Source organism: Rhodamnia argentea, chromosome 4, assembly GCF_020921035.1.
Source record: "Rhodamnia argentea isolate NSW1041297 chromosome 4, ASM2092103v1, whole genome shotgun sequence".
In the NCBI taxonomy this organism is placed as follows: domain Eukaryota; kingdom Viridiplantae; phylum Streptophyta; class Magnoliopsida; order Myrtales; family Myrtaceae; genus Rhodamnia; species Rhodamnia argentea.
In genome coordinates, this window is record NC_063153.1 from 18,142,393 (window position 1) to 18,203,615 (window position 61,223).

At 39.5% G+C, this 61,223-nt stretch overlaps 8 protein-coding genes and 1 long non-coding RNA gene across 17 annotated transcripts; 4 read left to right on the forward strand and 5 right to left on the reverse strand.

The window, feature by feature from the left end:
• Positions 1-3,934: 3,934 nt before the first annotated feature.
• Positions 3,935-9,025, reverse strand: LOC115744549 (mannosyl-oligosaccharide 1,2-alpha-mannosidase MNS1-like). Of its 2 annotated transcripts, XM_048278156.1 has the most exons (13): positions 8,798-9,025; positions 8,636-8,758; positions 8,420-8,532; positions 7,854-7,919; positions 7,541-7,712; positions 6,807-6,896; positions 6,454-6,578; positions 5,672-5,737; positions 5,166-5,274; positions 4,988-5,086; positions 4,490-4,570; positions 4,240-4,410; positions 3,935-4,090 (listed from the first exon to the last, which is right to left on the reverse strand). In XM_048278156.1, exons 1-13 carry the CDS (start codon positions 8,915-8,917, stop codon positions 3,935-3,937), a joined length of 1,491 nt encoding a protein of 496 aa, XP_048134113.1. In that variant the 5' UTR covers positions 8,918-9,025. The 2 variants fall into 2 exon arrangements, with proteins under 2 accessions (XP_048134113.1, XP_030535642.2); XM_030679782.2 differs by having other exon boundaries at positions 8,636-9,025.
• A 1,565-nt stretch (positions 9,026-10,590) lies between these two features.
• Positions 10,591-14,841, reverse strand: LOC115744550 (protein At-4/1). 2 transcript variants are annotated; one of them, XM_048278157.1, is made up of 9 exons: positions 14,822-14,841; positions 13,083-13,236; positions 12,731-12,836; positions 12,063-12,118; positions 11,834-11,911; positions 11,576-11,649; positions 11,366-11,499; positions 11,095-11,284; positions 10,591-10,924 (listed from the first exon to the last, which is right to left on the reverse strand). In XM_048278157.1, the coding sequence occupies exons 2-9, from the start codon at positions 13,224-13,226 to the stop codon at positions 10,852-10,854; spliced, it is 855 nt and encodes a 284-aa protein (XP_048134114.1). In that variant the 5' UTR covers positions 13,227-13,236; positions 14,822-14,841; the 3' UTR covers positions 10,591-10,851. The 2 variants fall into 2 exon arrangements, with proteins under 2 accessions (XP_048134114.1, XP_030535644.1); XM_030679784.2 differs by having other exon boundaries at positions 11,189-11,284; positions 14,822-14,839.
• Positions 13,912-16,927, forward strand: LOC115744551 (transcription factor bHLH35-like). The gene is made up of 5 exons (XM_030679786.2): positions 13,912-14,091; positions 14,255-14,414; positions 14,580-14,816; positions 14,943-15,113; positions 16,541-16,927. Exons 1-5 carry the CDS (start codon positions 14,018-14,020, stop codon positions 16,649-16,651), a joined length of 753 nt encoding a protein of 250 aa, XP_030535646.1. The 5' UTR covers positions 13,912-14,017; the 3' UTR covers positions 16,652-16,927.
• Positions 16,928-17,808: 881 nt separating this feature from the next.
• LOC115744557 (suppressor protein SRP40) lies at positions 17,809-22,873 on the forward strand. Its single transcript, XM_030679791.2, has 2 exons — positions 17,809-18,942; positions 22,507-22,873. The coding sequence occupies exons 1-2, from the start codon at positions 17,881-17,883 to the stop codon at positions 22,663-22,665; spliced, it is 1,221 nt and encodes a 406-aa protein (XP_030535651.1). The 5' UTR covers positions 17,809-17,880; the 3' UTR covers positions 22,666-22,873.
• On the forward strand, positions 19,252-20,777 carry LOC115744558. The gene is made up of 2 exons (XR_004015817.2): positions 19,252-19,731; positions 19,782-20,777. It is a non-coding gene; the product is annotated as an uncharacterized LOC115744558 (long non-coding RNA).
• Positions 22,874-24,323: 1,450 nt separating the features above from the next.
• Positions 24,324-40,346, reverse strand: LOC115744541 (DNA ligase 4). Of its 5 annotated transcripts, none has more exons than XM_048277339.1 (27): positions 39,774-40,345; positions 39,142-39,233; positions 38,814-38,899; positions 38,600-38,736; positions 37,498-37,572; positions 36,915-37,006; positions 36,621-36,692; positions 36,048-36,127; positions 35,913-35,950; positions 35,719-35,834; positions 34,179-34,297; positions 34,020-34,095; positions 32,987-33,111; positions 32,866-32,900; positions 32,713-32,771; positions 32,070-32,153; positions 31,562-31,657; positions 31,359-31,407; positions 31,131-31,218; positions 30,797-31,006; positions 29,497-29,622; positions 29,263-29,362; positions 29,042-29,147; positions 28,676-28,806; positions 28,393-28,554; positions 27,297-27,476; positions 24,324-25,288 (listed from the first exon to the last, which is right to left on the reverse strand). In XM_048277339.1, exons 1-27 carry the CDS (start codon positions 40,104-40,106, stop codon positions 24,619-24,621), a joined length of 3,537 nt encoding a protein of 1,178 aa, XP_048133296.1. In that variant the 5' UTR covers positions 40,107-40,345; the 3' UTR covers positions 24,324-24,618. The 5 variants fall into 5 exon arrangements, with proteins under 5 accessions (XP_048133296.1, XP_030535631.1, XP_030535632.1 ...); XM_030679771.2 differs by having other exon boundaries at positions 34,179-34,334; positions 35,828-35,834; positions 39,774-40,344; XM_030679772.2 differs by lacking the exon at positions 31,562-31,657 and having other exon boundaries at positions 39,774-40,346.
• Positions 40,347-41,962: 1,616 nt separating this feature from the next.
• On the forward strand, positions 41,963-45,526 carry LOC115744568 (tetratricopeptide repeat protein 1). Its single transcript, XM_030679810.2, has 5 exons — positions 41,963-42,396; positions 43,570-43,749; positions 44,057-44,183; positions 44,762-44,875; positions 45,137-45,526. Exons 1-5 carry the CDS (start codon positions 42,106-42,108, stop codon positions 45,250-45,252), a joined length of 828 nt encoding a protein of 275 aa, XP_030535670.1. The 5' UTR covers positions 41,963-42,105; the 3' UTR covers positions 45,253-45,526.
• Positions 45,527-46,852: 1,326 nt separating this feature from the next.
• On the reverse strand, positions 46,853-48,972 carry LOC115744569 (macrophage migration inhibitory factor homolog). 2 transcript variants are annotated; one of them, XM_030679811.2, is made up of 3 exons: positions 48,638-48,972; positions 48,263-48,463; positions 46,853-47,191 (listed from the first exon to the last, which is right to left on the reverse strand). In XM_030679811.2, the coding sequence occupies exons 1-3, from the start codon at positions 48,746-48,748 to the stop codon at positions 47,156-47,158; spliced, it is 348 nt and encodes a 115-aa protein (XP_030535671.1). In that variant the 5' UTR covers positions 48,749-48,972; the 3' UTR covers positions 46,853-47,155. The 2 variants fall into 2 exon arrangements, with proteins under 2 accessions (XP_030535671.1, XP_030535672.1); XM_030679812.2 differs by having other exon boundaries at positions 47,191-47,309.
• A 3,424-nt stretch (positions 48,973-52,396) lies between these two features.
• On the reverse strand, positions 52,397-55,675 carry LOC115744629 (protein CHLOROPLAST IMPORT APPARATUS 2). 2 transcript variants are annotated; one of them, XM_030679901.2, is made up of 3 exons: positions 54,000-55,663; positions 53,267-53,422; positions 52,397-52,854 (listed from the first exon to the last, which is right to left on the reverse strand). In XM_030679901.2, exons 1-3 carry the CDS (start codon positions 54,981-54,983, stop codon positions 52,798-52,800), a joined length of 1,197 nt encoding a protein of 398 aa, XP_030535761.1. In that variant the 5' UTR covers positions 54,984-55,663; the 3' UTR covers positions 52,397-52,797. The 2 variants fall into 2 exon arrangements, 1 of the variants encoding a protein (XP_030535761.1); XR_004015824.2 differs by lacking the exons at positions 52,397-52,854; positions 53,267-53,422 and adding an exon at positions 53,562-53,780 and having other exon boundaries at positions 53,899-55,675.
• Positions 55,676-61,223: the final 5,548 nt, after the last annotated feature.

Genomic DNA, 61,223 nt, shown 5'->3' on the forward strand with positions numbered 1-61,223 from the left:
TAGATATCGTTCCATGGTACTTCCGGGCTAACGATAATGATATCCCTGGTGCCCCCGGGATGGATACATAGGCATATTAGGTATCGTCCCCTGGTACCCCCTCGTCGACAATAACCATCATATGACCATACAAGTATACCAATCAATGTCAATCAATCCGGTCAGTTTATCATCTTTTCTTATAGGCGGATATTCGCACGGACATGTACAAACACTCGGCCCAAGGCCGTTTCCATGCCAATACATGTAATTTGTGCCAAATATAGTTATACGAATGTATGAAATTGTCCACTAAGCTCAGTACGCATAATGGGGCTATTTACCCCCAAACTAGACATCCAATCCACTAATGATCAATCAAAATATTCAATCGGACAATCAATTTACACGATCGATTCAAGTAAGCCAATTAATTCAATAATGAATATTTGATCGAATTATGTGCAATTAAGTTCAATTCAAGAGACAATTTAATATTAGTTGATTCGATTAGTTAATCGATCGTACGCTCGTCTCTAGTCTATTGCTCGCTCTCAATTAAGCAATAACAATCATTCAATCAATCAATCTCATCCAATTAACCATAAAATCCTAGTTAATTAGACTAACTTAACCAATTAGGGCCATTGAACTTAAACCAAGATTCTAATTTAAGCCGCCCCTAATCGAACTACCTAAACACCCGATGATCTACATAAACTAGTCCGAACGTAATTAACGACCTAATTAAGGATTAGAGGTTGACTCACGGTCAATTGCTCGAGGCAAGTGCGGTGGCGACCCTCGAAAATCCTCAAGCGCGGCATAGACTTGGTAGATCACGGCCTAAAATCATGAACAATTGGCCTAATCCTCTTGGCCCAAATTCTCGGCCACGAGCTTGGCACACTCGGCACATGGACTAATCTACACGGGCATACTTTCTCGACACGACCTGGCACCACCCGGGTTCTCGACCAACTTGCTCGGACACAACTAGGTCACGGCCCGGGCAACACCGGCACACGACCCGATCACACGGGTACAAATCCTTAGCACACGGCCTAGCACAAAGCAGACACGGCCCGGTTCGGGCTCGAGCATTGCTCGGCCTCCGGATAAGACATGATCGAGGATGGCCGACACTACATCTCGTGGAGCGGGGCACGAAATAGGGTAGGGCTTCGGTGAGGGCTATTCGCGGCTATTTGGGGGCTCCGGGGCTGAACTACGGTGTCGGTGAAGCTGGGGGTGGTGGCTGCGGGTTTTAGGAGGCAGGGGGTGACGACGACGGTGGTTGGGTGGCGTTGGACCTGCTGGAACCGAAGCAAAGTAGAAGCATACGTAGTAGCAGCGGTAGGGGACGAGGCAAAATAGAGCAAGCGAAGACAAGCCAGATCGGTTTCAAGGCTGCTCCGAGCTCGTCGCACGACGGTGGGTGGACGAAGATGTGGAGGTGACGGGATGAAATGGTGGTGAGTGGAGGTCGAAGGGCTGGGGAAGTGAGGGATGGTGTTCGGTGGTGTCGTTGGCCAAAAGAAAATGAAGGAAAAAGGAAGAAGAAAGAAGACAAATGAAGAGAAGAGGCAGAGGGAGAGAGTTGAGTCGGCAGCTAAGGGAGAGAGAGAAGATGTTGCCGCCTTTAACCAAGAGGGAAGAGATAAGAGTGGGTCCCACCTCATTTATTTCATTGTCTTGGCATTCATGAGGACCTAGGGGCAAAATTGTCATTTCCTAAATTAGCCGGGGGGCATTTTGGTAATTTCCAATCTTGATCGGGGGTAAAATGGTCATTTGGCATCCAAGGGTAATTCGAACGTTGAATTTCCCGGGCATCACAATAGAAATCTAACCATTTGATCTAAACTAACAACTTCCAATCTCAATCATCCAACCTAATAAAACATACATATGATCATCGTACAATCATCACATGAGAACGAAGCGATCGAGTGAGGACGTAGACGAGAAGAGGAAGCGACAAGAGGAGCGATGAGTAGACAACACCAGTAACCGCGATAGATGGGACCGTGAGAGGAGCGAGTGCATAGACAAAAGTGAGAGGAGTGAGCGCCGAGCGGAGCCGCATTGTGAAGGCAAGACGCAAGCGTTGAGCGGGAGGAGAGAAGTGAGTGTCGACCACAAGATGAGAAAATTTGATTAATTGGTTCTTCAACAATTTCTAATTTTGTTCTAATTGTGTATATATATAATGAATTGCTAATCGTAGAATATTATTCTCGTCAAACTTAAATGTAACTTATAATTATATATAATCTAGGTGGTTCAATACGGGTGGTCCGGTCCTGTCCCATTCACCATGGAATCGAGGACCGGACCACTTGGTTCTATTTATTGGGACTGGGGACCAGACTGTCCCCCTCAAGGATTGAACCAACCCGGCCGGTCCGGTCGAGTCCAGTTTGCTCATTCCTAATTTTCATGCAATCCGAATCTAATGACTCATACCTAAATCAACCAATATTACTTGAACACTTCTATATTTAACCAAATCTAGAAAAACTTGTTTCTTATACATTTATAAAAAAAAATTATATTGCTAAAACACTGTAGATAATTTTCTATGTAACTTTTAAAAGTTATTTTTTAATTTGTTATTTTTTTCTTCTATGTCCGACGAGGGTTGGTGCCAACCATCTCTAACCACAGGTGAGGGCCGACGAACCTCGTCGGATTTCGTAGAAAAAAAAGGAAAAGAAAAAAGAAAATATAAAATAAGATAAAAAATTTAAAAAATGTTAAAAAAAAAAAGACCTATTTGTTGATCCACTTAAACGTGTTAGGTAACTCCTTTGTTTATGATTCATTTAAGATCTATTAAATTTTTCGATAATCTATTTATGATCCGCTAAAATTTATATTTAAAACTTAAGACAACCCATTTATAACATGCACTATTATATATGGATTAAAATATGGGTTCCAGACTTATTTTGCCACGTCTATCTACCGGGCAAACCTCTGCATTCCATTGAACCACTAAGCTAGCGTCTCGTGTTTGTGCCACTATCTTCACACATGAATTATGGCCGAGGATGTCTTTCAAGTGCTGTCGAAGCTTTGTCGTTTTCCTTTCTTTCTCACTAATCAATCTCTCCTTTCTTCTGTGTTCATTCACATAGCCAACACCTCTCAGTGAAATAAGGCTTAGATTTATTCTCGTTATGGTCGGGAAGTCGAAGACATTGCTTAGACTTCTGCTATTTTCCTTCTGATGTCACGACGCACAACTGCTTGATGTCAGCTACAAAGAACATTGCTCCGATGGGCCCCTATTAATCCAGAAAAGTGAAAACGACGGGCCAAGCCTTCTTAAGAAGTAACAATATCACCGTCATTAGATAACTTATGATAAAAATGTTTAGATGGCCTGTATTTTGAATCATTTATGACTTGATTTTCGTAGAACTTGTCTGTCAGCTTATCTGTTAAGAAGACTATCCACACATCTTGTTTGAAAGAAGTCCATTTATCTACTGACTGAACAAGCATCCCACAGATCTTGTTCCCATTCTCTTACTGTATCCTATAACACGGCGAGTCCTGGGAGCGATCGGTCAACACTCACTCTACGTATCTTGACCTCAAGAAATTCGCAGGTTGCGATGCTCCATGATTAATATACTATAGCCATATCTTGGAGAAGGATATACTTTGCTCCAACGGCATTTTCTCACTTTTTTCAGCTGAATAAAATGGTCATGCCAACTTCCCCTGATAATTGAGAGACCCCAGCTCCCCTCTTATTTCGATTTTACGTAAAAATGGCCACCTGCATACGCTCATGCATCTCTGAGGCCAAAGACAAAAAGAAAGGGGATGGGCAACAAACATTTCAGGGCAAGAGGCTAGTTACGTCCTGGTCTATCTTCTTTCCTTCCACCAAGCCTTGTAGGCAATACATGTTCACTTTTGCTCAAGCTCTCTCTACTGTTTACCTGGAAACGATCTTCAAAGGATGGGCTTCTGTGTTGAACACCCATTCATCCAGAGGGATCACTGATGTAGGCGAAAACAGGAGGTACAAATACTTGAGGGTCTCTGCAAGGAAGAAGCTCTGCATCAAGTTGTCCTTAGCACCGGTATTCACCTGACCAAATAAACACAGAAAAAGGATAAAAGTCAATTTCAACTTTTTCCTGATGTTTCAGATTTGCACACAATGTAAAACACTTCCCTTGAACATGTATATTGACAAGTGAAATGCATAGGATACTTCGAGCTTCATGATCTACTTACGTTTGTCAGCCCGACATATCCGGTCTCTAAGCGACTGTTCTTCTCAAATGCTTTGAATATATCCCAACCCCAATCTTGATACATCTTGTTCCCGGTGAAACGCCAAAGGTAAAAGAGTGACTCGACAGTTTCGGGCCTCATGAGGTTATACAGACTATCAGCACTCATGTCCTATGGAATTTCAGTCTCTTCAGACAAATCATCCGGGACATAAGAACTTCATAAATGAGGTGAATCAAAGGTAATGTACCTTTCCAGCAGTAAAAAGGTAGTCCTCTCCTGCCAATTTTGTATTTGTTATCTGATAGAAATTGTAGCATGTCTTCCCAATCTGCAGTCCACAGTGGACAAAAGCTCACATCTTAAGCACCATCACTAATCTGCTAATATACCCCAAGTTGTTGCCACATACACCTGATATTATTACCATGGCAGCCAGAAGCTCAAGCATCTTTCACACTTCCGAAATAAAAATTTCCATGTGGACTAGGAGGAATCACGAGCACAATGGTATTGAGTAATCCCATTGTCTGGTAATTGATAGCGCTGCTTTTCACCATCTCCAATTGTTGTAAATTTAAAGACGGCCTAGATTTTCCTTACATTTTGTTCTTTGTTTTTATATCAACCAGATATGCAGTCACCCAAACAAGGATGATGATATTACTGGATTTAAGGTGTCACTCGAAAACTCTCAGTACCTCTTTCAGACAGTTATAGTTTCTGCAAGTAACAGAGAGACAATTACCTCTTCCGCAAGGGAAAGAATCATTTGAGCTTTTTGGGGGTCAAAGCCAGAAGATCCTAGAGCCAACATCCCGGAAGCAAAGCAAGCTAACTCATTCATCTGAAGGCACAAAATATCAATCAATTAGCATGCATGGCACAAAATAAAAGAGAAAGCTCTGGTGACTGGCTTCACTGACCTGATTTATCAGTGTGTTTCTGTTCTTCTCACATATGTATGCATAACCAGAAGGGGTTGATTTCCTGACCAAGCTTTGCAAGCCACTCACTGAAGTCTCCCACATCTTCCTGTCCCAGAATTGTTAGTGAATGTTGAGAACACTCCCCAAAAAAAGAAACCACTAATCATTTGATTGTATAGTTGTGGCAGCACTTCTCAGTTTTGAGGTAAGTCTATCCATATTTCAGACAGTACATTTTTCATTAATTAATCATCTTAGATATGATGATACAGGAAATCGTTGCTGCACGAATAGGAAAATTAAGGGTCCGTTTATCTAAATATAGGCCATAAACAGCCCAACCAATGACAGGAATAAGAACTGCATCATTGATAGTGTATGGTGCTTTTAGAAGTTCATGCAAATAAGAGAACATGAGAGGAAGAGTGGAGTTGAATCTTATGGTACTGCATATGGCTGATCTTTCACTCATGTTCCACTGCAATCTCTGTGTATTTAACTACCTGTAGACGTTAACAGCTTGAGTTTTATTCCCCTGTATCCACACCTTGAGTAAATACTCGTAGAAACTGCAAAGCACATACAGCTTTGAGTAAAATGTTAATATCCATATAAATGAAATGAGGAATCATAGGCAGTCACAGCCTTCAACTTGTAGGGATATTATGTAAGCCAATTGGCAGCTAGTATGGAAACGACTACCAGGACAACATACACAAGAGAAGTATTAAAACCTTCCAAGCAAGTGATGAAGATGATTCTCTTAGTCTATACTTGTTGGAGAGATCACCTTTCTAATTAATGATGCTCTTCGACTCATGGTACATGGTGAATCCATGAGTATGAATTGAGCTTTTACAAGGTGTATGACCTGTTCTGACATAACATTTCACAGACAACATCTCGGACATGCATTGCATGAACATTCAGGCCATAAAACCTAAAATGTAATGTGATGCAATGCAAATTTGTAGCAACATATTCACATATTCAACGAGTCCATCTGTCATTAAAATATACTGGTAGATGGGTTTGACTGATTTTATGCACAACGACTATAAAGCAGCAGTCTAGCTCATTCAATTTGGATTTTCTCTTTCTCCCTCTGCAAATCATTGAAATTAATATACAGCTTTGCAACTAATAGACTGCTGCTATCTGCCATTCCAGTTTGTAAAAGCTGCTGTTTTGACCGATAGACTTCGAGTAAGCACTGAGGCATATTATCTTACTCTTTTTCCATCAACCTGCATCTAAATAATATAAACCTAAGCCTGTCTAATACCTGTCGCCCAGGGCACCAAATGTGATAAACGATGGAGATGGCTTCCCAGTCCGAGGATTAATGTATACGGGAAGCAAGCCATCAGCAGGAAAATTTTTATGAAGTACTTCAATGACCTTCTCCACCTGGAAAATGGATAAGAAACGCCTAAACAACTGCGAAAAGAGTGTACTCGCATCATATGTTCAAGATCTTCTAGTTTTTGCAGTAAATAAAAAGCTCCAAGATAGTTCAGGGGGGTGGCCAGTCTTTTGATGCCACCGTATCTAGACAAGAATAAAGTGCATTCAGGGTAGCTATAAAATGATTGCTGACTGCAATTTCAAATGATACAAGGTTGAGAGATCTAAAACCTTCTCCTGATACTTGGGTTGATTTGTCCTTTGAGATAGAGCGATAAACTCAAGCTGCGTTGTCCCCACTTCAGCCAAAATACTGTTTCCCTAGAGATGCAAAGACTAAATCATGTCATTTCCTTTTATAAGACAACATGAAAGTGAAGGTTTATGCAACATCCACATAGCAAAAAGTACTTAAGGCTGGCATAGGCAGATGTCCTACTGGGGCTAAAATATTGGATCTTAGAGAACTCAGTTTTGTGAAGTATCACTATTCACACTATTTGTCACATCTCATAGTTAATGGTATTTCAAGCTTGATGCTAATGGTGACTGAACACATAAAGACCTTGTATCTGGGCGCTTGATGAGACAGCAATACACAGAATCGGTTTTCTCAGCCTTATTTTATCAGATCGAGCGAGGTCTGCGTAATGTGAATGTAAGCACATTGAAACCTTAGTCCTTTGGTATCAACATCATGGGATAATCAAGTCATAATATGCATCCTGCTTCTCATTCAATCAATCTCATGGCTTAATCATCTTCCAGACTTGCAATTCCTTTACCACTCCATATCAGGAACTTAGAAATCATAGCCATTAACCTTTCAGATCACACACCAGAGAATGTTCACGAAAACATAACAATGTCCTCTTGGATCAGCGCACAGAGAGAGAGAGAGAGAGAGATGAAATTTAAGGGTAAAGCATGATTCACGAGAAGCAGAGGAAAGGTTGGGAAATTACATTAGCTGAAGGATAATTATGAGCATGTCCAGTAACCAAGTTGATGCTGTTATAATTGATTCCAGAAGGGGTATTCCATGCAGGCAGCAACCTATCTGCTATATCTGTAGCCTTCTCCAGGAAAACTTTGTCCCCAGAAAGATCATATCCACTCACAAGTCCACCTACCATCCTGCATCAGCACAAGCAAATTTACCCGAAAGACGCCAACAAATGAATGCACGCTATTGATGTCATGTGAGGCTAGGGTTCTCCTCTAATCAATTCGATTCCGTTGATGAATGCGCAGAGAGAGAGAGGACTTCTTATCTACCTTATGGTTGTCTCAAAGACGCTAGCGTTATAATTCTTGTTGAAGTTCAAGGAGGTAGCCACCCAACTGCAACGTACACCATCAAGTTTCATTAACGACTAACAATGCCAAATGAATGCAAAATTGAAAGACAAGAACATCTCATGGAGCGGAATACAATGCATCTTCTCCATTTTCTGCTCTCTTCTCTCATGCTTTCAGCTGTTCCAGGAACATTTCTTTCAAGTGATGGATCTCAGCAGCATTTCTCACCTTAGCGGAATAAGGTTTAGCTTCTTGTTGTCGCTTTTGGAGGGATCTCAGTGTTTGTTGTATACAAATCAATGAAAAGTGACAAATCAAACCGACTACACTTCAAAGAATTTCCAAATCACATTGAAGCAACCTTAAAAATACACCAATGCCACATACCGGCTCTATTATATTTGACTCTTTCTATACAGTTCTCTGTTGCTCTCACTCCAATATAAACATTTTGCTTGCAGAGATATATGCTTCGTTGGTTCTTAAAACTTTCGAACCATTCCATTATTTGAAGTGCAGGGAAAGAGAAGGATGACACTTACTCTCTGGCTCTCTTGAACTGCTCATCAAGGCCCATGATGAACAATGTGTCGAGAGCATCAACGATGGTCACTCCCAATCCACCGAAGCTGTCGACCCCATTCATCGTCTGTGGCTGTCAACGCAACAACACATGATGGAAAACATCAGTATTTGAGGCCAATGTTAAGCTAAGACTTAAACAGCCTATAAGAAGACATGATCCTCATCCACCAAACCTGAAGCTGATCGAATCCCCAGGCATACTTCTCATAAGACGTCCACGCGTGAAGCATGGCATCTTTCACCTTCTCTCTCCTCACACTAGTCGCTGGATCATCCCCAACGTCTTTCCCGTTTGCCTCGAGTTGCTCCCTTGAGGAAGTGCGATGGCCGCAAGCAACGTCGGAAACAGAAAGCAATACGATCAAGGCAAGTGTTAATAGTTTTCCCCGGTGAACGTTTGCCATTTTCTGAGCTGGCTGAGATCTCTCCCGCCTTCTCAATTTATCGTAAGTCATTGAGCTGGAGATGAGTTGAGAGAGCAGCTGTGAGGCAGCAATATGATTGGATATGTCGCCATATTTTTTCTTCTTGGATGTCAGGGACCCTAGCGTCCGGCCTACGTCGAATAGGGCAGAGTATACATATCCATTTCTCTGTCTGGCTGTCATTTTTGACTGCTTGTGCTGAAGATCAATCGGTCAACGGCTGTGGCCCTTGGTTGGACGTTGAGAATCACGCTAGAAGTCGTTCACGGATGCTTCGTTTCCTCGCAAAAAAACGTGCTTTTCTTTTGAGCCCCGGCAACAAAGTTCAGAATTTCGTGTCTGAATATGTTAGATACATACGGTTGGAATTATCCTTCATTGCCGGCCCCATTTTCTTGCAGCCAATTTAATTTCTCCGCCCGGTGAAGGAGACTTAACGAACTTATGGAGATGACTTGGCGGAAAAATTACCAAAAAACCTTAGATTTATTGTACGCCGACCAATTCAATACTAAACCTTTCAATTTGACTAATTTAGTTCTAACTCTTTTGAGAAAAAAAAGAAAATTTTAATGAAAATACAAAAATTGTGCACGTCGACGTCGGTTATGCCACATAAAACTGCTAACATCCATGTTAGTGATTTTTGGTCAAAGATTACTTTGGTCAAATTGAAAAATTAACGACTAAATTGATATCTATATAATATGTTTATGATTTTTTGGATAGTTATTTCAATGACTCGATATGCATAAACAGGTTTATCAGTTTGGCAATACCAAGTTGATGTAATAAAGGACATGAAATAGGATAATTACACAAAATGAACCTGAAATTTGGCCTAATGCACGATATTGTCACTGAATTTTAAGTTTGTTCAATGTATTTTATGAATTTTAATTCAATGTACATTATCGTCCTTGAACTTATAATTTATTAAATGTGATCCATGAGTTTTTAATAAATGTTCAATTTAGTCCTTTGATAAAGTAAAAATATATATGTTATCTTTGACATGTATATTCATTTTCCCAAATTGAACCAATTAAAAGAATTATTATATCCTGATTCAAGTTGGATATCATTATGTGGATAATCGATGTGTAACTTTATTTTTTGTCCATCATTCAAACATACCGGGTTGGAAGCTAAATTAGCAAATTTCGCTTTGAATTAATGGAAATACCACATTGAACATATTCCATATATTTCAAGGATTAAATTAAACATGTACCAAAAGTTCAGTGATAATACTAAACAAATTAAAAGTTCGCGAACGACATTGCACACTAAGTTAGAATTCAAGAATCACATTGAACAAATTAAAAATTCAAAGACATCATTGCACATTAAACTAATGTTCAAGATCATATGCGTCATTTTCCCAATAAATATTATATCTTGAAACAGGAATAGGGATTCCAAAGATGTAGTTAGGTTCTTGCCATGTCATGATGCAAGATGGCTTGAAACATAAGTTTGGCTAGGCCGGAGACAATTCAAGGGGAGGCCACCTTTAAATTATTATCGTATTGACTGGAAATCAGGGTCTCGGATCATGGAACCAGTTAATGGACCCATTCGTGCTTAAATAGTCGCTGATAAGATGCCAAGCTCCATGATAGTGATTGCCAAAAGCAAACACAGAAACACGAGTAAGAATCCCCTGTCCCTTGGTTCATCAGGTCATCCTGAATATCTAATGAAACTGAACGGAGCATATTTTATCTCAAGAGAAAGATGGTCAAGATGCCGCTTGAAACAAGTAAAACAGGATCCCCTCAATTATTATAGCTGCAGCTATTCCAGTTAACAACGAAATCAGGGGTAATAGGGGGTCCAATGATTTTGTCCAAAATGCAGAAGCACTGCAATGTATCAGAGACAGACTCTACCCCTCTCCTGAAGCAGGGAGCTTCCTTTTCAGAATTTCGTTTTCCCTCCTCAAGTTCATAACCTTCTGCTTAAGTATTTCCACCTGCCGACTTGTAGCTGAATCTCGTTGCTCTTGAGCAAACTTTGTTCTGGTTATAAGCACTGCAGCAAATAGCAATATCCATTATCCTAAAATGTAACAAGTAAATAGCTATTCCTAGCATCCCTTTGTCCGCATACACAAAAGGGACCTTACATATACAACTAGAGCAGATAAAGCAGCCTCCGTGTTACCGTGAGTTATTTACGTGTTGGCATCTATTGATACGGACCTTACTGGGTATTTAGGATAGTCCAGAACAGGCAAAAAGGAAAGATCTATTGTACTTGAAAAGAAAAATAGAAGTGAAGCAACTGCTGACGCACATTCCTTTTCTAGATTATGAAGCTTCTTAATCAAGTCTTTCTTCTCCTCCTGCTCAAGTAGAAGACAGTCCTTCAAATCCCGAATCTCGAGTTGATCTGTGGAATGAAAAACTTATGATGTAAGAGTGAAAAGCCCTAGTGTTTTCCAGAACTTAGCACAAACATCTAGGAACTTACATTTTGAATCCAAGTCAAAATGGAGCTGCTCTAACCTGCTTGCTAGAGCTTGGATATGGATTTTATGTGTTGTTAACTCGTGGCAGAGTTGATTAATGGTTGTTTCATGTGACGCTTTCTCTGTTTGAAAGCCTCTAGCATGGAATAGCATGTCAGGCCTTAAAGAATGAAGCTTTGTGAAGCAGCTGATGAATACATGAGAAAACTCACCTAATCTGGGTCTCTAACGCTTCAACCTTAGTTGTATAATCTTGTTGCAGCAATTCTATACACCCAATTTGCTCCTGCTCATGGACTCCAGTTTGTTAAGATCATGACAGATCATAGTTCTACTTCTCCTTGGAACTCACAGAATGTCAAGAACATCAGAAAGATCCATTTATCTCATTAATGCAGGCCTTATATGGAAAACAGGTTGGTCCCCATTGCGACATGGAGTAAAGTTAAATCAGAAGCAACCTTACGTACAATTGCTTTACGGTGGTGTTCATCAATCAGTCTCTTAATTTCCTCTTCCAATCTCTGGCATTTAGTGCGACTTTCAAGCTGCAAGTTGCTTTTCAAATGAAGCGATTAGACGAAGCCAGCCTACTTACTAACTACTAGTTTTGAAGCCTCATTGTGGCTATCATCGTAATGAAGATTTGATAAAGTTACTGCAATTGCTAGGTGTTTCATAAATTGAGAAATTTGACACCTGATCAGCCAAATTGTTCATGCAACTTGAGTACAGCTTTGTGAGCCTCTCGTTGTCTGCATTGTCTCATATCCAAACATCCCAAAAGGATTTCAGTGTAAATGCTGGAATTCAGACAAAATGCAGAATCTTTCATATCTAAAAGTAATGTTTGTGACTGACATTATCGACCATGACACCACAGATGATGCAGCAATCAGTAAATTCGGTAAACAAAGTTTAGAGACCTTGGAACTGTTCCCACTAGGAGTATGATGGCAAAAGCGACAGTCCAATTATTACAAGCCGTGGATCGGTATATCTGCAGCTCAACCACTTGAACTCAATTTTTCAAAGAATTCACAGAACGAAAAAGGGGAAAATCCGTGGGCTTGTCAGCTCCAATACTCGGTGCTGAGGCAGACTTCTGAAGCCTACCTTTAACACTACCCTCGTTGTAATTGAGCATCAAAGTCCTACATCTGAGGAACAACAGGACAAAAGAAAGAGAACTCATGGGCAAAGTCACTGCACCAATCATCATAGCTACCTGCCTTGTCCAATTGACAATCGCCACGACTATTTTTGTTATTTTATTATAGGAATACATCAAGGAACTAATACTACCACCATGGAGAGGGTATTAAAGCAACCATTTGAAGACTGCAAGACTCAGGACGAAATCGAACCTTGTTTTAGGCCGTCACAACTGATTTCAAGAGCTTCTCGCTTTCTAACCTCGGCATCACAGCTCAACCTCAGCGATTGGATCTCTGCTACTCCTCTCTCAAAATCCTGAACAAGAGTTACGACATTACGGGAAGAAACGATCGAAATCGCCTCTGTCGGACTTACTAGACAAACGCAGAAACAATCGAATGAAACCGAACTTTCATTATTACGATTCGAACTCTACATCTACATCGTCGTCAATAAAGAGAAGCAAATGCCAGGCGAAGCTGAAATTACGGTGAATCCGTATGCGAAGCTCCAACGGAGAAACGATAATCCAAGCGAAGCAAAAGGAGGCAAGGCCTTTACTTCATAGATTTGATCAAAGGTCGAAAGGAGCGTTCCCGTTTCGCTGTCACTGGTCGCCGCCATTGCAGCGGGTTTGAGTCTCGCCGACGAGGTCCAACTGTCGAGACTGTGTCTTCGGTTTGGAGGAGGCTGAGGCCATTCCATTCCCCGATTCCTTTTTTTATTTTTTTTTTGGCTCTCGCGGTAAGTTAAAAGCACACCGCGGGAAATGCCATCGGTAAGTTACAGCTTTCGAGTTTAGAAGCAATGTCGAAAATTTGTGAACTTTGAAATTGTCAACTTTTTGCGACTTCTTATACATAACAAAAGTATATATGAAAACGAAAAATACGCAACAATCCTACAATGTTATGGCGATTTGTCGTAATTTAGTACGAAAGAGTCAACAACAACCAATTTTTTTTTTTGTGGTACAATACTACGTTGATTAATGTGTATTGAAAATTTCCCATCAAGCCAAGCAAATATTGAGCATATAATGTTTTTCATTATTCAGGATTTTGACGATTGCAACAATCAATTGCACTTAAAAAGAGACACTATAATAACATCACCGCGAAACTTGAAAATGGATAGTTCTCCAAGAAATCAAAACGAGTTGATTTAGGCGATAACGTTCGAACTCTTCGTACATCATGCTCGATTCAAATCTCACTTGTCGGCAATTCTCAAAGGTAGGCGATCCGTAAATCCTTTATAAATTTTGTTTAGGCATGTAGTATGCCTCTACCTTGGCATTGGATAACCTCCCCTCCTCCTCGACTTTTGTGTATTAAAAAAATAAAGGGGGGCCTCCAAGAAGCCAAATATTCTTGTCTTGTTGGGTATATAAAGAACCACAGCCAAAGGTCCCGGACACAGGACACAAAAGGTTGCAAGCACTCTTTTCCAAGGAAAGCATCAATCCCTCCTTCCAAAAACAAGCACGATCGCGTATGGAGTCCATTGATGAGGAATTCCACAATTACTGGGAAACTCTCATGTTCTTCCAATCCGAAGAGCTTCACGAGTATCCACTCTGTTCCCTCCATCTCATATAAAAAAAAAAAAAGCCTTCACGCAAGACACCCTGTCTTGTGTTATTGTCTCTCTCTCTTCTCTGTTCTCTGTTCTCACAATGTTGCTTTTGCTTCCTTCTCTTTCTTTCGGTTCCTTATGCGGCCAATTTGCAGCTGCGTCAGCGAGGCGATTTCCAGATTCAATGGCTCGAGTTCGCTGGGCGCGGCAGCGTTGCCAGTAGCATCTAAAAGCATTGTCTTGGAAAGAAACAGGAGGAAGAAGCTCAATGAAAGGCTCTTTGCACTTAGAGCTCTTGTCCCCAAGATAAGCAAGGTCTCTCCCAGTACCAACTTGATAATGGCATCACGCCGTAGTAGCTCAGTATTTATACGTTCATATTGCGATCAGCTTCGATGACTATGGTAGTTTGGATTTGTTACCTGAACGTTGAAGTTTGAATCGGACTGTGCTGTTTGTACCTTGATGATGACGTTTTAGATGGATAAGGCGTCAATAGTGAAGGATGCTATTGATTACATCCAAGAGTTGCGTGAGCAAGAAGGGAAAGTCCGAGCCGAGATAGCGGAGCTCGAATCTGCAATTCTGAAGAAAAACCCCGACTTTAAATTTGAGCAAGAACGATCGCCGGTCCACCCAAAATCTAAGACGAAGAGAAGAAAGCTGCGCCATGATAGTTCCAAGAGTCCAGACACCGCTCCAATTGAACTTCTTGAGGTAACTCTCTCTCTCTCTCTCTCTCTCTCTCTCTCTCTCTGAGCAATAACTCATGGGTGTATACTGATCCCATCAACTTGCCCCATACTGAAAAGAAATCTATTGAATGATGAGGAAATATTGCAGCTGAGAGTGATGGAAGTTGGAGAGAAGAGTGTGGTGGTCAGCTTGACTTGTAGCAACAGAGGAGACACGATGGTTAAACTCTGTCAAGCGTTCGAGTCTCTGAAGCTCAAAATAGTCACCGCCAACATCACCGCCCTCTCGGGGAAGCTTTCGAAGATGGTGTTCATAGAGGTACGTGTTCGATTCAATCCAAAGGAGGTGCATTTGGATTGATCATGGAAATACATTATTTATTGATTTCGACAAGTAGACTGTAAGGTAGATGACCATGAATCAGCGTATAAGGATAGGATAAACCCGAAAACATCCGATGAAGCTTCGTAATTTACAGTCTTCTGTTTCTTGTGGAAGAACTGTCGATTAATTTGCTTGACGGAATGTGATAAGTGCAACAGTAGTAGCGTGAATAGAAATGAACGTTGGGGCGTAGATGGAGCTGGAAATTGCTGAACCACTCAGACAAAGTGGATCTGCCAATAAGGAGCACGTTTATCTCATTTGAACATTGATCAGGTACAGTCCATCAAACAACTTTAAACATGTGGGATTAGGCACGTTTGCCAGTTTTTGGAGTATCGTCCCAAAACAAGTTAGAGAAGAAGTCAAGAGCATGTAGCCTCGTCACACGAAAAAGATGTTAGATTGTAAAATTCCCACCATGTCGTCTATCATTTGACGACTAAAGTACAAATCACAAACGTCATCCCACGCAAGGTAAGCCACCTTTCCACTTCTGTCAATTTTCTGAATCCAAGCTCTCACACGCCATCAATTAGTGACAGAGTAGTCTACGAGACGCTAACTTAGAACGCATTTTGGTTTTTTTTCCAATGTAACTATGAACTTGTATCATCTGGGTCAAGATAGATTTGTCGAGAAGAATGCGAGAAAAGGGTGTGATCGCGATCGACATCTGTTTACTGTCAACCTCCTCGTCCTATAAAAAGTGACATAATTCTATGCGCCCCGTCAGTTTAATGGTGTCTATGGATGTTTGGAAGAGGATTTCCGGTCTCAAATCTGGACTTCTTATGCTTTCCCACCGCCCCTAAGAGACAGAACGAGGGCAGGCATTCCAGTTTCCTCCGTCTCACACTCAGTTGTCTTAACCGAACCGGTGTTCTGCAGACGGTCGTGCGCACGAGCCAACCACCTACTGTCCAAGATCATATTGGTCATGCGATTTGTGTGCCGATAATTTAATCTTCTCTCAGTTTTAGACGAAGACAAGGGGGCCCTTCTAGTACTTGTCTTGCTAAACTTGGGGCTAAAACCAAAATCCTGTGGAGATCTTGGTGCTGTTTTTATAATCCCGCCCTAGTTTTAGACGAAGACAGCCTAGGTAGCGTGGCCCCGCATTGGACATGCATGATCAGGTTACATGCAGTTGATAATGATGCTGGGTTCCCATTTTTATTGAGAAACGAACGAGTGCGGAGCAACGTGATGACTTGTGGAAGTAGACATGATGCCCCCCCATATGCTTGGTCTCGTTCCATGATTGCTTCACATTTCATGTTTGATCTTGTGTTTGTCGTAGCTGAGGCCACTGCAATTGCCCCACTCATCTTTTCCTCTCTTTTATAATTTTTTGGCAGAAGGAAGAGAAGCAGGGTAAGGAGCACATTCAATCCAAAATCGAAGCCGCCATTGCAGCTCTGAATAATCCTCATGCCGAGCCCTCCGATGCGAGCGCTAAGCAATTATGAGCTGAAAACACACAGAAGGGTCGGATTCCATTAGCGTTCACGGGATGTCATTCTCGGTGGCGGGGTAGTACCAAATCGAGCGTTGAATTAGTGTTCAAAATATGAATCTTTTTTGCTTCGATAACGCTTCATGTTGAATTCTATGCTATGTGGACAGTAAGATGTTCTTCTGCACATCCAGATCTAAAGCTAAAGGGGATGGGAATTAAGTCCTCTTATTGACCGAGGTGGCCCTTCAGGCAAAGGATTGTGCTCTGTTGAGTGTTGTTCTGATGATAGAACAATGTTTCTTTCACATCTGCCTTTTCTATAATTGAGGACCGGTCGGTTGGATCTGCTTTAAAAACAATGTCGTATCTTGCCCGTCTACAGGTGTAGGCAAGCGATACCATCCGATGACCAGCCATAGGACCTATGATTATGGTAGGACCAGATTTGTTTGTTCGTATCCTTAAGCGAAGCTCACAAGAAAGAAACAAACGAATTAAGAAGTATAGGACCAAATTATTGGCTCTCTTCTTGCATCACTCTCCTTCATTATTATTGCTGGAGCATGTAATAATCACCAGTCGAGACGTGTCGAGATTGAAATTATTGCTGGAGCATGTGATAACCGTCAGAAAACAAACCTTCTTTGTTGAATTTCACGAGCAGCAGGTGAAAGTGAGAATGTTTTAATTATTTTGTTCAAAAGATCTCTAAACTATAATAAAGATTGAAAGGGAGAAATCGGGACAAACTTGATTGGCTCATGAGGATTGAATGCGGGATTAGTAGTTCTGTACGGAATGGGGTAAAAACGATACAATAAAGCTGAAAACACAAATATGATATCAGGTCACGTATGATCGGTGCTGGAAACCGACTCTTCTCAACCTCAAATCTATCGGGTAAGATAAAAAAAAATTTCAAAGGTCCGCGTCGAAATACGACACTGAAGTCAGAAATGATGTACAAAACCAAAACGTGATTGTGAAATGGGGATCTGCATGGCAAAACTTATTTTGCTTTTTGGGCAGCGAAGATGTAGTTGGCAACATGAGCAATATCGAAAAATATAAAAAAAAAAAAATGGCGAAAGCCCAATGGGTCAACTTGACAACAAAAGCCCAACAAAGGCCCAATAGAGCCTCCGCGTCGGATGCTCTTTACTGCGAAAGAATTGTGGAAATCCCACTTTCTTCCCCAATCCAAATCTCCTCTCCCTCCTCCTTCCTCCCCCTCCTCCCATGGAGTCGTTGATGTTTAACTACGCTTCGTCGGACGAAGATGAAGAAGTTTGTCGTCGCGACGAACCACAATCTCGCCTGTCCTCTCACTCCTCTCCTTCTAAAACCACCTCCTCTTTCTCTTGTCTGCCTCCACCGAAATCATCTTCGTCTTCTCTCTTCTCCTCTCTCACCCAACCCAAGCAAACCCTAACTTCTTCTTCTTCTTCTTCTCGCTCTAACCCCAAAACCGTTCGCTCCGATGAAGGAAACTCCAAGTCTCCCGCTCCGGTCGCCTCCGGATCCTCCTCCAGACTCTTCTCTTCGCTCCCTCAGCCGAAACAGCAATCGCTGTCGAACCTCCCTCCGGCGAGCGCAAACTCCAGCACGAGGCGGATCGTGCAATTCAGACCTCCCGTTCACGCTTCGCTTACGAGCCCTAGCGCAATCGACGATGACGAAGAAGATGACGAGGATGAGAAGGAGAAGGAGCGCAAGCGGCGGCGGGATTCTGAATCTGCGGCTCAGACTTCCTCTGTCATGTCCTTCCTTTCGAGCATCCCCGCGCCGCGGAACTCCTCCACTTTGGGCGCCCTTCCTTCCGCTGGTTCTGGCCGGAGATCGGTCATTGAAACAGATGCCTCTGCTGTGGGTTCTACTGGCGTGGAATCGAGCAATGGCAGTAATAATCAAACCGTCGGTAATTATAGCACTTATGAGACTAAGGATTCAGGGATGGATCAAAATGGGGGGGCTTCTGAGTATCACGAGGTTTATGGAAGTTATCATGGCAGCTATGATCAGAATGCTAGCGGGAGTGATATTTCATGCTACGGAGCATACGAAAATTATAGTAATCATGGGGAGTACGGGAATTATGCGAATAATACAGATTATGCAACTGTGGCATCCGCTGGGGTGGTGCAGGAGATGTCCGACGGTGCAGTGAGAGCTTCAGGGAAGAGAGGGAGGAATGAGATTCCAGCGGAAATAGTGGAGGTGAAGCAGGACGAGTTGATGAAGAATCGACCTAGGGAGGACCAGGTGAAATTGACCGGGATTGCTTTTGGACCTTCTTATCAGGTACGAAGACCAATGTCATGATTATCATCTTCACTATCAAGTGTTCTGTGAAACTTTATTCGAAATTGTCTCTGTGATTGCTACTATTAATTGAACATTTTGTTGGAGATCCTGTGGGGCAGTATGATTTATAGCAGTTCTTCAAGTTCAAACTAGGCATATTGCTGATCCCATTACCTTGTGTAGTTACGTGGGCAGCGCAGTTTGTCTAGGCATTCTAGAAAGGAGGAAGGCTGAGTTTCTCTTCCTTGTTTCGTATGTGCTGTGAGAAACTTTGTTGAAGCCTATGTTCCTAGTGGATGTCAGTTCAACTATTTTAATGCTGCCTGCTACCGCTCTAGTTAGAATTTTAATTACCAATGTTTCTGCATTTGTTTATGGCAGCATATAATGAACTCTCTTACGTGTCCCCTAGCAGGGTCTGCTACATGGATCTTGGTACTCCATTTCGTGTGACCCAAACTATATCCTCCATATATTTAATACTCAAGACATTTCTTCAAATATTCGCCACATCTTTCCAGCTTTCTCCTTCCTGAGGCTTTTATCTTGTATCTTCATCATAACATCATATCTTCTCACTGATGCCTTTAGACAAACCATCCCAAAGGAGTTTCATTCCTATTATATTCTCTCATCTTGTCGTCAATTGAAGTCATGCCAACTACTTTAGGGATGCGGTAAATTTAAATTATATCTTTCCTTGAGTATCCAGACATCAACTAGATCATTCATTTTTGCCAAAATCATTTTCCACTGTTGTTCATATAACGGTATTGACCCCAATTAGTTTGGGATAAAGGTGATGTTCATGTTCATGTTCATATAACGGTATTGAGCTTCGCAATATTAACAGTGTTAGTGTTGGTGTTGGTGCTGGAAGATATCAATTATTTTATGTCAGTTATATTTTGTTGTGGTACAGGATACCATTTGCGCTACTCGACTTCATCTATTCTTCTTGTATCCATGGCAATATCCCCCTTTCTCCTCTATTTGCAAAACTAGTCGAATGCCTTGTGCCATGCACAGGATTTATATCTCCTCGAAATGTTCCGATACTAATGTAGTTGTAGTTTTCTACCCCTTTAATTAGAGTTTAATAAGTATACGCTGAAGACCGCTATAAAGATTATTAAAGGTCAATCTCGTGCAGAAGAGGCAATGTCTAAATTTATGGTGGGATCTGAGTCAGATATCAATTAAGTGATTCATCTACCTTATAGAATTAATGGGACTTAAATTTCAGGTGGTAAATTTTATTTGGTATCTGCCTAGTGATACAGAAAATATATTATTCTGCAGTAGAAGTCTCTCATAAATTGCGATTTTTAGTTTAAATTAGTTTGTGATTCACCGAAATGGTTCCAGGTTAATCTTAACACTGTTACTGTTAATTTATGATATACAATAACCTATCTCGTGTCTTTGCTTGAGTGGAATGTCAATCATACTTTATGGACTGTTTGTTGCTATTACCTGATTTTTTCCTACATACTGTATACAATTATTCAAGATGAAAATAACAAAAAGTTATTGGAAACATATTTGTCTGCTGATCAAATTTGTAGGAATATAGGCCAATACTCAACAACTTGTGTTTCAATGATAGCTAAGGCGGTCAGGCTACCTTCACTAAATAAAAATAACATCAGTGGAATTTATTGTTAGTGTTTACTATTTCACTAGTAATAAGTCTGTGAAGAATTGTAGATAGTTAACGTAATTTGAACAATGACTTGTTTTCGTTAGTGAAAAAGCTAATATTCCAATTTCAGGTTGAATACTTTATACACTTGATTATGTGTGTTTCTGTGATATGAGAAAGTTATGGTGCAAAATATCTTGTTACCATGCAATAGGTTCTGGAGAAGAAAAGAAAAAAAAAGAACATACAATCTGCTTGTTTTTAGTTTTTCAGCTAGGACGAAAAATTTTGAAATCAACCACCCACACGGGTGGCGCCGCTGGTTCGCGCACTCTTCCTCTCGCAAAAGGTCAAGTGTTCGAATCCTAGGAGCGTCGCAGGGTGACTTACCCGGTGGCAAGTGTGTGGTGGCTAGCACGTGTTGCCCCCAGGGTTTACCCCGCAGCTGCCGGCCATGCGGGGGTTCCTGGGTTATCAAAAAAAAAAAAAAAAATTTGAAATCAAAGTAAACTCTACTTTCAAGACAAAAGGTCAGATTATGAGATAACAGAATTTGGCAAGTGCAGCTGCTAGGTGGCTAAGGTCGTGTAAACCTAGGATGAAATAGCAGCTAGGTGTCGGTGTTTGGGTAGAAGAAAAATGAGTTTGTGCGATTGGTCGGCTAGCACGAAGAAAACACGCTCAATCTCTCTCTTTTTATATATGGTGTTTAAGTAGTTGCAGGCTAGTACAAAATACTCAGCTCTATGGAGACTGTTCGTCTCCATTTTGAACCTTTTCCTTTACTAAATCAGCACTGGCCTCTATGGTCATTGAAGTAAACATAAACGTGAGGCTATGACATTTTTTTCCTTTTTTTCACTGAGTTCCAATTTTCTATTATTAGGGTTCTGGGTATTGCTATTGGCAAATCCTTTATTCCTCCTAGCATCCTAGTTGACATCACCCTTCTATCATTGACATGCTTCGTTGCTTCTAGGTGAGCAACGGTACCTTTCTCCCCCAAAACCCTCTCAAGACTTTTCCCGAAACCATGTCCTCTGCCTTTTAGAGAAGTATGAAAAACCATGGGCGAACCTCATTTCTGTCCTTTTTCTCATCCATCATTAATAAGAGAACAAATTAAATTAGGACTATAACAAATCAGTTTCTAAAGCTGTGCAATGCAAGGGAATTCTACTTTACATACGTGCTTTGCTCTTCTTTGTTTTAGTATTGCTTTTTTTCATCAGGCATTCACTTACACACTGTATTTATTTTCATGTAGTATGTACTGAGTTGTACTGAAGACACTACTGTACGCTGCTATGGCTGTCTTTGCTGTCCAAAACACATCATGCGTGCAATTGTTATAGCTGTCGTCTTAATAGAACGTCATCTATCATTCAATTTTTTCAGCGACTTGGCAATGTCTAAAGCTCAACTGCTCGCTTTGTCCATCTGATGTAGAGTTGTTAAAACTAGAACATAACCAGTTCAACTAATGATGCAAACCGTGGTTTATAGTTATTTTGTCCCCGGTGTAAAGCATCTGAAGTAAGGATTTCTTTGTTTTCTGGTAATGATCAATAAATCTTCTGAAGGGAAAACATGGAAATTTGTCAATCTCCTTTGTAGAAGGTTAGCAGTTGTGTCCGACCAGAAAAGAAAGAAGTTGTGTCCAACATAGCACTTGCAGTAGACAACAGGGAAAGAGAATGAACTTGAAAAGGGCAGATTTTTTTGGCGTTCATGTTGCTGCCTATACCTATGGAGTAACTTTTGGAAATGGGTCTATGGTTTGATTGCATTCCTTTCGCATCACTTGCGTTTTCAACAAGTTGTCGATATAAATTTCATATGCTTTGCCGAATATCTTGAAGCTCTTTTATATATGTGTTCTTTGCACTGACCTCTTTATGCACGGAAATTGGTAGCCTGTTTCAACAAAAGGAAAGCCTTCCAAACTCCATAAGAGGAAGCATCAGATTGGTACTCTGTACTTTGATATGAAGCAGAAAGAGATGGAGCTTGCAGAACGGCGTGCGAGAGGCTTCCTTACAAAGGCTCAAACGCACGCAAAGTATGGATGGTAATATGGAAGCTGTGTGTGATTCTGAGAGGTTGCCTTGAGAACCGTGAAAGCTCTGGAACATGTATCCGTGGACTGTCATGTGTGTAGAACAACTGTTATCATCTTGTATGTACTTTAATGTTTCTGTTTTGGAAAATTACTCTTGCTCTCCAGGTGGATGATGAGCTTCCATGTGAAGAAAATTATTAGTTGCGGAGTGTTTTAGTTCATCAGAGTTGCTGTGTGGATGTTGTTGCTGAGACAGGAGGATGGTGAAAATGGTTGGCAACATGTCAGAAGACTTCAACTGATGGGCCATCATAGGAAAGGATATTGCGTTCCTTGTCTTGCCTGCCCGTGGCCTCGTTGCTTTTCTGTGGGATATTGCTTTCTGTGCCTGTGGTCATATTACAAGCATGTTTACAATGGCTAAAAGTTGACTGTTTGGCATATGATTTGTACTGAGTAATATATAAACTCGAAATAAAAGTGCAGGGGTAAAGGGCCTCTTGTGACTGATGTGGGGACAGCTTCCTCTGAGTTGTTTTCTTGGGTTGTTTTACAGCTGGACAGTCTGGCCTAAATCTGTGTTTAAAGCCGAGGCCTAAGCTAGGTTTTTTTTGGGTCGATATGTAGGGTTAAATAAGCCTGAAAAGACATTCGCAAAATACCCGATTTAGAGGTTCGGGCCCAATTGGCCCAAAAGATATAGCCCGGCCCATGTTCGTCCCAATTCGAGGGAATCCCAAAAGCGTCCATCATAGGGCCAATAAGCAAAGAATTCGGGCCCAAGTACCAACATTTCTGGCCCAGCAGGAACACATATTGGGCCCTCTTAGAGGTCAGGCCCACGAAAGAAGGGCTCAGGACGAGTTGGGCCAAATTAGTCATCTCAGCGCAGCGAACCAAATATAGCCCACTGGCCCAATAGAATAATGATACCAAATGGATTGGGCCGAAGCCTGTCCAGGCTCAACAGGAACTGGGCCGAATCCAATTTAGGCCCAATTAGAAGAATCTCAGGCCCGGGAAATATGGGCTCATTACAAGTTTGGGCCAAGTGCCATGTCTAGGCCCAGAAAGAATTGGGCAAAAACAGGGCCAGATAGGCCCAATTAGAATATTCTTAGGCCCGGGAAACATGGGCTCAATACAAGTTGGGCCGAAGCATGGCCATCTGGGCCCAACAAAAAATGGGCCGAATCCCTGAAGGCCCATGGAAGAATAGTCCCAAATGGCGTCCCGCCCACTAAGCAATATTTCAGGCCCAGGCAAGATGGGCTCTCTACGAGTTGGGCCAAAGCATGGCCGCTAGGCCCAAGTTGGACCGATATGCAGAATTCCATTCAGGCCCAGTGAATATGGGCCCAGCTATCTAGGCCTAGAATATGGAGTGAAAAATAAGCCCATTCAATACTACGTGTAGGTCCCATCTAAGCCGAGCATTGATTGGGCCCAGAAATCAAGAAATTTAAGCCCAATCCAGGCTTCAGATGAGTTTAGCCCAAATGCTTACTTCACATATGCAACCTAGGCCATGCCCAAACAAGGCCCACTGAGAATAAAAGTGATTTTTAGTACCTCAATCTGTGGTTATGATAAGTTCACCCAAAGGGGGCCCAAAGAAGGATTCTCCTACGCCTACGGCGCAGAAATGAAGCAGGTTCCACCTAACTATGCCCAGAAATGCCGACCCTCAAGTCCCAAAGAAGAGTTATTTGGGCCTAAAGAGCGAGCGCATGAGATTTTATTACTCATTACTTCACTATCGGCACATGCAAAATAGAAATGCATTGCTAAAGAGTGATACAATCAAACACCTTATCAATCTTCCAACAAATTACAAACTCTTAAGGAAACTCTACGCTAAACAATAACACCCATGGGAAGGATGGACACCTCATCTCTCTTTTAAGTTAATACATCAACTACCCCAATAATTTAGCACACTACAGTCGCAAAAATGACAAATGTCTTACCAATCCTTAAGCAGCTCACCGGCAACATCCTTATAACTTACTCTCTTTTTCTTCTGAGGCTGCTCAACCGGATCAAGTGGGAGCTTCTCCTTTTCAACAGATGGCTCGGTTGTCTCCATCTTTCTCATTCCAAGGCTTGGGATCATGTCCAATAGCATAGCTTCAACTGGGTCACTCCTAATTTCCATCTTCCCGATGTATTGGTCATCATGCTTCGCCCCAAACTCTGTTTTCTGATCATTGCTTGACGTTCCTTCCCGTGGATCAGCACACCTTGACTCCTCTGTCCTGCCTCCTAGTAAAGACTCCAAAATCTCAATTTTCACATTGTCTGGACTCTCAGCCATCTCATCCTTTAAAGTTTCATGAATTCTATTGTCTTTTTTGTTCTTTGTATATGCGGGCGCTGTTTCAGCAGCAGAACTGCTTCCATCAGATTCATTTCCCGATATTTTTGCAGGTTTCTTTCCAAGACGTGTTCGCTTCCTCACAGCTTGACTGCTACTACTTTTTCCTCTATTTCTGCGGATGGAAGCAGGTCTTCCTTTTCTTCTTTTGTCACCAGTCTGGTCTTCTGAAGCTACCGCCTCCTCCTCAAAAGACGATAACTGTTCCTCCTCTTTGCACAAGCTCGAAACTGACCTCTCTTGATTAGCCTCATGTTTGCTGAAGAAATAAACAGGGAAGTATAAATTTCATTCCACTAACAGTTCTTGCAGATTAGATTGGCAGACAAATGGCTATAGCCGCATGCACCGTCGGGACATGAGAAAAGCAACCCTCATACAATGAGAAATAGACAAGCTTCCAGCTTTAATTCACTAGCTCAAGTATCCTTCATATCAAATGGGAGCCTAAAGCAAATATTGCTATGCCATTTGGACATGATCACCAGCCCTTAGCTAGCCACTAGAGGTCATTCAGCAAGAACAGAGTAGCAGATAGCTGCCCCAGCCAAGAGGCGGGATTACTGTTAATGCAAGCAGTATGACAAGCAGTGGAGCTGCAATGAGCACAAAATTTACTGCTAGTTACTTTGGTAAGAGCTGGTCCATAAGAAGAGAGCCAAGTACAAATATCGAAACTAACAATAGCTGGAATAGTAATCACAATCAGAGAGCATTGGTCCAAAAGCATTTCAAACATTTTATCTAGGAGAGAATATTGCTCCTGAACACCTAATAAGAATGTTTAATGAATCGCTAAAATGTTATATTCTCCTACCAATTCCTTTCAAGCTTCGTCTCTTTGATTTTATTACACAGATAAGCATTTACCTCCATAAAAAGGAAAGGGCAAGCAAGGTATCCTCAATGTTAAATTTGTCTGTTATGGTATCCTCAATGTTAAATTTGCCTGTTATGTATACAGAGTGATGGTCCATCCATTCAACAGCCAGTGATACAGCAATGATAGTTAGCAGAACAATGTGCTGATTAGGTGATCAGGCTGCTGAGTGAAACCCATCACTTACCAAGATTGAGACCTCCAATTGGCCACTTTAAGTTTCTCAACTCCTTTTAAGTGACAATGATTGATTTGGAAGACATTTTCCTCAAAATTATCACTTGTATCACTTAATAGAATCAAAATGCGAAAAATCTTTTCATAGCTCACAAGATTTTTTTAGAAATAAATTGTTGTCGATAAAATTAATTATTTTTAATCAACGATAAAAAATTCCATACTTTCATTTTTGTAAGCGATACAAGTGAACATTTTTAGAGAAATATTTTCCAAATCATTTATTTTCCGCACAATAAACAAAGCCTTAATAGTAAAGCAATCAGTCATTTTGCAACCCCTGAACACCAATCAGGTCTTGTGCAATCTTTGTTTCAACCATGGTGGTCTCGATTAGATCGCCAGACTAGACAAATACTGCTCTATAGACACATTCCCAAACTCTGATGGATGCAGGTCCTACCTTCTATTATTCAGATAATAAACTCTTCACCAATGTTCTAATATCAGTACGTACTATCTTCATTGAGCAGGAGGAGCAAGGGGTAGTGAAAGACGGGCATAACCCCATTTCTTTAACTTGCTCAACAATCAGAAGATTTTTACAGCATAGATTATATTTCAAACAGCGACCACCTTGAATTTTTTCGGCACATGCATTAGCACAGAGGAGTCAAGGATGATTCAGATGGTCCCTCTTAACAACCTTTGTGCTAATTCTGAATCAAAGAAACAAGAACTTACAATATCTCCGAGATCCATTTTTAAGAGTTAGGTGGCTTTTTAAATCGATAGCCTTCCAATACACAAGGGGAAAATCTTACTGAGGATTCGATTCTAGACCTACTGGGCTCTTCATCCGGCGATTAACTTTGTAAATGGGCTGGTGAAATAGTTAATTTGAACAGCAAAAAATCTGCCTGTAAGAGACATAGATTCTTCTAGTCATTATCATCAGAATTTTACTACTCCCTGACGCATAAAATTTAGGATAATCTTTTCAAGTCACCAACACCATCAATAATTTCGTGTAATCATGATCATAAGATTTCCAATGCTACCAGACATAATTCAGCATACATATTTTTTTTAATAAACTCCATGAATTATTCACTTGAACAAAAAAAGAACTCCTACATAGATGATTATGCAAGCTCTTCATAAAAGCTAGATCTCTTAATTTCTCTTCCTGGACATGAATGCAACTCACCAGACTCCTGTGTCTGACTCTTCTATCCAGGCAGTGCCTGAATCTTCTATCCAAGTAGTTCTCAAGTCATACGGATCCTCAGGCAATTTCCCACCTCTTTCCATGCAGTCTTCCAACCATTTGAAATCAACTACATGCAATTTCTTCTTACTTAGAAGACGTTTCCCAGGTGCATTTAAGCTGTAGAACATAGAGATATTAAACCTCACAAAAGAGATAATTAATCAACTTCCTCAAGGAGGAAACAAAACCATTTCAGCACACGCACAGGCACACTACTTCACTTGAACCAGCTAGCTCCCCCTAAACTGTCACATAGAACAGTAGTACTTATAAATGACTCCCAATAAATTTACTGCCTTGAGGATAGAGTAGACCTTCAACATATTTGATAAACTAGCTCAAAACCCATGCTATGAGGGTGTATATAAAACTAGCTATACAGTCATAATTCAATTTTCCATAACTAGATTTTCCCCAAAAATATTGGAAATCATATTCCAGATTACTTCAAAATCCCTTAATATATTTCACTTATAGGAAGAAGGAACGTACATATATGTTTTTTACTCATTATAATAACAAGCTCATAATATGTAAAACTGTGGCAAATGACTTTGAGGTACATAAGATATATACAAAGTGCTAGCAAACCACTCAACAGTAGTAGATTTCAAAGGTTACATGATCAAACACTGAAGAGACAGAGAAAAGGAGATAAGGAAGGGAAGGCAAATGACTAAAACATAGAGAAAAGGAAAAAAAAAATGAGAATCCTCAGTCACCCAAGCAAGTAGCCAATATTATGCCACTTGCTTGGAATGGGCAAGTAATTCCTTCTCTTGACTCTTTTTATAATGATTGCACCCATCAAAATTAGAAAAGAAGAGGTTGGATTGTCAATTTTCTATGTAAATTGAACTTGTATAGGCCAAGGATCAAAGGTAATTTCTATCGGAATACCTTATTTATTTGTAAACAGATGCAAATTCATCAGATGAGCCATTGATATATTATGAACTTTATGACAAAAACTTTAGAGCGACATCTGACCAAGTATCCTAAAAAGCTTTCCACACAGCATCTAATGAAATACCTTCTCAAGATCGTATCGATATCAACTGAAGTTCCAGGTTCTGACACTACAACCACGTGAGTAGCATGTCCAAGATGATTGCTGACTTCGCCACCACCCCACAACACTTCCAGTTCCAACCTCCTTTGCATTAGCCTCAACAAGAGATCCCATTCTGGTTTTCTTCAACATAATTGACAAACAGAAAAAAGATGGAAGCAAGTTTTAGGACATAACATTTAGAAAAAAATAGAACAAGTTAGTGCAACAGTCTATTCAGTAGTTTAAAAACTAAATGTATTACAATGCCTTCATTGAAGAACAGAAGTGAATGCAGCATCCATGAAAGCATGACCACTTCTCTGATGGGCAGAATTTTTTCTTGTAATAATCAACACGATGAGGGTCTTCTGATCTTTCCACATTATTTAAAAGCTGAGATAAAAACAGCAAATATCAAGTTTACCATTCCAAAAAGTAACCTGAATTTATCAACATTACAAGCTCCGCAATGGTCACAGCAAAACTTCCTAATTTCATAAGAACTGCCCATTGGTAAATCTCAATCATCGGGTGAGGTTTCACACATCACATTAAACTCGTGAATAAATTGTATGTGGACATGCGCACCCGCGCGCAAAAGAACCGCACGTGTCATTTGTTTGCTTACTTGTTTGATATCTGCAAGTTCAAGATCCCAATAGTAAGAGTCAGAAAACTCATCGATTTCTTCTTGCAATTTCCTCTTTGATATATCAGATAGGAAGAGAAAGTACCTTCAAGATAAGAATCACTGCTAAATATCTGCCTTAATCTGAATTTAAGAAAATAACTAAGGCATTTTGAAACACTCATTACAAATAAATGACACAAAATAAAAGCGCATCTAACTTTGGCTGCAGAGGAAGAAGCTTTTTTTGTGAACAAGAATCCAGGACCCATGAGTAATGAATAATATCTTTTCTTTGTTTTGCCACCTGAAACTTGATCCCTGCCACAAGGTTTCTTCAGTAAGTACAATGGAACCCGGTTTCCAAGAATCAATTGCAAATAAATATATAATAACTCTATGATGCTAAAAAGAGAGTAACAATATGAGAGAGAGAGAGAGAGAGAGAGAGAGACCCTTGCTTTCAGCTGCAATACAGTGGGTAACCGAATCATTCAGATTCATGGAGAAAGTGCCACCATTCTCAACAACCATTTTATGCAACGCATCAAGAGAAAGGTTCGAAGGAACATTTACAAAGTCTGAATAAATTCAAGGAGATCACAAAGGATCTTAAAGATGGGTAAAAAAGAAGAGACCAACAGCCAAAAGAAAAAAAGACCCGTAAAATTATATGTTGTTGACATTGTTAAGCAAAGAGCAGCAAGGTGCATGGGACAACAAAAACAGTGGATTGGAGCTGGTATACGCAGCATGTTAACAACTCAATTATCTCCCCTATACAATTGGACTTCCGAGTTGCAGGCATATTTATCAGAATCTAATACACTAGAGGCTAACAAACTGAATCAGTCAGAATCGATATATAAACAAAAATATATCAATTGATTCATGCCTCCTGAATATCTCAAGATTCAACAAAACGAAAATAACCACACAATTAAATTGATTCACAAAGATTGTATTATGAGAATATCTTCAAACTACTTAAAAAAGCAGAAACTATAACGATATGCGTTCATAATATCTTTTCCAAAAATGATATTCCATCCCACATCTTTATCTTTATCTCCAAAAGTACTGTTAGAAAATTATCTACCACATATGACACTCATGTATTACATAATCATTTATACCATTGTCCTATAGTCCACATAATAATTGAGGACTACCACTATTAGCTACCCCTAGCCTGCACCAAAACTTGAAAATCATATTCGGTCATTTGACAATATCTTATCCATAAGTGCATTATACGCTAAAAAAGAACAAATAAGCAGTATCTTGACGAAGAAACTCATTTACTATTCAAGACAGAAGTGTGTTTCCCATTATCCAAGATTATCTAAACCACTCAGTATCACTTAAAACATTTACATTAGCTATCCATAAGTAAATAATGATACTGACAAAAACGTTAAGCATATTTGTCTCAATGTATGCAACTGGATCCAACTACTGCATTCCTTCCTTTTGTTGACAAAATTAACATATCGATTCACGAATCTAGTGTTTCTTTTCCTTTTTTTAATACCAAAACATTGTTGAGGTAGAAGTGCATAAGGGAGTGTGCTTAGCACTACAAAGGTCAAACGGACTGCAACTAAAGTTAGAGTATATCTTCGACCCCAAAAAAAAAAGTTAGTATATGTAGTAATTAAAGATGAACTACCCTCTTCCACCAGGATAAGGGAGCAGTTACATCATACCACCAACTGAAAGAAGCAACAGAAAACCAGCGATTAGAAAGGATACAGAACATCAAACTTGAAAATATCCGAGTTTCCCCTTTGACGCCAGAAATGTCAGTTCGCATAAAATGAGAAGGAACAATAGTCAAGTTCCTTTTCTCTCCCTTTCCTTTATCAGAAGACCTCTTACGCTTTAGCCCACTTGCCAGCCGGCCTTTGTACTCCATTCCCCCATGTGTAGTACCATTGCTCGAACGTACTAGTTCCACAAAAGCTGCAGCCACAAGGGGAGAGAAGAAAACCAAATGCAAACAATTCTTTTCTGTTAAGTTGAAGATTTAGATAGGATATGAACGTGGATAGGAATAACACATGTCGGCATATATGAGATAACTTACACTGGACATCAAGACAGTCATGCCAAGCCTTATCCCATCTAACTCTGTCAATTCGCGGAAATCTTAGACTGTATGGAGCAGCAAACACCTACATCAATGAAACTGAACAAAGATCAAATCAAATAAGAGCAAGCAAGCAGCAGATATGGCAAAAAGCACAGGTGGTAACCTTCATTCCACAGATATTTGGCTTAATTATAGAAATGTAATACACGTATAAGTGCAAACCTCAGAACTTATGGTCCGGATGTCACTAGTTATAGAAAGTATAATGGATCTGTAACAAAGAAAAGTACACACTTATATCAGATACGAATGCTTTTGGTATTGAACAATCTCAAAGATAATAGTTATGCCATGCCCATGCACACGTGTGCTGATACATGAGAACGCATAACATGCACGCTATTTAGAGTAGTAGAATGACTAACTTCTCAGGACTCTCAATCCAGACATCTGGTCTTTCCTTTGAATGGTTTGTCACTTGATAAAAGCTTGGTGGTGACTTCTTAGGGAATTCATATTTCCTGGAGAGAAAATTGAGATCAATCCACTTATCCATTATAGAAGACCAAAGAGAGGAAAATCTGCTGGTATGCACAAGTACAAATTTGGCTTATCAGCTTCATCTTTGTTAGACAATTTGCACCTCAGGCACCAACAGTTCAGTCATTAGTATCTCTTGCGCTTCAGGACCCCATAGTAACAACAAATGCATTAAGACAACTAAAATTGATGATCCAAAAAAACTGACCTGGACAACCATATCATAAAAGCTAATGCAACCAAAAAAAGCTAGAGTAATTAAAGAAAGAGATCTGAAAATGGACATCTATGTTGCTTTCTCACTATTATCTCATCATGCAGGTTAGTAAAGAAAAAAGCCAGATCAATGTTTTCCTGTAACATCTACCTGATCAGATAAAATGGAGTCTGTACCTAAAGTATGGCTTTAATTTGGTAACAACAGCCTCGAGTTCCTCGTCAGAAAGTCCGGTACCCACTCTACAAAAGGAAATGAATCTGCAACAAGTTCAATGCGTGGAATTATTCATACACTCGATCTGTTTTATAATAGTATAACATCAATACCGTTACACTATCAAATAGCACAAAAGAATATTGCCAAATTCTTCAATCAATTCTCCAACTTTCTAACTACTTAGGAAGAGACTGGCATAATAGAAACGATGAAAGAACAAAATTCAACACATCACAAAGTATGCTATTCACACATGTAGCTCATACACTACATGCCATCAAATAACTCAATTTCAGGCATGTTCATGCGACAAGATATGTATGTGGCTCATTCATCCTGACTACATTCAATCATCATATCCGCACCATTTTCTTCTGATTGCAGTAAAATCTCAATTTTTAGGTGCCAAGAGGAACATGCCACCCCATTACAAGAATCAGATTGACCATTATCCTTCAAGCAAACTTAATCAGGCTTTTCATTCAGAGATGAAAACTACATCCTGCAACACCGATAAGGATTTAATTGGCTGCCAAGGCTACATGAAATTTATTACATAGGGAAGGATACAGCTAAGGCAAGTTAGCGACTAAAAAGTACCGTCTAGGATATGTGTTTGCAGGTGGACACTCAGCAAGACCAACCAAAAATTGAGCCACCTGCATATCGTAGAATCCATATTTATTCTTAACTGAGATACACCATAGAAAGTGACAAAAAATTAATGGACATTGCACTAAATTCAGAAATGACCTCGCCTCCACGACGCCCAGATCCATAGTATCCTCCTGACAGGGCATGAGACATGTATATATAATCAAAACAATAGGATGTGATGCTCCAAACAGGAAAGTTTTAGCTGAACAAATTTTACCTATGATAAGAACATCCAAGTCAGCACTAGCATGAATATACTCTGGCTTCAGCTTTAACCACTTTCCACTCCGATCACCCGGCTCCCATTTGGAACTGAGATCTTTCAAGATGATTCCTTCGTCTCTAAAATCCAGAAGTACTTCAATTAGATAACACGTCTGGACCATATATCACAGTCGTCCAAAGGAAGTCAAAAGATGGTGACACACTCGTCATCGGATGTGTTTATTGGAAATTCTTATGCCAAAATTAAACAACAGTGAGACACCCACACAGGAAATCCTTAGGCCTTATGTGGTGCATTTGGAAATAAAGGAATAGAAGATTGTTTGAGCATCAGATTCTATTCTCCTGTTTTTTGCTATTATGTGCATATACAGAAAACATGCTCCAGTCTTTCTACTATTTTTTAGCGCAGTTTGTCTTCACTTTATCCTCCATTGTTGAATATTTCTAGTATACTAGAACAGATTCTCCTTAACAAGTAAATTCAGTTGCTAATCAGCAAATTCTATATCATTCCTTATGTAATATCGAAGGTCAACTAGATTGATATACTCATCTCCAAACCTACAGAACAAACCAGTTAGATCCCTTCACAGTTAATAAAGTAGTTAAAAGGAAAGCATTTTGCAAGAGCCAGGTCTCTAGTCTTCTAAACCTCTACAGGCTGCTAATCGCCAAAGTTTCCTAGCCCACACTGCTAATGCATTACTTAAGTTTCCTTGATCCCCATTACTAATGCCTTACAACAAGTGCCCCCGTTTCAGGCTCTTCTTGATCCCCACAAACATATTACAGTCAATGCCCCCTTTCAGGCCTCATGAAGAAGAAAGCCAGAACAACAAATCACCTGCGACTTCTGTAAATGTAAATTTGTATTTATTCAGTAGTGGTTAGAGTTAGACAATTTACACACTATGAGCTTATGAGAGACAAAAAGAAAACATTCTTTTCAAATACCAAAGCATATTTAAAGGCAAGCCTTGTTTGTAGCCCAAAGTTAGAGGAGGAGACAACCGAACGTTTACCTGTTCTCAATTGTTTCTTTGAAAAACCTCTCGACATCTTCCATATTATGAGCAAGAAGAGACCAACAAGGCTCCCCTGAAAGCCAAACAGGAGAACTGCAGTTTGACAAGAATTTACCTTGGCGGAATGCTGACAAAAATGTCGGATTTACTTCTTACCAGGAGGACGGTGACTGTTGAGTCCTTCATCAGGTACCAAGATCTCCAAACGACCCTTCAAAGGCTTCACAACTTTCCGGAGAAGCTCATGTCTTTCCTTCAAGGTTTGGTGAATAACACTGGTATCCCCAGCATACAGGATGTCAAATGAAATATCTGGTCATGGTCATGTTAAGAAGAACAAAACATATGGTCTTCTTTTGGATTTGAACTAATAATTCAGTATGAGGGACCAACACTCTTGGTCTTGAACTTTCAACAATAATAGTTGTAAAAAGTTAATCTTACTAGAACAAGAACTTTCCTAGGTATAGGGTGATTAAAAGTTGAGACAAATCCATTGTTAAACGGATAATAATAGTTTGATGACGTCATGGCACATGAAAATGTCCTTTACATAACTAGAATTGTCCGAGAAATGGAGATTAGCATAAGAAGGAAATGATCATCACCCTTTGACAAGAAATCCTTCTCTCTTTATTAACAGCTGCCATATGTAAAACTAAATTTCCAATTCATTGGTCCGCTTACCCTCACTAATAGTAATAACATAATAGAGAAAGATACGAACAAGAAGTGTTTAAACCTATTCAAATGGTTTGTAAGTTACATAGTGCTTGTTCAAGGTTAAGAGAACCTAAGTAGCATCGACACGTGACACGACACGACACAAAACGTCATTTATAAAAAAATAAAGAAATCCAATACATTGGGACACGTATATTAAATGTATATTTTTATATATACGTGATAGATTACCATGCATATAGAAAAATATTAGCGGTGAGGTTCTTCTTCTTCTTCTTCTTCTTCTTCTTCTTCTTCTTCTTCTTCTGTTAGAGATTCACGATTAGGTTTTTTTTGCAGATTGGGTATATTAATTTTGGGGTGGCTAAGAATATGACTTAAGTATATATATTTTTGACAAATCTACGTTTTGACCCCTAATTTATTGAAAATAGTTAAAATTGACCCCGTACTTGTCGAAATTGCATGTCGAATTGCTAGATTCACGTGATGCTAACGTGTCCGGAGCGCCGACCACATGTCGGTTGGTATCACAACAACATATTGAAGTCTATAAGAGGACAACCATCCCTACCTCCCTCTCCTTGACGGCTCTAGGTCACATGACGTTGGTAAGCAATGCCATCTCAAGGACATAACATTTAGATGGCTGAAAACGACAGAAGAGGCACTTTCTTTAGCACTTATGTTATTATAATGCTGTCAAGAGATTTTAGTCATGATGACAAGTGCCCATGGGGCAAGTAAGTAGTGATTACAAATGTCAAAGGTTATGGGAAATCACTACACCATGGCTTGTTCTTGCAAATTCTCTGTATTAAGTCTTATCATCCAGCAATTACATTACACACTACAACAAACATAAATTTCATCAAATCAATAAAAAGATGCTTAGAATAAAATGGAAATCACAGTGAGAAAGGGGAAAAAAGAGGCAGCTTAAGTGAGTTACAGAGCTTCATTGTTATTATAATGGCAAAATACCAGAATACGACTTCGACAGTGTACGTACGCATAATTCATTAGACACGGGTTTACTACTGTCAGTATACTTGGCACATTCCACCCATCAAAACCAAATGGAAAGATCCAAGATATGGGCCAAGTCACCCAAAGGATACAGCACAACTGCATTCACAAGGGAAATTTTATTAAAGTAAGAACAGTTCAGCAACACAAAAAGTGAGCACATTCGACAAGTTAAACCTGTCTATCACTGTCAAGCCCATCCCTCGCTGCCTTCGCTGTAGAAAGACAAGAATGAACTAAGATGCTCTCCCCATGATGTAAACAACACTTGGACAAACATGTTGAGATGATATTAAGAACATAGAGGGAAACCTATTTCCTGATTTGAACCAAACTCGGCAAAACGATTCGCAGACTTGTCCCAAACCAGCATCTCACCATCAAGGATGCATCTGAGCACAGGATAAATATGTAAAGACCATTCCAGCTCAGGCTCATTAAGTTCATCAGAATAGATGCCTATACATCCTTCCAAAAATATGTAAAGACAAATATCAATAATGAAATGTGGGGCACGCCACCTATCATTAATAAGAGGACCATGGTATCATTAGTAAGACATGGGAGCAGCAGAAGCTTTTGGCACTTATCATGCAACTGACTTGAAATTATCATCCAGCTAGTAGCGATCACTGCATATATTCTACCGGCACTACTTATGCATCAATTAGGTTCAACTCTGTCCAGTAAGAATAAAATTAGCATGCTAATTGAGGAGAGAAAATGACACCCACAATAGACTATCACTACTTGCACATCAATCGCATCAATATACAAGAACCTAGTTCTTTCTGTTTTGTAGCCGAAAAGGAAAAAAAATGAAAGGACAAAGAGCTACCCGAATGTGGAAAGTACACACTTTAGGAAATCCTAAACACTGCTTACCTATCAACCACAATATTATTGATTATGATGTCTGACATTCCTGGTCCATATTCTGTGTGATCCAGAAAATTCCTGCGCATGATGCACCATTTGCACGCATTGTGAGAAAGTAGAGAATGCATTACCAAAGTGAACATCAAGTAAAGACACGCTGCCTTAAAGACTCGCCATTATAGACAAAGTCTGTAATTTCTTTTTCTATATCTCTTTGGGTCTAGCACTCTAGGCTGACTGAATGCATGTATGTGTATGTCCTCGAGTCTCTGCAATAACTAGTGTGATACGTAAGCTTACCTGGAAAAAAAATGTATCTCAGATCCGTTCTTGTGAACTTGGATGCGGTCACCATCAAATTTGCATTCAACCACCACTTCCTTTCCATGAAGCTATGTATAATAGAAATCCTAAGTCAAGAAAGGCATATAACAGACATCCATATCTACAAAACATCCAATCGTTGAAGCCAACTAATAAAAGAACCAAGAAATTTTTAACCAGAAAAAAGCACATTCCAATAAGCGAAAAATAAATGTGTCAATTCAGTGGAACAGCTTAAAATAAAAATAAAAATAAAAACAAATGAGTGCAACAGAAATTAACAATCTGATTTCTTTTCTTTGTTTTTGACTTCAATAGAAAATGCAAAACTAGAAGATAGGAAGTGAACCCAAGACCTCATCAAGTCTTGGCAAGGGTTGACCACCACTAGGTCAATCTCTTGTCAATCATCTGACGGAATAAATCATTGACTAGACCAGAAAAGCTCCAAATCAAACACTATCAACCAAAAAAAGTTGACAGCAGTAGTTAGAAAATGGAACGCACACAAAAGGCTCAATCCAAAATGCATTTCAGCAACAAGAGTAAGATGTCAGGCCTTTTTCCATGCAGCAGCTGCGTTTCCAATTCTCATTGCAAGTTGAGGACGAACAGCTTTGCCAACTTCTATGTCCTAAAAATAAAGACCCAGTGGATAAATGAATTATAAGCCCAATATGATAGGGGAGGCATTGGTATATGTAAAAGCTTCCAAATTCTAAGCAAATGGAATTATATGATAGGGGAGGCATTGGGCAACCCAGAGGGGACCCTAACTAGATAATTTAACACATAATTAAAGGATAAATATTCATTTGAGTTCATCAAGCCATTTCCATATCAAAATACAGCAACCTAAATGCTACAATACCAAATCCATGCCAATGTCCCCCTCCTACAAACTCATAAATTGGATGTCATTTACGAAAAGCCATTTCACAGTGGTTACCCCTTCTCCTTCAACAAAATATGAATTGCTTGAAATGCTTTAGATGCAAGATATACAGTAAAACATTCTGCTTTTCATTGGGAATCGTCCTTAAGCCTTCATCTAGACATAGAAAACAACCTGCATGCTACTTACAACTTCAAAACTCCATAAGTTTAGAGCAATCTATTTAGACTTATCCCCAGTCCACGCCATAAAATGCACACATGAAGTACCATATATCAAGGCTCACAAAACCAATGAGCAGGCCTAAGAACACAACTATCACATTGCCCATTAAAATATATTTTTTCAAGACATCTAGAGATCCAAAAGCACTCACAAGAACAAGACTAGTCGTTTCGTGGGTATACTCAGCTAGTTACAGTTCCCAATTCTAGTTGAAGAGGATATTTTAAATCTCTCATACATAGCACGTGTCTATTGATACCAACATATTATATCAGAATCTAGAAAAAGGCTATAGCAAAAATAAAGCATGTAGTATCTACTTGCTTTCCCTTGTTGAAAAGACAGATTTCATGTGAAGACCGGACATCCGCAGAACAGGAACAGAAACGTGTCCAATATTTATGGGCACGTGCTATCACTAGAGCAATTTTAAGAATCAAAAACAGCTTCCAAAGATGTCCTTCACAAAAATAACATGATCAAATGTCAAGCAATATGAGTTCTCCAATATAAGCGGGGGCAAGTTTTTCAAGCAGCATACCTGGCGCTTATGCCGTTGGCCACGATCTCTAAGCTTCTCACAGACCAATTTCAAATCACAGGTGACATTGAACAAATCCTCAGCATCTGGATGAAATTCGTGGAATATGCTCTTTTCACTGATGCCTAACTTCAGATCTGCAGAGAGAATATAATCAGACATGACAAATAAGTGAAATGCAAAGACTAACAAAAACTAAGTCAAGAGATAACACCTTTAAGAATGATCATGATAATCCACTTCATCTCCTGGGCATTTGTCTTCTTTATCAAAGTAGAAAGAACTGAAGTCTTTTCTGACCTGTTCAGAAATTTTTCAAAGGAAGAGGCGTACAAGTGTAAATACCAGTATAGCGCACCAAAGGCGTGAAATCAAATGAACATATTACTGTACAACAACTAAATGAGGATGAGGAACTTTATGCCTTGAGACAGACAGTTTAATAGAAGATAAAAGCTGCAAAAGTATCTAAAGAGTAGGATACAATCAAACAACTTGAGAGTAAAATTTCCACAGGGAACAACTATGAGAAAGTAGCCTGCCTGTTTTCACTCGATGCCAAACGGTCAAGCAAATCATTTAACTCCTTAATGGTTTGGCCCCCAGATGCCATTCCTTGCCTACGTTGCAGCACCTAGTCCAAAGAAAAATCGAAAAAAATTAAATGAATAACGTCTTTTGGTGCCAATGACATTGCCAGCATACCCAATGAAATTAAATCCAGAACAACAATTGGCATAAGCAATAACTCTGCTTCTTAAGTGATAATAGCTATATTCAAAAGCATGTTCACCTTTATCAGACTTGTCGCGTTAATGAAAAGACTAATGAGGCAAGTAAAAGCATCAACAGAATGCTCTCCAACTTCCTATAACGACGGTAGTTTACACTTAACGTTTCTCGTGAAGAGAACTTGCTCTATTTTCGACAACTCAAGTGACAGTCAAGACAGATTCCCTAAGAAATGGCCAATATCCCAAAATCATTTCAAATCTCAACACATGTCCACAATGATAGCTCGAATGGCAGCAATTATTCCCTCTCAAAATTTAGGACCAAAATCACGTGCTAACTCTCGTATGAAGACCTAACCTATATAGAGAAACAGCAGCAGAAGCAAAAGCAAAACCAACAAGCGATCATATGGTCTCTGATAAGTCCAAAAACGCTATACCTCAGCGGCGACGAGAGCAAAATTGCCAGCATTGGCACCGGACTTGGGGCCTCCGCGGCGCCAGTTGAAGAGGCGGACAGCGTCCTCAGAGTCCCGGGACATGCCGAGAGCGTCGACGAGGCAGGTCGCGAGGACGGACTCCTTGAGGCCATAGGTGCCGCGTTCGCGATCGAGCGAGGGAAGGATCAAGCGGATGGCACTGAAGTAGTCGCTGGGCTTGCAGAAGGTGTCGAGAAACTTTCGGAACTTGGAGCGCTTCTGAGCGGAGGACTTGCTCTTCTGCATCCAGTTGAAGAGGCTGACGAGAACGCTGAATTTGGTGTCGCCGGACATTCTCGACGGCGAAGAGAAGAGTCTCGCCGGGAGTGCTTCTTGTTCTAAGGTTTCGAAGGTGAATCGATCGAGCGAGGGTTTTCGGATTAGGGATGAGATTAGGGAAGACGATGAATCATATGGCTGGAGCTGTAGAGAGTAGAGTGGGGTGGTGACTGGCGTGTTGTGTTTGGGAATTGGGAATGAATCGAGTTTAACCGCCAAAGCAAAAACTTCCAGAGCGCGAGAGTTGAAAGTGGACGGGCCTATGCCACTGCCAGCTGGATCGGCGACGAGCCGGGTCGGCATGAAATATAAAATGAGGTGGGATTACTTCATCTGTCCTGCAGATAGATTATAATTGCCTTTTTCAAATGTAGATTATAGACAGAGCATTCGAAATTCTTAATGTCGTCAGAATGGACTCATTGTTTATTGGTAACAATAAACTAACTTCAACATCTTTTTATTGAATAAAAGGAAGAATTGCAACTTGATAATTGCTTGTTCGTGGAATTTCATTGAAATGCTTATTAGATATTCTTCTAGGCAATCCTTTGATTAGTAGGTATTATATATGATTAGTTTGGAGATCTATTAACATAAATGACACGTGAAAAGTAACTAATTTTGACATTTTTCTTTACCTAAACTGCCGTAACATAGGTGTGTTTATACATATTAGCAGGGACAAATGATTAGTGCACCAAACTAATATATTTTTAACACTTATTTATTTACTTTATGATTTGGCAGGCTCGGTGAACCTAATGCATTAGTTCAGCATTTGGCCAATGGGCTTTGAGAAATGCAAATATCTTTGGATTAAAGGCCATTTTCAAAATGCAAGTAGTGTTTGGTAAAGTATATTTTAAAAACACATTTGAAAAACAACTTTGATGTAAATATTATTTGGTGAAAAATGAACTTCGTAAAGTATTTTTACTTTTTGAAAAAAAAAAAAAAACGGTGGTCGGTCACGGACGGCCGCTAGTGGTGGCCAGTGAGCGGGCAACTGCGGGGGGGCCGGTAGGGGGCAGCGATGGTCGGGTGGCGAACCGGCAACGACAGTGGGGGGCGGCCAGCCGCAACGGGCGGACAAGCGGCGGTGGGTGGCAAACGAAAGTGACAAAGTTAAAATAAAAAAAATTAATTGCATTTCGCAAAAGTCCTTTAACCCAAAGTACTTCTAGAGATACTTTGGGTTATAAAAGATTTTGGAGAGCATTTGAGATGTAATTGTATATCTCAAAAGTGAGTTAAAAAAGTAGCCAAACAACATTTGCATTTTGTCAAGGGACTTTAGAGCCCCGATGTTCATTTTCAATCTTGAACCAAACAAGGAAGGACACGATCAAATATTTTTAACGTGCTAATTTTCCCCCTCGTTTACTATAAATACTTTGGAATTGACTTTTATTAGTCCTTGGCATCTTCCAAATATTGTTTTGAATTTTTGCAAAACACGTGTAAAATGGAAAATTCATATGCTATTTTTATTTAGAAACAATTTAAATATATCGAAATGCGTATTTTTTTTTTTTTTGGGTCTGACAAAATTTGTAGCTAGCCACCTTGCAAAAGTTTTTTTTTTAATTTATAAAAATAAGAGAATTTTTCGTTAAGGATAGCTTAAAATAAAGGGAAAAAAAACTCAAAAAATTTTGAATTATATTCACCATGACATACTTATCTTAAAAGAATTTTGATAGCATTCACCATGCCTATCTGAATGATAGAAGGCGAACGATATTAATATGGCGCCTATTGATTGAGGATAAATGTCGCAGTAGACATAAATTAAGATTTTTTATGTCAAAAAAAAATAATAGTAAATATTTAAGGGCATAGTTGAAAATCGCGTGTTCTTCGAGCTGGCCCAAAAACAAAAGGGGCCGAAGCACGTTAAACCAGAGATTCTGGAAACGTCGCAAGGATACAGCTCGTGGCATCGCTCCTCAAGCAAGCAACTGATCAAGCTCGCGTCCCAAACGGCAATCAAATCAAACCGGAGAAGAAAATGGTGGTGATCGCACCAGAACCTGAACCTGAACCTGAACCTGAGGAGGTCGCCGAGAAAACTTCAGATGCTGCGCAAGCATCCACCAGCCATTCGACAGTGAATGGGGACTCAGACGGCTTCGAGACAGCCAGCGAAGGCGACGTCGACGCCGATGATGCCGCTGGCGACGGCGGCGTTGACCCTACTCAACAACAGAAACCACGAGAAGGGAACGATGCTGCGGTGGAACAATCGACGTCTCAAAAGGACGATTCTCAAATCGATGCGGCGGACGATGAGTCGAATCAGGTCAGTCTGTGATTCCGCGTGTACATGCAGCTTTCTAATCTGTAATTAGTGAGCTCATGCTTGTATACTTCTCAGTTTCGTTGTTTGTGTAATTTATTCATCTGTGCAAGTTGGGAGTTTTCCCTCTATAGGATGTCGTCTGGTCGATCCTTTATCAACCTGGGCAAGATTGTCTTTTGATCGAACGACTAGACGTGAACTTTGTCGGCGCTGCTTGAGTTTTGAGTTTGGTAATTAAGCCCTGATTTTGAGAATTTTTGCAGCTTTCTCATTGGATTTGGGTCCTTTTGGATGATGGAATACTTTTCCCCGTCTTGTCATAAGGCAAGCCAGTGATTAGTGCTTACACTCGTGTCAGATATGAGTATTACTTGCAAGAAGTCTACTAGTTCTATTTTTTAGGCTGTACTTCTTCGACGATTGATGGAGAGCAGACGAACGCAGAAAAAGAAATGCAATGTGAAGGGATTCGATTCCTTTTTTCGTTGGCACATTTTCCTCATCATTGTACCCCCCCTGATTTTTTATTGCACAGATTCTTCGTCATCTTATCAGGCTGTTGGTGTACATTTTCTAACTTAGTCAAAATTTGTTCAGAACATCTTGTGAGAGTAGACTGAGGGACTAACCAAGTGCATTTTGAAAATTCATGCTGTTTAGGTTGGTTCCCATTGGAAAAATCGCAGTTTTGGACTACCTGAAGGCAGATATGAAGCATAATCTCTTCAAGTACAGAGATTTTTTAGTATTATTGCAAGTTTCTCTGATTATCTCAAGACATCTATGCTGCATTTGGTCTTTATAATGTTATAATGTTTTCTGTAGGGATAAATAAATAACATTGTTTATCATTACCAAAAAAAATAATGATAATAACGTTGTTTACATATGTCAATGAATGGATTTAGGGGACCAGAATGATCTTCTATTAGATAACGTGGTTCAATACCATAATTTGACCTCCCCCAAAGAAAAAAAGAAACAAACAATGAAATGAACGTATTAATATTATTTTTCTTGCAAATTATGAAGTCTCTCTCTCTCTCTCTCTCTCTATATATATATATATATATGTGTGTGTGTGTGTGTGTGTGTGTGTGTGTGTGTGTGCAACACAGACTTTTTCTTACTTTTTCTTCTCTCAATAAACGATGTTTATCCTTTTCAAAGCAGATTGCCTTAGCACAAGCAAACGAAGCAAAGTTGGAAGGTAACAAACTGTTTGCCGATAGTCAATATGAGGAGGCATTGTTGAAGTATGAGCTTGCCTTAAAGGTTGCTCCAGACATTCCTGCGTCCGTGGAAGTAAGGTCTATATGTCATGGAAATCGTGCAATATGTCTATTGAAAATGGTATGCACCTTTACTGATAATGTGACACTTTGTCATTCATTTCAATTTTTGAGTTTGAAGGAAAAGAATTTCATTTGAGAGGCAGCCTGCCTGCTGTCAAACCGGCAAAAAGAGAATTTGCAAGCATATGAGTGCACTCGTAAAGCAACAGAATTGGAACCCTTTTAGCAATACAGTGCTACAACTTATTATGAGATCGTTGCTGTCCTTGATCAAGATTGTTCTAAATATTTTTTATGGAGCAATCTAAGCCTAAGGTGTTTCATTTTTTCGCTTTTATAGCCTTTAATTTTCTTCTGTGTTTCAGGGTAAGTATGAAGATACCATCAAGGAATGCAACAAAGCATTAGAACTGAACCCTACATATATGAAAGCATTGGTCAGGAGAGGTGAAGCTCATGAGAAGCTAGAAAATTACGAAGAAGCTCTCGCTGGTAGGCATAAATTCGAGATGATCAATTCTGCGTCACTCTTCTGCATAATAGAGTGTCCATCGTTCACAGATATCTTCAACTAAAATGTTAGTTGGCTATCTTCATCATATGGGAATAAACATTTGTTGTTCATGCATCCTCTGATTCTCTAGTTGGCATAGAGTCGTGTGAAGGGCGCAAATGTTGGTAATGAAGTGGATTTGGTGAGCATATTGATTGTTTGAGGGTTTGTTATGCGAGGAGCTTGTAAGAATTAAAGATTATAGAGTTTCTCTGCACCAATAACCATCTTTCAGCTAACCTAGCCTCCTCCGTCCCTCGGGACCAATAAGGTGTAGTACATGAATATTCACCTGTTGTCAATCGACTACGCATTTTTCGCCTTTGTAATTTATTTATTTGTCTAGTAATGAAATCTTTTTTACCACCACTGGTTCTAGACCCTGGTGTCACCACCTTTTAGGTGTCTTCGATTTCTGACAACCATCATTTACTGTTGGTTGAACTGTAGAGAGCGCTTGTGTGTTGTCCAACTTTGTCTTTACATCTTTCTGAACTTGTTTTCATATGGTTTGCAGATAACAAAAAGATTTTGGAAGCGGACCCTTCAAACAATCAAGCTAAGAAGGCCATTCTCCGCTTGGAGCCACTTGCTGCAGAAAAAAGAGAAAAGATGAAGGAAGAAATGATTGGTCAGTCATTCATCTCAGACATTAACTTTATTTGCCCTTAATCAATTACTGAGTGATTATGTTGTTTTATATGATGATGTCCACTTAAATGAACCAGAGTACATCTTTCCTTTAAACTTGTGATGTCTATATAGAAAATTTTGCTGTGCTCCAGGTAATGTGTCTGGTGAAATAGCAGGTCTGTTGAATGATATTGCCATGAGTTAGTATTCTGTTGTTTTGCTGAAAAACTAATTGTGCCTGGGCCTATGTTCTCTGCAGGGAAGCTGAAAGACATGGGAAACTCTGTGTTGGGCCGGTTTGGGATGAGCATTGACAATTTCAAAGCTGTTAAAGATCCAAACACTGGCTCATATTCGATCTCATTCCAACGCTAGCCCAGTTTTTGGTGATTAGCAAACGGTATCATTTTTCATCTTAGAAGCCAGTGGAGATGGAGAAGGAGGCGAGGAAGTATAATTCATGAGCGGTGATCCTTGCCTAAAATGGACCATGCAGCTACTTCAACCGAGCATGAAAACAAAAAGTCGGCTACTTCATGTACTTAATGATGATGATTTGAGAGGAAACTTCTGTTTTCAGTTAATGACATTGCTGAGTGTGATTGGTATATGAATTCCTTAGTCTTATGATATTTCATGTTTTTTATCAGATCACATTTTGATTTCACTTGGATCACACAACCATCAAAGTGTGGAAAATTGACTCGACTCCATGGACGAGTAGACAGTGCTACTAGAAACATTGACGGCCAAATTTTTCTAAAAAAGTTCTCTTCCAGGCCTCAAGAAAGACGAAAGTGTAACATCTCTTGGACAATCTTCGCCATTCTGTTTTAACACAAGTCACTTTATCATTTAGCCTAATACCCTAAAAAATCGGACCTGTTGTCCTACTTTTACCTTTTGTCTCGTAAAAATACTTTAACTTGAGGTGCAGTTTTAATTTTACTTTAATTTTTTTTTGTCTCATAAAAAATCCAAACTTTAAGTCCATTCTCAATTCTATCCTAGACATTTTTGTCTTATAAAAAGCCGTCTCCGTTTCAATACAAATTTATATCCTAATTTTTTTCTCATAAAAGAAACGCTAGCTTTAGGTTCAGTTTTAATGGTTCTCTAATATTTTGTCTCATCATCGACGGGACGGTTTGGCATCTCGAAATTAGCTTCGGGATGACCCACCTGCGCAAGTCTTTCCGAAAAAACGATCAAGACAATTGACTGGATCCCGTGAAACCATCAACTTTTACTTGAGTCCTAAATCTGTCTCTATTAATGCTCAATCTTCGATCTCAAGTAAAAATTTGTGGTTCTTTTATGAGACTTGTAAAAATTGTAAAGATAGGATAGGACAATAAAATCGGGACAAGACCTAAAAGTGAGATTTTTTCATGGACAAAAAGAAGTAGGGTAGAATTGAGACATAATCTAAAGTTGAAAATTTTTTATGGGACTAAAAAAAGTTTAAGGTAGAATTGAGATCAGAACTAAAGTTAGAGATTTTTTATAAGACAAAAGGTAAAATTGGGACACAAGCTAATGTCGAAATTTTTTAGGGCATTAGGTCCTTTATCATTGTTGTGGCTTGTATTACGCAAAAAGTAACGCGTTTTACAACAAATGGATTTGCCTTGCACCTGTTTAGGAAAACGGGATAATCTGAAAGGTGCCCCAGGCCATGGTCTTCCTCTCTTTTTAGCTCCTGCTGGTACCAATCGATTGAGCTAGACTCGCAATAGATCAAGAAAACCTATAACCAGTGAAGTCTTTTTCTTCTAACGTCAAAGCATAGATTAATCCATTTAATGTGTCACCAACCAGTTCTACCGATCAAAGAGATCCAGCGTTGGCTGTTAACCGGAGGACAACCAAAACAAGAGCAATGTGTTCTAGGATACTATTCAGCTACCAGAATGGTTAAGAGATCGCAAGACCAGGATCATAACCTCGGTGCAAAGTAACTCGGGAACTCAACTTAGAGCACAATTGGTTAGTGGCTGCTCTTTAGACTTAAAATTCATTGCATGGGAGCCTGAACAATAACGGCTTCAGACAATCCAAAGGGAAAGAAACCTGAAACAAGACGAAGAAAACAGACAAGGAAGAAGGATATTAGAAATTTGTAAAGTGAATGTACTCTATAGTTGTTTCAATGCAGGTACAAGCTAGCAGTTGCTGATGATATCTCCAAATGGGGTTGATACGACAGAAGTACTTGCTAATAGCAAGCTTATGCACAAAGTGGACCATTCCAGGGGTCTCTTACAGATGTTGCTGGTCAAAAAGTTGACCCGTTGAATCCAAAGAATGATCTCTGGACATAAGCAAGTGTAATATCTGTTAGCAAAGGGTAAAGAAGATGGAGAGGAATCTGTCTCCTCAAAGCATAACAGAAATCATTGTCCATGTAAATGCACGTTACAGTTTTCATTCTGCAAAATAGTATTTAAAGTTCATTAAGAATAGGAAACTTTCTTTTTGATGACACGTTAACTTGAAGCAAAAGTTATATGCATAAATTTATCCCCCAGAAATTTGCTAGTAGAAAATTTGAATATTCATAATTTGATTTCATAAACACCTCACTTACTAAACCACCTTATTTACTTTCTTCTCCCATTTTTGTGCCCTCTTTTTCTAGTTACAAACTCTAGTCAACACCGTCTTTTGGCACACGCAAGCAGATGTCTATGCCTCATCCCTAGGTCTAGAAATGATCTCTCTCTTTACCAGCCTTTTTCGCCAGAGCAATTCGCAAAAGAATTATCCAAACAGGATTTGGCAGGAGACAAATATTTCCAAGTTCTATTTCTGGAGATGGGAAATTCGATTGTTGTGCCTGGAGCTGTTAGTATGGCAAGAGATTAATGACACTCCAGGAGCAATTCAGGACGGAAAAGAGATGCAGAATCTCTAGTCATCATTAAGCTTGGAATTCTGGCAGGAAATAATTTGTTTTAGTAGACCAACAGAACGATATTGTAGCAATAGCAAGATAACAGCACATTCGTTCAATCTTTCCTCCAGGGGAGAGATTCATGACTTCTCCCCCGCCAAAATTCCAGTCCCACAGCCATGAGTAAATTAAGGGACAGTCCCTTCAGTTCACCCTATACAATCAAGCAAGCGAACTCACTGTTGTATGACAAGATTGACTCCAAGCAAACTGTAACGGAAAATTTTGATATCTGTGATGTATGTATGCATGTGGAGTATAGATCACATGCATGAATTTCCTATTTGTCGCCAAGATAACATTGAATGATACCAGGACAATTTTCTAGTACTGCATGTAATGGCGCATCTTGGTGATGGAAACAGAGAAGCAAAACCAAACAGAACAATGTAGACATCATTTTCAGTGAGCAGAACAAAATGAACTAACCTGAACATCATAAAACTTGATGTAAAACCGGGAGCAGTCGATGGAAAGTTTAGTCTCTAGTATCTCTGCAATGGTGGAACTCAACTTGCCGTTGACGCTGGGTCCCAGGCCTCCAATGGATATCAACTCACCATACGCAGCCGGTGCCTCAGTACCAGCAAATGCAATGGGCACCGACCCATTCAACAGTATCATAACGTACTGCACAACAAACAGAACCAGACCCATGTCTCTAAATTAGTACAGAGCCCATTGCGAGTATCAAAATGAAGTCTTTCATGTCGATTGCTCACATAGAAATATCGTCGAACAGTGTGAGAGCAGTGTAAATAGTACTTAAGGTGTTAACGAAAAAGGAAAAAAAGGGCACTCAACAGACTCGGGCTTGCCAATGAGCTTAGCGACAGCTTTGGTTGCGTCCTTGAGAATGTCAGAGGCAACGACTGTGTCGACCGGCACATTGGTGTACAGGTTCAAGGTCGGCATCTCTCTGTCTCCTTTTCGCTCGGAGAAAAGTTAGGAGTGTCCTCCAACTTTCGGGCGAATACAGAATGGATGGATGGTTCCTGAGAAGATAAGATCTCGTGGATGTTTGTCTGCTGTGTCACGAGCCGCCTGGAGTTTTCGGCCTCGTGTCACTCTTCCATCAACGACGGCCAGGTGAATAACGTCTGGGCTTTTCTCGTTGGAGTATTTGTTTTACTTTAGCATTGTTTGATTTTCGCAAATTATTGTCTTCTTCTTCTTTTGTTTTTCAGTTTACACTATGGATGAGCAAGGCCGACCGATCGAATTGGAAACTATCCGAATCAGACCAAACCGTTGTTCGATTATCGGTTCCATAAAATTGATGCTGCTGATTTTCAGTCTGGTTCCTAATTCCAAGGGAAACCGGGCCGAGCCGTTTATTTTTATTTTTATTTTTTATATCTTAAATGTGACATAATAATTCACCAGTAATTTTTTATTTCTTAAGTACAAACCTAACTTTAATTAATACATTAAAATTAAAGTCCGTGTTGCTCACTCCTTCCGATAATCTACCGATTCTGTTAGACCACTCGAGAACTAGATCGGATTGGAAATCGATCACCCTAGCTTACATGAGCATTTGGATGGTTAAGGGACTATTTGGTAACTGGTCTATTTCTCTATCTTTCTATTATTTTATTCCTTGGAACATAAATTTGTTTGTGTACTTTGTTTAACTTTTATATTCCCTAGAATATATTAGTGGGTAGGGAACACATTTGAAAAAAAAAACAAGAAGTAAAAGAAAATTCTACTTTTTTCTTCTCTAGAACAAAAAAGAAACAAGATCATTTTAGAGGAACAAACTCAACGTAACTCGACCCTACATGGTACCCGACTCGCACATACCTAAGTCGTCGGGTGGGGTCGCGTCGGGCCGATTTTGGGTCGGGTTTAGTTTCTTTATTTTGTATTGTTGCAAAAGACCATATATACTTTTGGATTCCTTAGTGTACTTGTCATCCAAATAACGACAGATTAATTGATTTGATTTCTTTTTAATTTATATGTTAAGAATTTCTTTCATCACCCTCGAATACATTATGGAGGGAAAAGTACACTAGAAGTGCCATAACTTGTGTACGGTGTTCACTTGAGTGTCATAAATTTCAAAACATTCACTTAAGTGCCATAACTTTCAAAAATCGTTCACTTGAGTGCTACGTCGGAGCAAAATCATTCACTTGAGTGTTACAAGAACTTTTCCGGTGTGCCACGTCATCTTTTCGGCGTCTATAGTAACTTTTCCGGCGTCTACAAGTAACTTTCCCACTGCGACGTCGGCTTTTCCGACTACCACGTCAACAAGACACTCAAATGAACGATTTTTAAAAGTTATAGCACTTAAGTGAACGTTTTGAAAATTATGGCACTCAAGGGTGCGCACGGTAACACTTCAGATTAACTTCTCAACTTCTGACCAGAAGTTGATTTCTCAACTTCTCCTTCAAAGCGGAAGATGATTTTTCTACTTTTACTTCATATTAACTTCTTATCGGAAAAATTCGTTTGATTATGGTTGAAAAATTCTACTTTTAGAACATTATTAACAAAATCTTCGACGGCCGGTCGGTGGTCGGTGGGTGGCGGGCGGCGGCGTCCCCATGACGGCGGCGGGCGGGTGGGCGGGCGGGCGGCGGGCGGTTGGCGGCGATGGGCGGTCGGTGGAGGTCAATGTGATCAAAGAAGTGATTCTAAGGTGGAGAAGTAAAAAAAAAATTACTTCTCAAAGTTGGCAAAAAATCTTGCCGGAAGTTAAAAATTCTACCAGAAGTTGAAAATCCTACCATAAGTCAATTTTTTTACCAAACAAATTTCTACTTCGGCAAGGTTTTTACCAAATGGATTTCCCTGCCGGATTGACTTCTGGCAGAGAAATCCAGAAGTAGAAGTGATTTCATGCGCACCCCAAGTGAACATCGTACAAAAGTTATGGCACTTCTAGTGTACTTTTCCCCATTATGGCTAAGTCCTTATTACTTCTTGGGTTGTAATTGCTATTTAGAAATGACACATCAAAAATTTTGTATGCAACATGAAAGAATTGACAACAATGGAAAAACATGGAAGTTCGTACTCGAATGCTTTGTATTTACATATATGAATTATGTTAACACTTGAGTTTTATTAAGTTCTATTTTTTGTTTATAGGAAGTGGGTGTGGTGGGAGTCGATAAGGAGGGTGGAGTTATATTATCAATTTTTGAATTGAATCTTTAAATATTATCTTTTTATTAATTATAGTACTTTTTTAGAGTTCTTGGAATGCAGGTGAGAAGAGAAGAAGAAGAAGAAGAAGTGCACAAAAAAGAAAAAAAACTCAAAACCATAACTGAATTAGCTCGACTCGGCTCGAACCGTCAAATTACCCAAAATCATTTACACATAACCCAGCCCTACCCAATTCTAACAAAAAAAACCCTGAAAATTTCAGGTCGAGTAAGGCTAGCTAGGGTATTTTTTACACATCTACTAACTATTACATTGATTTTCTAAAGCTATCTTAGAATATCTTGATCAGTCAAGTCTTTACAAAAGTCTAGTTTTATTCAAACGTGAATTGTTAAGTCTTTATCGAATAGAAATGAAAAAAAAATTGCGAATAGAAATTTTGAGGGTTGTAACAAACGCATTTATGTTATTTTCCTATTCCGAAAATATGAATTTTATGCGATTACCAAATGGTTCTTTTACTCAGAAACTCGTCCAAGAAATAAAAATAGAAAAAACTATTTATGGACAGAAATTGTTCCTGGAACAGAAATGTTATCGAATGCATCGAAATTTTACTTCGTTCAATTGCTCTAAATCTGATAGAAATTTCAATAACCACGTTCAGATTCAATTCGACTTTGATCATAGTCATTGAATTAACGATTTGTAAATTTAGATTTCCACGTTATCATTTTATTTTGGTGAAGGGAAGCATTCCAATACATATGCAGTGGATTATACGAAATTAACATGTCCTAAAACATACTTGAATAATTGATGGTAAAAGTATATCACATAATGGACATATCTCGTTTTTTGCAGATTAAAGAATTCCTATTGCAGTTATTAAAAGAGATCGTCCGTTCGTTTGACGTTTGGGGGAGAGGTAGAATATTGTCATTGCTTTTCTCCTTCACTGTTCTTTGTTGAAAGAACGTGTCACAAGTTATCACAACAGAAGAATCGTGATTCTATTATCACGTTAAAAGAAGTGACTGCCTTTTACAGTTATCTCAATTGTTGTGGGTTATGGGTTGAGTTAGCCCATCTTTGGCGGCCCACGGCCCAGCCCCAAAACCCAACACTTTGCAATGCTATGTGATTATTACATTTAATGAAGAGAATATCATTTTCTTCCTTTTCTTTTATATTTTAAACCAAAATGTTGCTCCAATCTTATTACTCTCAATAGCCGTGAATTATCTCGATTCGGTTTGTTAATTTTAGTCCTTTTTGAATTCGATAATTAGTTATTTTAGACTTTAATTCTTTTATCGAGAAAAAGTCGTAATTTTGCATTTTGCGAGACATAGTTGCATGTTTTTTCGCCAATTTGGTTAATCTTTTTCTGCTCAGACCACAAATTATTGTTCGAAAAGGCACATGGTGTTCGAATCCACTGATTTATTTCGAATTTTCGAATGTCATCCAACGGTGGTCATAACTCTTACAACCCATGATCGGTCGGTTATGGACAAAGCAACTCTACAAGAAGAAAATGAAGGGACAGAATAGATGATGGAAGACGAGTCTTGGTTAGCAGAGAGGAATCGCTCTATTCACTATGCTCTTCTCTATCCTTCTCTATAGCTGCTGTTCAACGATCTCTGTAAAAGTTTTTTTTTTTTCCTATCGAAAGGTTTTGTGTTGCCCCCCGTAAGATCACAACAAAGCCTGACCAAAAGGCATTTCGGGACTACAAAATGAAATTGATGAACAAAAACGAAACCAAGGAGGACCATCTCTCTTTAATCTTGTATTTATCTGTAAGCACTGGTACAGTAGGGTCGTCATCCTTTCATCTTCGACCCAGATGTGCTCGAATTCGGTCGTCTCACGAATCGACCCTGCAAAAAGATGAAGAAATATAATGTGGTCAGAGATTGCATCCTCTTTCAGGACAGCACCTTTGCTGGCAAATGTCGATGTCTTGTCTGTTAACCTAAGGACTCAAAGTCTTTCGCAAAAACAGATCTACCTCTGTTTTCTGCCTCTGTCATTGAACGGTAAAGAAAAACTTAGCCAAAAAATGGAACGGAACGGGTCAAAAAAGTTCTTGCTAGTTCTGCACATGGATCGAAATCTTAGGGAAGAAGACGAGTCTTCTTGTTCAAGCTTAAGTTTCGTATACCCTCCTCTCTAGAAAGGAAGAATGTGTTTGAGGAGGGCCCAACCAAATCACCTAATTACTCTCTAATCAAATGCAGACAACGAAGAGATAATTAGGTCACATGTCTTGGAGCTGAGGAGAGATAATACCTTCATTCTGGGCCTTTGATCAGCATTAACTTTTCTGACTTGATACCTAATCTTCTTCGAGAAGAGACGATTACGCCGCTTTTCCTTGTAGCGCTGAACGCTTGCTTCCCTCACTCCCCCACTCTCCAAAAATAAGTCAATCTGGGCCAATCTTGCCTGTTAATTACATGGAAGATATCGAGCCAAAATGGACAAAAGGTCAATGCAAACTTGTAACAGGAGAAATCTAGTCATGGATACTTTGGAATGGATACGAAGGAAAGAAATTTGCAGCTCAGAATCAAATAGCATATCCCCAAAAAAATAAAAAAATAAAAATGGGAAGCTGATGACCGCATGATTGGCCGACAATGTATGTAGCTTGATTAGCTCGAAGCCACTAAACAAAAACAAGAGTATGATTAACAGCAAAGGCGGGTCCCACACACTAGATTCACGCAGAGCTGGTCCCCACCTTAAAGCAAAAACCCGAAACTTTCTAGTTGTACTTGAAAGCCGGAATCACGTACGAAACTTTCTTTTGTTAGAAATTAACGATTATATATTAGGAATGTAGGACGAGGGTTTTGGAAAAAAATATATAATTTTCACGAAGCCCCCGAGCGCGCTTACTCCTACGCGCCACCGGTTACTTGCGCGTCAGCTCTAGCGCGAACATTGAATTCTTCAACTAATGAAATCTGTCTTAAGAACATAGGAAGATTTTGCAGGCGAGAGGGTTTAGAGAACGTACAGAGACGTCATTGCCGGCGCCGTCGGAATCGTCGGAGAATGGCGAACCCTTGCCGGACCAAGCCTCGACGACCTGGTCGTAGTTCAGTTTCAACAGCAACCCAGTCACCGGCTTCGGAGTTTGGTCCTCTTTGGCCGACTCCTCCGTATCCTTGGATTCGACCGCGTTCTTCTCGACCTTACTCCTCTTCTTTTTCTCCGCCGAATTGGAGCTCCTGTTGAGCTTCGGGGATATCTCAAGCACATCGACGGTGGGGAAGTTCCACCAATTCACTTCGCTAACGTCTCTCCACGCGCTCACTCCTCTTCTGATTCCGAATCCCAAAGACGATCGACATCCATAGCTCGGGTCGCTGTACAACATTCGATGGGACACATTGGTGTCGACGCTGAGATTCCCCATGATGCTGTCGATGATCCCTTCCTCGATTTCTTCGTCCAAGATGGATTCGGCATCGAAATCTTCTTGGAAACCTTCCCAGCAAACATTCAAATCCGAGCCCTTGGATTGGATTTCATTCTCCCCTGGGCTTTGGCAAGGCTTTTCGCAGAAAGGCGAGAATTTTGGCTCGATTTGGGAAAAGCACTTGTCCTGCTTTGGCTGGTGATGCGGGAGCAAGTACCCAGAACCGGAATCATCGTCCACGACTCGAAAAGGAAGCAACACTTCCGAGGATTCATCGGCGAGGATTTGATGGGATTTGGCGGATTCACGTGGATGGTTTGTCAGATGTTTGCTGGAGAAAATGTTTGGATAGACGGTGGAGAGTAAAGCAGCCGCTTCATTGTACGTTTGGTTGGGACGCTTCCTCTGTGTCCGGGGCTTCCGGGTGCATATCGCAAGTGGTGAGTCGCTCGATTCGGAGATTGTTGAACACGGTGATGACGATGTTTGCGAAGTTCGGGTTGATGTTGTTGGGGATTTGATGATATCAAGATCGAGGGCATAAGTTCTGCTGCCTCCGCTTAGACACGAAGACATCATGCGAGAAGTAGAAGAAATTTTAACTAAAATGAAAGAGTACCAACTTGACTAGGAATCAGTGCAATGGGTCGGGAAGACTAAATTCAGTCGGACTAGAGTTTCGAGTTCTGACCAGATAATCAATCCACTGGGCAAATACTAGATCGTCTGGGACAGCAAAAGCTATCAGAAAAATTTTGTGTAGATGAGCTAATTGGGAAGGAGATTCACAGAACCAATTTCTGAAATGATCAGTTAGCAAAGGTTCGCCTTTACTCAAGAATTCGCAAGGAAAATATTCGAAAGATAGACTGCTTGAATATTAAACCTTGTTACTGAAGGCTGAAGCTCTTGCCGAAAGAACTATTGTGAATTGAAAACCCACACTCAGACGATGATTCAGCTTTAAAATGAACTCGAAAGGCCATCAGGAGAATCTAACGTTTGAAAGACTCGACATCTGAATGAGTAGAGAGCTGGTAGCTCTTGTACTATGGGGGACAAACTCAAAAGAGAGAGAGAGAGAGAGTCACAAAACCCTAGGAAAACCCAGTTATATATCAGAACTTTCTCGACTCAAGGCAGACGGGTTTAGACAAACAAGCCAAGAGGAATTAGAATTGAGAATATCTCAGAAAGGAAAATTTTCGAACGAAGGAATCAAAGAGGCTGAGTGTGCTACAGTTAAATTTTAGCAGAGACAAACAGAGGGGGGAGCAGAGACAGACAGAGACACTGTGTTATGCCGTTGTGGACGTGCATCTGTTATATCTACAGAACTTTCAACGGGTCTCTTTTGCTCCTCCCCGTGACCCACTACTCTCTCTACATAGATAGAGTGTATTGGAGGAGGGAATGGGAGAATAGGCAAGTGTCGTTGTTTGAGTTAATAGAGAGAGGGAGAAACAGGGGAAGGGACAAGACTCATTATCAGCTCTGGTTTGTGAGGACCACCTTGTAAAACCTCTCTCTATCCCCCATTCTAAAGTGGCTTAGCACTTCAATCAAAGACTCTGAAATAATCTCGAGAGAAGATTAATTAGGTCCTTCTCTTTTACCTGAATTCTGCCAGAAACTCAGTTTTACTCCATATTTGTGGAAAAACGTCTGTCCAAAAGACGGATTGAGGAAATTCAGAAATCTCGTCTGATGCGTCTACGACTATTTCAAATTCATTAGAACAGCTCTCTGTCATTCCACCCAAAAAAATATTCTAACAAACGAAGAAAAATAACGGGGAACTTCGGTTTGATTGCAATGCTAAGATAAGGCAGTAAAGAGATACTTGGATGGAACGGCATCCTAATCATGGGCGTGGATCATTGGATCTCCAGATAGGATCTTTTCTAGGGCATGCCCCCCATACCACCTGCAGGATCGGACCCCCTCTGTTTCTTTCTCTAAAAACGTACTGGGAAAAGTTCTCTTATCTGATGACATGGCGAAACCTCACTGGCTCGCTCAGATTTCTCAGGGCTGACGTGGACTTCTCTTTCTATGTTCTTGGGTTCTTTTCAAATCTGCAGGATTTCACGTGTGTCCAGGAGGAGGAGGCGATTTTTGGATGTCATAGGAGAGGAGAGAGAAGGGCAATGATTTGAAAGCTTTTTGGTGTCTTTTGCCCATTTTTTGTGTGGCATCTGAGAATCATACGTTGGGCTTTTGGGGTTCATTGGCTCCTGATTAGAAGTTCATATTATAAACCATTCGATCACCCTGTTCTTATCTCTTTCCATCTTTTGAGCTTTTCTTTTTGCTCTTTTTTGTTTCTCAGGAGGAAATATCTTCTATCTATTAATCCCCAAAATAATATCTGTGCAAAGTCAAACTCCAAAAAAGAAAAGAAGAAGAAGAAGAAGAAAGTAACTATCTTATGTGTACATGACATAAGCGCATTGGAAGTTTTAAAACTTATCTTGAAAGTGCAATTGAGTCCTAAAATTTTTAAAAAGTGCAATTACGTCCTCAAAGTTTTAAAAAGAGCAATCAATCCTAAAACTTGTCAAATTAGTAAAATCATATCCTTCCATTGATTGTACTTTTTGAAAGTTTCGTAACCCGATGGCATCTTTGTGACAAATTTTAGGACTTTATTGTACATTTTGGAAGTTTTATGACTTGGTAACACTTCCGTGATAAGTTTTAAGACTTGATTGCACTTGTTGAAAGTTTTATGACTCAACCGCACTTTCGTTATAAACTTTAGGACTTCCTGAGCACTTTTCCCTAAGTATATATGAGGCTCATTTTGTTCACTAAAATGAACGGTGAGATTATTTCTAGTAAAAAAATTATATGAATGGTGAGTTATGTGCCAAAATCAAAAAGTTTTTGGTATTTTTGTTCCTCATTTCTCTTTACTCTATTGTTTATAGTACAGCTTGTAAGCATCTTAAAACTTACATAGAAGAAATCGGTATCGCCAATTTTGGGTTTTGTCCATTCACACGACAGGGTTGTGATAATGAGCTCGCCCCGTTGGCGGTTGGTCTTGGTTGGGATTTAAACCAAACATTCCAGCAGCAGGTAAAGTAGGTCTAAATTTCATCCAGGCCCTTATACAAAAGTGAAGAAGAAAAATTAGCGATACCACATTAAACATTACTAAATGCTACTTAGAGTTCAAGGACCACAATGACTATTGGATCAAAGTTCATCAGCCACATATAACAAATTAAAAGTTTAAGGATGATATTGCATATCAAACCCAAATTTAGGGACCATTTGTGTCATTTTGCCTTCTAATCTCAGTAGTTTTTTGTCGCATTCTAATATTTACAGATTAGATATAAATGTTAATACGAAAAAAAATCATAAATTGGTATATTTATGATAAATTTATCCTAAATTAATTTTTTTACCATCAAAATCCTTAAATTGGTATATTTATGACAAATTTACCCCATGTTAGTTTCTGTTAAATTTTATTCATATTTTGAAAAATTCTAAACTGGTATACTTGTGACAAACGGATGGTAAAAAATTTAAAATAGTACACTCGTCAATTGCTACATGCCATCCAAGTCAGTAATTTGATGGTAAAATTTAACGGAAACTAACGAAGGATAAATTTGTCACGAGAATATTAATTTAGGGTTTTTGGAGGTCAAAAAATTAGTTTGAGATAAATTTGTCATAAATGTATATCAGTTTGGGGTTTCATGATATTAACCTAAAATATAGTACTTTCTTGTTTAAGAAGAAGACAATTCCTACTTATGTCTAGGAAAATTAGTTCTGAGCTGAAGAACCTACAGTCAAGTTTCTAACTGATGAACATGCTAAACAAACATTTGCGCGCCGCCCCCAAAAAAAAAAAAAGCTGAAAAACAAGCTAATCAAATGGCAGGATCTGCGATAAACCCCAACTGGCAAAATTTTTTCTTCAAAAGGCGTTAAGTTTGTTCTGATAAACGCGATCCTATTTTCTTGTTTATGAATGCCAAATGGCAGGCTCTTTTTTTGCACTTTCCAGAATTTTCGGTACTTTTTTTTTTTCAAAGATATTTGTTTCAAAAAATATCCAGAAATATCTTCAGTGAACTACCATTCTGTTCTCTTGAAAAGCTTTCGGTCAATGCAACACATCATGATAACCCCTTCGAGCTTTCGTTTTCTTTATGTTTTCTCAGCCAATCAATTCAGACCACAATTGTCTTGGGGGTTATTTCTAGCGGCACACGCATCTCGTGGTTGCCCACCGAGGCGGGAGAAATACATTAGAAATGTCAAAAGTTATTTACAGCTCTTATTTTGGTATTAAAGATTTTAAAATGATCATTTAAGTATTAATCTTTTTAAAAAAAAGATCATTTAAGTGCAATGTCCGATATGTTTAGCTAGAAATTCAAGTGGCATTTTCTTTTTTATTAATATCTGAAGTTGACATGGCTTGCCGGAGATCCGATCAGCAAAAAAATATTAAAAATATTAATTATATTAAATAAATAAAAATTTTAAAAATAAGCTAAAATTAAGTCGAGGGTTGCACAGGCGGTGAGGGGTTTTTTTATTATTATTTAATAATTCAGCTTATTTTCAAATTTAATTTAATTTTCTTAGCTTGTTTTTAATTTTACAAATTCACGTGGATTGAATTTTTTTTAAAAAAATTTGCCACGTTAAATTAAAAAATTAATTTGAGATGACACGTAATTAGTTTGGTCGGAATATATCGTCAAAGGCACTTAAGTGATCGCTTCTTCTCCGATTTGGCACTTAAGTGATCCGGCGGAAACTTTTAGTTTCAAAGTGAGCGTTGTAAATAACTTTTGGCACTTTTGGTGTACTTCTCCCCTTTAGAGGCATAGCATTCGCACTTAAACTAGTGAGAAATAACATTCGCACCTAAAGTCCGACAATACTTGCTTTCGCTCCACTTTGCACGAGAGATTGGTAATTGTGCAACCACAATTCATTCTGTTGAGTAAGTAAACTGTTCGACGCTAACTCATCGGCTGTGAATTTTGATTTGAATGTGAAATACGACTTAGTACTTACTGCTTAGGAGAGGCATAGCATATCCTTAATCATATGTTTCTGGCCACAAAAGGGTCAATGGTGAATTTCACAAGAAGATGACAACACCTTATCTGCAAGTCAATCAGATGGAAATCTCACAGCCCTAGAATGTGGATAAGTACACAACCAGAAGGACTTCATGTGATTTTTTTTATTCCTTCATGCACAAGTTGATGTTGTTATTGCCATCATGTCGATCTTCAGCATCTCAAGATAAAGCAAAAATCAACCAAGGCTTGACAACTCTCAGACAGGCCAGCTGAAAATCTCGAGACCAATAATTACTCAAGGACAAATGCCAAGTCTAATAATTCTTTAAACAGGATGCACAGAAAACCCAAATACGATGGTCTACGTAGCTATGTTAGCATTGATGCAACAGATAATGCTAGCCGTGCAAGATTCCAAAAATCAAAAGACCATTCTTCCAGGAAGATCCTGACCTGATCTCTACAGATCCTCCAAACCAAATAAAACAGACCGCATGTAACCTTTCTCCGAGTGTAAACATAATTTAGGGCACCCTCCAATATCGGATGAGACAAAATGCATGAGTACAAGTGTCTTGGGGACCATCTGAACCGGCTATATGTCATCAGTATGGAGAGTGCTGGAAGACATCCTTTTTCAGCTACAGCCCCATGCTCCAAAAGCTTGGAAATCCCAAGTCAGTAAACAAATGACATCCTAGCACTTTCCAAGGTCTTTAGCTAGAAAATCATTCTTCGTATAGCGATAACTAGGCAATAGGATCAAACATTGACAAGAGATTGTCTAAAAACCTAAACCTATTGTACTTTTACCAATTTAGTCTTAAACCTCTTAATTTTACTAATTCAGTCCTAAATCTTTTCACCCGTAGTCAATTGAGTCCATCCGGCTAATTTTACTCGGAAATCATGGATGTGGACGCTTGACGTCCTATGTGATATAGTCGGCGTTGACGTAGATAATTTTTAATAATTTTTTAATATTTTAATTATATTTTTTTAATTATTTTCTTATTTTTTATTTACTAGTCGACGAGGGTCACCGGGGTCTCACCGGCCACGAGGCAAGAATTACCTAGCCCTCGCCAGCCGCGGGCTAAGTAGTTGTGGCCACGGATCCGAGCAAGGGCCGCAACTCTTGCTTGTGGTCAATGAGGTGGCGTGGCCCTCACCGGTGGCTGGCGGTGGGCTGCCCTCACCGGCTATTGAGAAAAAACAAAGGAAAAAAATTATTAATTAAAAAATAAAAAAATATTTAAATATTATTAAAATTATTCATGTCAGCACCGGTCATGTCATATAGGATGGCCCGCGTCGCACGCCATTGATTTGCTATCAAAATTGACAGGATTGACTTAATTGACCAAATGTGAAAAGGTGTAGGACCGAATTGATAAAATTAAAAGGTTTAGAATTAAATTAATAAAAGTGTAATAGATTTATGACTTTTTAGATAATTTTTCCCTAATTTCTATGTAAGGTCTTTAAATAAACGTCTCAGGCAAGAGAACAGTTTCAATTTACAAAGTACAACGCTATTGCTACCCGCCCACTATTCTCTGCTATCACTAATTATTGGTCGGAGAAAGTTAAGCATGTCGAATAAGATACAACAATTGATTGGCATTATGTAACTTACTCATGGTCAATTATTCACCATTAGTATGACCAGCACTGTATTAGAGAAAAAGAGAGGAAAAACATTTATGAGCGAATCATGGACCAGTCACTTCGTGGAATGAGCAGATTA

Bases quoted from the DNA above. Each gene is read 5' to 3' on its own strand.
- LOC115744541 (XM_048277339.1), bottom strand. From the start codon at position 40,106: ATGTCCGGCGACACCAAATTCAGCGTTCTCGTCAGCCTCTTCAACTGG. The intron at 38,900-39,141 runs GCAGGCTACTTT...ATTTCTGAACAG, and splicing joins TTGGCATCGAGTGAAAACAG to GTCAGAAAAGACTTCAGTTC. The intron at 29,148-29,262 runs GTTAGATGCGCT...CTTATCTTGAAG, and splicing joins CTTCTTCCTCTGCAGCCAAA to GTACTTTCTCTTCCTATCTG.
- LOC115744569 (XM_030679811.2), bottom strand. From the start codon at position 48,748: ATGCCGACCTTGAACCTGTACACCAATGTGCCGGTCGACACAGTCGTT. The intron at 48,464-48,637 runs GTTGAGTGCCCT...TTTGTTGTGCAG, and splicing joins TCATTGGCAAGCCCGAGTCT to TACGTTATGATACTGTTGAA. The intron at 47,192-48,262 runs GTTAGTTCATTT...GCTTATGTCCAG, and splicing joins TCAAGTTTTATGATGTTCAG to AGATCATTCTTTGGATTCAA.
- LOC115744549 (XM_030679782.2), bottom strand. From the start codon at position 8,917: ATGACTTACGATAAATTGAGAAGGCGGGAGAGATCTCAGCCAGCTCAG. The intron at 5,738-6,453 runs GTATTAGACAGG...TGTGCTTTGCAG, and splicing joins TTTGGTGCCCTGGGCGACAG to TTTCTACGAGTATTTACTCA. The intron at 5,087-5,165 runs GTCAGTGAAGCC...TTGTGCCTTCAG, and splicing joins GAAACACACTGATAAATCAG to ATGAATGAGTTAGCTTGCTT.
- LOC115744551 (XM_030679786.2), top strand. From the start codon at position 14,018: ATGGAGTCCATTGATGAGGAATTCCACAATTACTGGGAAACTCTCATG. The intron at 14,092-14,254 runs GTATCCACTCTG...GCCAATTTGCAG, and splicing joins CAATCCGAAGAGCTTCACGA to CTGCGTCAGCGAGGCGATTT. The intron at 15,114-16,540 runs GTACGTGTTCGA...ATTTTTTGGCAG, and splicing joins CGAAGATGGTGTTCATAGAG to AAGGAAGAGAAGCAGGGTAA.
- LOC115744550 (XM_048278157.1), bottom strand. From the start codon at position 13,226: ATGGAATGGCCTCAGCCTCCTCCAAACCGAAGACACAGTCTCGACAGT. The intron at 11,912-12,062 runs GTGTCAAATTTC...AGCAACTTGCAG, and splicing joins TGAACAATTTGGCTGATCAG to CTTGAAAGTCGCACTAAATG. The intron at 10,925-11,094 runs GTCCGTATCAAT...TATTTGCTGCAG, and splicing joins TATCCTAAATACCCAGTAAG to TGCTTATAACCAGAACAAAG.
- LOC115744629 (XM_030679901.2), bottom strand. From the start codon at position 54,983: ATGATGTCTTCGTGTCTAAGCGGAGGCAGCAGAACTTATGCCCTCGAT. The intron at 53,423-53,999 runs GTACGTTCTCTA...TGTAATTAACAG, and splicing joins GCGCCGGCAATGACGTCTCT to GCAAGATTGGCCCAGATTGA. The intron at 52,855-53,266 runs GTATTATCTCTC...ATCTTTTTGCAG, and splicing joins ATCAAAGGCCCAGAATGAAG to GGTCGATTCGTGAGACGACC.
- LOC115744557 (XM_030679791.2), top strand. From the start codon at position 17,881: ATGGAGTCGTTGATGTTTAACTACGCTTCGTCGGACGAAGATGAAGAA. The intron at 18,943-22,506 runs GTACGAAGACCA...GGAAATTGGTAG, and splicing joins CTTTTGGACCTTCTTATCAG to CCTGTTTCAACAAAAGGAAA.
- LOC115744568 (XM_030679810.2), top strand. From the start codon at position 42,106: ATGGTGGTGATCGCACCAGAACCTGAACCTGAACCTGAACCTGAGGAG. The intron at 43,750-44,056 runs GTATGCACCTTT...TCTGTGTTTCAG, and splicing joins CAATATGTCTATTGAAAATG to GGTAAGTATGAAGATACCAT. The intron at 44,876-45,136 runs GTCAGTCATTCA...TGTTCTCTGCAG, and splicing joins GATGAAGGAAGAAATGATTG to GGAAGCTGAAAGACATGGGA.